At 46.7% G+C, this 72089-nt stretch overlaps 1 protein-coding gene across 10 annotated transcripts; it reads right to left on the bottom strand.

Moving 5' to 3' along the window:
- Positions 1-16688: 16688 nt before the first annotated feature.
- Positions 16689-71851, bottom strand: TLR5 (toll like receptor 5). 10 transcript variants are annotated; one of them, XR_010941466.1, is made up of 7 exons: positions 71266-71714; positions 67296-67565; positions 61764-61933; positions 23957-24034; positions 18143-18319; positions 17635-17857; positions 16689-16850 (listed from the first exon to the last, which is right to left on the bottom strand). XR_010941466.1 is itself a non-coding variant. In XM_067729670.1 (5 exons), exon 5 carries the CDS (start codon positions 50447-50449, stop codon positions 47873-47875), a length of 2577 nt encoding a protein of 858 aa, XP_067585771.1. In that variant the 5' UTR covers positions 50450-50453; positions 61764-61933; positions 67296-67565; positions 71266-71413; positions 71763-71851; the 3' UTR covers positions 47731-47872. The 10 variants fall into 10 exon arrangements, 7 of the variants coding, with proteins under 7 accessions (XP_067585771.1, XP_067585777.1, XP_067585772.1 ...); XR_010941465.1 differs by having other exon boundaries at positions 16689-17857; XR_010941467.1 differs by lacking the exon at positions 17635-17857.
- Between the last annotated feature and the right edge of the window lie 238 nt (positions 71852-72089).

The raw sequence follows: 72089 nt of genomic DNA, 5'->3' as shown, positions 1-72089 counted from the left end.
ATATATAACTGAATCACTTTGCTGTACAGCAAATATATATATAAATATATATATATATATAAAACTGAATCACTTTGCCTTACAGCAAAATTAACACAACATTGTAAATCAACTAAGCTTCAGTTAAAAATATTGATTAAAACAAAGACTGTAACAAGAGACAAAGAAGAACATTACATAATGATCAAGGGATCAATTCAAGAAGAAGATATAACAATTGTAAATATATATGCAGCCAACATAGGAGCACCTAAATACATAAAGCAAATGTTAACATACATAAAGGGAGAAATTGACAGTAACACAATAATAGTAGGGAACTTTAACATCCCACTTATATCAATGGACAGATCATCAAGATAGAAAACCAATAAGGAAACACTGGGCTTAACTGATACATTAGACAAAATGAATTTAATAAATATATATAGAACATTTCATCCAAAAGCTACAAAATACACATTGTTTTCAAGTGCACATGGAACATTCTGCAGGATAGACCACGTGCTAGGCCACAAAACAAGCCTCAGTAAATTTAAGAAAATTGAAATTATATCAAGCATCTTTTCTGACCATGACACTATGAGGCTAGAAATCAGCTACAAGAAAAAATTGCAAAAAACACAAACATGCAGAGGCTAAATAATATGCTACTAAACAACCAATGGGTCACTGAAGAAATAAAAAAATACGTGGAGATAAATGAAAATGAAAATGCAAAATCTATGGGACACAGCAAAAGCAGTTCTAAGAAGGAAATTTATAGCAAAGTTTAAGCCTACCTCAGGCTTAAACTAATAATAGAAAGATCAATGAAACTAAGAGTTGGTTCTTTGAAAAGGCAAACAGAACAAATAAACTTTTAGCCAGGCTCACTGAGAAAAAAAGAAAGAGGGCCCAAATCAATAAAATCAGAAATGAAAAAGGAGAACTTACAACTAACATCCCCAAAATACAAAAGGGTCATAAGAGATTACTATGAACAATGATACACCAATAAAATGGACAACCTGGAAGAAATGGACAAATTCCTAGAAATGTACAATCTTCCAAGACTGAACCAGGAAGAAATAGAAAATATGAACAGACCAATTACTAGTAATGAAATTGAATCAGTAATAAACTCTCAAAAAACAAAAGTCCAGGACCAGATGGCTTCACAGGTGAATTCTACCAAATATTTAGAGAAGAGTTAACACCTATTCTTTTCAAACTATTTTTTTAAAAATTACAGAAGAGGGAATGTTTCCAAACTCATTCTATGAGGCCAGAATCACCCTAATACCAAAACCAGACAAAGATATCACACACAAAAAGAAAATTACAGGCCAAAATCACTGAAGCAAAAATCCTCAACAAAATATTAGCAAACCAAATTCAACAATACATTAAAAGGGTCATACATCTTGATCAAGTGGGATTTATCCCAGGGATGCAAGGCTTGTTCAATATTTGCAAATCAATGTAATACACCACATTAACAAATTGAAGGAAAATATCATATGATCAACCCAATAGATGCAGAAAAAGCTTTTGACGTCCACTTCTGATAAAAACTCTCCACAAAATGGGTATAGAGGGAACATACCTCAACATTATAAAGGCCATATATGATAAGCCCACAGCTAACATCATACTCAACTATGAAAAGCTGAAAGTGTTTCCTCTAAGATCAGGAAGAAGACAAGGATGCCCACTCTCACCACTTTTATTCGGCATAGTGTTGGAAATTCTAGCCACAGCAATCAAACAAGAAAAAGAAATAAAAGGAATCTAAATTGGAAAGGAAGAAGTAAAACTGTTGCTATTTGCAGATGACATGATACTCTACATAGAAAATCCTAAAGACATGATCAAAAATCTACTAGAGCTCATCAATGTTTTTGGTAAAGCTGCAGGATATGAAATTAATATACAGAAATCTGTTGCATTTCTATACACTAACAATGAACTATCAGAAAGAAAAATTAAGGAAACAATCTCATTTACCATCACATCAAAAATAAGAAAATACCTAGGAATAAATCTAACTAAGGAGGTAAAAGACCTGTACTCAGAAAACTATAAGACACTGATGAAAGAAATTAAAGATGACACTAAAAAATGGAAAGATATACTGTGCTTATAGATTGGAAACAGTGGTATTTTTATTTTTATTTATTTATTTTTGTGGTACACGGGCCTCTCACTGTCACGGCCTCTCCTGTTGTGGAGCACAGGCTCTGGACGCGCAGGCTCAGTGGCCATGGCTCACGGGTCTAGCCACTCCACGACATGTGGAATCTTCCTGGACCGGGGCACGAACCCGTGTCCCCTGCATTGGCAGGCAGACTCTCAACCACTGTACCACCAGGGAAGCCCATGGAAACAGTAATATTTTTAAATGACCATACTACCTAAGGCAATTTACTGATTCAGTGCAATCCCTATCAAACTACCAATGGCATTTTTCACAGAAGTAGAACAAACAATTTTAAAATTTGCATGGAAACACAAAAGGTCCTGAAGAGCCAAAACAATTTTGAGAAAGAGCTGAAGGTATCACACTCCCTGACTTCAGACTATACTACAGAGCTACAGTAATCAAAGCAGTATGGCACTGGCACAAAAACAGACATATAGATAAATGAAATAGGAAATCCTGGAAATAAACCCATGCACTTATGGTCAAGTAATCTACAACAAAGGAGACAAAAATATACAGTGGGGAAAAGGCAGTCTTTTCAATAAGTATGCCAGGAAAACTGGACATATACATGTAAAAGAATGAAATTAGAACATTTTCTCACACCATATACAAAAGTAAACTCAAAATGGATTGAAGATCTAAATGTAAGACCAAAAACCATAAAACCCCTAGAAGAAAACATAGGTAGAACACTGACACAAATTGTACCAATGTTTTTTGGGGCCTGTCTCCTAAGGCAAAGGAAACAAACTCAAAAATAAGCAAATAGAACCTAATTAAACTGAAAAGCTTTGGCACAGCAATGGAAAACATTGACAAAATGGAGAGACAACCTACTGAATGGGAGAAAATCTTTGTAAATGATATGACTGATAAGGGGTTAATACCCAAAATATATAAACAGCTCATTCAACTCAGTATCAAAAAAACAAAAACAAAAACAAAAAAACAACCTGATTAAAAAATGGCAGAAGGCCTGAGTAGATATTTTTCCAAAGAAGACATGCAGATAGCCAACAGGCACATGAAAAGATGCTCCACATCACTAAATCTTCAGAGAAATGCCAATCAAAGCCACAATGAGATATCACCTCACACCTGTCAAAATGGCTATCATCAAAAAGGCCACAAGTAACAAATGTTGGTGAGGATGTGGAGAAAAGGGAACCCTCATACACTGTTGATGGGAATGGAAATTGGTACAGCCACTGTGAAAAACAGTATGGAGGTTCCTCAAAAAACTAAAAATAGCACTACCATATGATTTAGTAATTCCACTACTGGGTGTATACCCGAAGAAAACAAAAAGACTAATTTGAAAAGACACATGCTCCCCAATGTTCATAACAGCATTATTTACAATTGCTAAGATATGCAAGTAACCTAAGGGTCCATCAACAGATGAATGGATAAAGATGTGGTATATACATACAGTGGAATAGTACTTAGTCATAAAAGAAGAATGAAATCTTGCCACTTGCAGCAACATGGATGGACTTGGAGGGCATTATGCTAAGTGAAATAAGTCAGATAAAGAAAGACAAATACTGCATGATATCACTTATATGTGGACTCTAAAAAAAATAAGTGAATGAATATAACAAAACAGAAAAAGACTCACAGATATAGAGGAAAAACTAGTCGTTACCGGAGGGAAGAACAAGATAGGGATAAAGGATTAAAAGTTACAAACCCTTATGTATAAAATAAATAATCTACAAGGATGTATTGTACAACACAGGGAATATAGCCAATATTTTATAATAACTTTAAATGGAGTATGACCTATAAATTTTTGAATCAGTATTTTTGTACACCTGAAACTATATAATATTATAAATCAACTATACCTCCATAAAAATTTTCCTTTTCCAATTCTTTTTGCTAGTATATAGAAATACAATTAATTTTTTATATTGACCTTCTATCCAGTGACATTGTTAAATCCACTTATTAATTCTAATGGTTTGTGTATTGTTTTGGACTTTCAACATACACAATCACGTCATCTGTTAATAGAGATAGTTTTACTTCTTTTCAGAAAAACTGCTATATTTTTCTTTCTTTTGCCTTATGGTACAGTGTTAAATGGAAGTGGTGACATTGGGTATCCTTGTCTTTCTTTCCATAATAATGGTAGAAGGTGCTCTGATGACAAAAGCACTTCTCTGGTGCAAGGTAAAGTAATTGCATTTGACCCTACACAATCCTGCCTTTCCTGCACTGAGACAGCAATCCAATCAGCACTGTTAGTCTTGCCAAACACCGCATTAGTGTCTTGGATATAGCTAGGGCCTTCGTCTCCCAGCAAGGAAGGAAAAGGGAGATACTGTTACCACTGTATAAATGGAGAAACTGGGTCACTGCATTAAATCAAAGCAGAACTAGGACCAGAATCTATGCTGCCTACTGACCCGCTGCTCAGTCCCCTGGGCCAGACTGTCCAGAGACCATATATGGGTAGAACTGGGCTGGGCTGGTGCTTGATCTCAGGCCTAACCATTCAGTTTTGTGATCAGAAATTGTGAGTTGAAGTGGTTTTGTGTTCTGTGACAGTCACCATTCCAGAGACTCTCAAAACACAGCACTCTCTCCAGCGGCACTAGGAGGAATATAGACACGGCTCTACCCCTCTGACCCCATTTGTCAGATGGGCACACCAGTCCTTGTTCTAGGTCCTTCACAGTAATTTTGACTGTCAGATCCGGAAAAGGGTTGGTCGTTGGCTGAACTCAGAGTAAATTCACTTGCACTGTGATGGTGCCCGTACCTTTGTTTCTGTGTGATTTATTCATTTGCTTATGATATTTAATAAAAATCAGACATCGCATCATTGGTGTCTTTCTAAAGCATCACCATTGGCCCCATTCGTGATGCTGACTTTGGACTAGCAAGTTGAACGGAGAGAGACTGACCCTGTTTTTATGTCTTCTGTCCATTTCTAGACTAAATTGGGGGCAAGTCTGAATCATTTGTCCTATCTTTTGGCTCTACCTTTGATCTAATCACTTCTCACCACCTCCAGTGCTAGGACGCCATCTTCTCTCCCTGCATTCTTATAGAGCTGCCCAACATTTGCTGTCATTTCCCCTCCAAACAGCCAATGTGAGCAATCACACTCAAAATCCTGTGATGGGGACTTCCCTGGTGGCGCAGTGGTTAAGAATCCACCAGCCAATGCAGGAGACATGGGTTCGAGCCCTGGTCTGGGAAGATCCCACATGCCACGGAGCAACTAAGCCTGTGAGCCACAACTAGTGAGCCAGCACTCTAGAGGCCGTGAGCCACACCACAACTACTGAAGCCCACGTGCCTAGAGCACATGATCTGCAACAAGAGAAGCTACCGCAATGAGAAGCCCATGTGCAGCAACGAAGAGTAGCCCCCACTTGCCACAACTAGAGAAAGCCCGTGCACAGCAACAAAGACCCAACACAGCCAAAAATAAATTAATTAATTTTTAAAAATCCTGTGATGATCTCTCATCACCCACAGAGTCAGCAGAGCACAATTTCTGACCAGAGCCCACCAGGTCCTGCAGGAGAGTGCCTCCTCTGTACAGTGCCAGATCACATCTTCCCACACAGTGATAGCCAGGCTGGCCTCTTTGCTCTCCCCCAAATAGTCCATGCTCTCACCTTGAGCACTTGTTGTTGTTTTTGTTTGTTTGTTTGTTTGTTTGCAGTACACGGGCCTCTCACTGTTGTGGCTTCTCCCGTTGCGGAGCACAGGCTCCGGACGCGCAGGCTCAGCAGCCATGGCTCATGGGCCTAGCTGCTCCGCAGCATGTGGGATCTTCCCGGACCGGGGCACGAACCCGTGTCCCCTGCATCGGCAGGCGGACTCTCAACCACTGTGCTACCAGGGAAGCCCAGCACTTGCTGTTTTATCTGCCCAATTCGATGCTCTTTGAAGACACTCACCAGAAGGACTCACTCTCCCAGGTCCTCAGGTCTCTCTGCTCAAAATTCACCTCATCAGATTGGTGACCACTTCATTTAAAATAGCCCTTCTAATCGCTCTGTATCCCCTTGCCTGACTTTATTTTCAACACAGAGATTATACTTATTTGTTTTGTTGATCCCTGTATGTTGCCCCATTTTAGAATATAAACTCCTTGAGATCAGGGACATGTCTGCTTGTTTACAACTCTGAGCGTCCAGAACAGGGCTTATCATAAGTGCTTAATAGATGAGTCTTGAATGAATGGATGAGGAATCACGGATGATGATTTCTGGTCCTTGTTCAGGCAAGGAGTTTGCATTAGAGAGAGAGTTCAAGTGTCAGGTGTCCCAGCAGGGAAGCAGAGCTGGGCCTAGGAGGCTCCATGGTGGTTGGTGGTTTGGAAAAAAGGTCAGCAGACAGCTGGTGGCTGGGCTCAAGAAGGCAGATCTGTGTTTTATTGAGTTAGTTGTGCACTCGTCTCCTGATGACAAGTTTCTTGAGGTGCAAGTCTGTGTTTCATTCGTCTTTGTATCCTCAGTGCTAAATACAGTGCCTGCCACACAGATGAGGCTCCATAAATATTTCTCGAGTGAACAAATGATTGACTGAATGAGCAACTGGTGTTTCCCAGGCAATACCAGTTTTGTGGTCTGAGTTGTGTACACTTCCCCCAAGCTCACGGTTGAATTCCTAACCCCCAGTTCCTCAGAATGTGACTGTGTTTGGAGATAGGGCATTTAAAGAGATGATTAAATTAAAATGAGGCCATTAGGGTGGACCCTATTCCAATATGACTGGTGCCTTTATAAGAAAATGAGGTAAGCACACAGATATGTACAAAGGGAAGACCACGTGAAGACAGAGGAGAAGACAGCCATCTACAAGCCAAGGAGGTCTCAGAAGAAATCAACCCTGCTGACACCTTGATCTTGACTTCTGGCCTCTGGAACTGTGAGAAAATAAATTTCTATTGTTTAAGGCAGGGGTTCCCAACCCCCAGGCCATGGACCAGTACTGGTCCGTGGCTTTTTAGGAACTGGGCCAAACAGCAATGGTGAGTGGCAGGCAAGTGAGCCAAGCTTCATCTGTATTTACAGCCGCTCCCTATTGCTTGTGTTACCGCCTGAGCTCCGCCTCCTGTCAGATCAGTGGCGGCGTTAGATTCTCATAGGAGTGCGAACCCTACTGTGAACTGCATGCGCAAGGGATCCAGGTTGCGTGCTCCTTATGAGAATCTAATGCCCGATGATCCGAGGTGGAGCTGAGGCGGTGATGCCAGCGCTGGGGAGCGGCTGCAAATACAGATCATCATTAGCAGAGACGTTTGACTGCACAGAGACCATAATAAATCAGTTGCTTGCAGACTCATATCAGAACCCTATCAGTGAGTGGCAAGTGACGATTAAGCTGCATCTGGTGGCAGGCTTTATAGTGGAAAGTGAGTTGATGTACTTCAACTGTACAGCTGCATCTGGTGGCAGGCTTAAAGTCAGAATCTGACACTTATTTTAGTCCGTGCGTGGCCCGCCCATTATTTGATTCACCACTTCTGTCCGTGCCTCTTTCCTGCACTGCACACTTGTCTCAGTCATAGTTTTGGGAAGCCCACAAGCTAACCCTAGCCAAAATGAGTGAAAAACAAACGTCACGGGAGAGCTTCTTTGCAAAGGGGGAAAGACCCAATGATGAGACAGCAGAAGACTCTAAGACTGCCCACCAAAAGCAAGCTGTATTTAAAAGAAAATACCAAGAGTCCTACTTAAATTGCAGGTTCATTGCAACAGGTGATTCACATTCTCCAAGCCCGCTTTGTATAATATGTGGCGACTGGCTATCCAACGAAGCCATGAAAGCTTCAAAACTGCTTTGCCACATGGAGACCAATCACCCTGCATTAAAACACAAGCTTTTGGAGTTTTTCAAAAGAAAAAATCGTGAACACGAAGAACAGAAGCAATTACTGAAGGCCACCACTTCATCAAATATGTCTGCACTGAAAGCATCATTCTTAGTGGCTAACCGCATTGCTAAAGCTAAGAAGCCCTTTACTATGGGTGAAGAGTTGATCCTGCCTGCTGCTAGGGACTTCTGTTGTGAACTTTTAGGAGAGGCTGCAGTTCAAAAGGTGGCATGTGTTCCTCTTTTGGCTAGCACCATAACTAGACGACTTGATGAAATAACAAAGGATATTGAGGCACAATTGTTAAAGAGGATTAATGAGTCACCGTGGTACGCAATCCAGGTTGATGAGTCTACCGATGTTGACAAGTCAACAATGCTTGTTTTTATGCAATATATTTTTCAGGAGGATGTGCACGCGGATATGTTATGTGCACTTTTGTTGCCAACCAACACCACAGCTGCAGAACTGTTCAAGTCTTTGAATGATTACATATCAGGAAAACTGAATTGGTCATTTTGTGTCAGTATATGCACGGACTGAGCGGCTGCCATGACTGGACGGTTTTCTGGTTTCACTACTCGGGTCTAAGGGGTCGCTTCTGAATGTGAGTCGACACACTGGGTCATCCATAGAGAAATGCTGGCTAGCCGAAAAATGTCACGTGAACTTGACAACGTTTTGCAGGATGTGATTAAAATTATCATCCACGTTAAAGTATACCCCCTTAACTCACGTCTGTTCGTGCAGCTCTGTGAGGAGATGGACGCAGAGAACCCATGCCTTCTCTTATACACAGAAGTGAGATGGCTTCTAAAGGGAGATCACTGGCCAGAGTTTCTGAGTTACGAGAGCTGCGCTAGAGATTTCTTTTAGAAAAACAGTCACCACTGGCAGCACAATTCAGTGACACAATGGATCGCAAAACTTGCTTCCTTGTGCGAAATATTCAACCTGCTCAACGAACTCAATCTGTCACTTCAGGGGAGAACAACCGTGTTCAAGTCGGCAGGTAAAGTGACTGCATTCGAAGCCGAACTGGAATTATGGGGGCGATGAGTGAGCCCTGGGATTTCTGACATGTTTCAATCATTAGCAGAGATTTTGAAAGAGACTGAGCCAGGGCCTTCTTTCTCCCAGCTGGTGCATGGTCACCTATCTCAGCTTTCAGGAGAGTTTGAGCATTACTTCCCAACCACAAAAGACCCCCGAACTGGGAAGGAATGGATCCATGACCCATTTGTGAATAAGCCAGGTGAATCGACTTTGTCTGTGCTAGAAGAGGATCAACTGCTTGTGATCGCAAATGACGGTGGCCTTAAAAATTATGTTTGAGACAACTTCAAATCTCCATACATTCCGGATTAAAGTCAAGGTGGAATATCCTGAGATTGACACAAAGCACTGGAAAGCCTGCTTCCATTTCCAACATCCTATCTCTGTGAAGCAGGGTTTTTGTTTTGTTTTGTTTTGTTGTTTTTAACATCTTTATTGGAGTATAATTGCTTTACAATGGTGTGTTAGTTTCTGCTTTATAACAAAGTGAATCAGTTATACATATACATATGTTCCCATACCTCTTCCCTCTTGCGTCCCTCCCACCCTCCCTATCCCACCCCTCTAGGTGGTCACAAAGCACCGAGCTGATGTCCCTGTGCTATGCGGCTGTGAAGCAGGGTTTTCTGCATTGACAGCAACGAAAACGAGATTATGGAGTAGACTGGACCTAAGCCACACACTTTGGGTATCACTGTCTCCCATCACCCCCAGATGGGACCATCTAGTTGCAGGAAAACAAGCTCAGGGCTCCCACTGATTCTGCATTATGGTGAGTTGTATAATCATTTCGTTATATATTACAATGTAATAATAATAGAAATAAAGTGCACAATAAATGTAATGCACCTGAATCATCCCGAAACCATCCCTGCCCACCCACCTCCCCCCACACCCCGCCAGTCTGTGGAAACATTGTCTTTCACAAAACTGGTCCCTGGTGCCAAAACTTTTGGGGACTGCTGGCTTAAGGTACCCAGTCTGTTTTGTTTTCTTATGGCAGCCTGAGCAGACTGGTCCACCGGTCTAGGAATAAAACCGTTCACATTCGTGAAGCATAATTACTCCAAATCCATCCCCACCTCAAATTGTCCTCCAGTTCCCCAGAATCTCCTGGGAGTCTGAACAGATGTCTGCCCCTGCTCTTGAGCTGACGGCCATCTGCCGTCCTCCCTGTGGTGATGTTTAACATTGTGGCCAACCTTGAAGCCCCGTGGATTGGGGGGACTGGCCAGGGGGCTGCTGCCACCCCACTGCTCACCAGTTCTCACTGGGGGACACTGGTGCCAACGGGGAGGGCCCTGAGATCTCAGGACTGCTGGCCTTTGCTGCTGTCATGTTGGTGGTGGGCTGGTGACTGCCAAGGGCACTGGTGACAGCTCTGTGCACACCGGTGCTTTCACACTTAGATACCCAGTATTTAGGGGACCTGGCCTAGACCCCAGTGTGATTCAGTAGGGCCAAGACAGAGCCCAGTGAGTGTCAGATTCTGTGCTAATGACAGATCCATCCCTCTCCTCCAATCCTGGGTCATCGATATTCTTTATCAAACAACTTACAGAAATATGCAATTTTGTTTTACGAGTTTTTATACAAATGGGATAATACTGTTATTACTATTATTTTGTAATTGGCTTTTTGTTGCCTAACACTATATTTTTTTTTCTTTATTTTTCGTTTTTTTTTGGCCGCATCACACAGCATGTGGGATCTTAGTTCCCTGACCAAGGATTGAACCTGCACACCCTGCAGTGGAAGCGCAGAGTCTTAACCACTGGACCACCAGGGAATTCCCTGCCTAACACTGTATTTGAGAGATCTTTATTCTAGTAAAATGGAAAACTACTAAGGATAGTAGGAAGGGACCATGATTTAACCGTTCCCTTTTTAGTAGTCCTGGTTTCCAGTTTTTCTAGTTTCTCTTGTTGCAAACAATGTTTCAGGAAACACCCTTGTGCATGTGGGTTCATGTGTTATTATTTCTTAAAGATTTCACATCTTCAAGTGAAATTTCTGCATCTAAGGTAGTGCTGGCCAATAGAACTTTCTGCAATGATGAAACTGTTCTATTCCACACTATCCAAGATGGTAGATACTTGCCAACATCTAACTTTTGAGCACTTGACACGGAGCTACTGCAACTGAGGAAGTGACATTGTAATTGTGTTTAATTTTAATTAATTAACATTTAAACTTAAGCACGCGTAGCTGGTGACAATTATATATTGGGTAGTGCAGGTCTAAGCCAACACATATTTTAAATTTTAATAAATCCAGCTAAAATGTACTTCAAGAGGTCTGTATGAGCGTGCGTTCTCGCAGACAGTGCCCATTTTCCCACATCCTCGTCAACACATTGATTTTTGCCTCGTCAACACATTGATTTTTGCCTCGTCAACTCATCAACTGATGAGTAATAGCATCTAATTGTGAGATTTAATTTGTTTTGTGTTGTGCATATTTTTGCGTATTAATTAGCCATTTGTATTGCCTCTTCCGTGACTTGCCTATTCATATCCTTTGTTTTTATGCCGCTAGATTGGCTTTCTCTTGTTATTTCTTGGAGCGCTTCCTGTCTTCCGGGTATTCGTACAATCCTTTTATACATGCAGCAGATCTTTTCCATCTATAGTAGGAGCAGGCCTGCCCCTCACCGCCCACTGCCTCAAAGAGGCCGTGCAGTGGAGATTCTGGATTTGGAAGCAAATCAGCGAGGCTGCCCTCAGCGTGAGACTAGCGTGGGTGTCGATGTGGCCTAGTTGCCAGAATGCTGCATGGCCTGTCCTCTCGCTCTCCCAGAGCTTTGCAGTCCAGCCTGAACTCTGAGCGACTCAGTCAGCTGAGCCTCAAGTGGAGCCCTGCTCCAAACGAATAAATGAGGATGAACGTTGTGACATTGGGTACCATCCAAAATGGTGTGTGTTGTCCTGCCGGACGCTGACTCTACAGGCCTAGCGCCCTTGAGCAAGGGGAGCTGGGCGATGCCTCTTGGCCCAAAGCCCAGGAGACTCCTGCACGGGTGGGGGTGGATTAGACGGCCTCAGAGGACCTTTCTAATTCCAACACCGAGTCCCACCCTTCCTTGCTTTGTCCCAGCAGAGTGCTGGGGCAACTGGTGGACTTGGACTTGTGTCCAGATATCAGCTGTGTGACCTTGGGAGGGTCTTAGTCTGATTTCCCGCATCTGTAACATGAAGATACAATTCCATGCGTGATCTGAACTTGTAGGGCTGTTGTGCAGTGTGTGTGAAATACTGGAAAGGCAACCCTAGAGCCCTGTCACAAGCTGTAAGAGTGTCTATTCCTGGGCCTGGCCCACTCTGTGCCCAGAGTCTGGCTGGGTTTCCGTGTAGAATTAAAGCAAGCTGGAGGTTTACCTTGCACGTGAGCCATTCTCTTCTTATTTTCACAAGGGGTTCCCGAGGACTAAAGGGCCCCTCTTTCTGAGCTCCTCAGCTGCTCAGCAGAGATGGCTGACCCCCTTTCACAAGTCTGGGGCCGACTGCAGTGTGCGGCCTGGAGCATCTATACCCCTCCTGCTTCCCAGGTATGTAGGCTTCTTCTATGAAGCTAAAGGGCAATTTCCTGGCTTCCAAGAGGATCATGAGGGAGCCGCAGCAGGGAGTTCTGGCGGGGTCTACAGACAAGATGAGGCTTGTCGTCTTGCTGACAAATGCTGTATCTGGATATTTCTCAGAGCAGGGGAATATCTGTATTCTTACTTCCTCTGACTCTCCCCGAAACACTCATAGTCCTTTAACTTCCCGTCACACCTCCCCAGATAGTCTGGTTCTCATCCTTTTGCCCAGAGTCGGATGTAAGGTTCCTCTGTGGAGTCAGCCCTGCTTTCAGTGTGAAACGTATTTGGTTTGAAGCCAGGGTCTGCCACTTACCAGCTGGAGGAGTTGGTTACCTTGCTCAACCTCTTTGACCCTCAGTCTTCTCATCTCTGAAATGGACATGTTGATTCTTATGGCCCAAGATTGTTCTGAGAAGTCAATGCGAGCCTTACCATAAACACCTAGCCAAGTGCCTGGCACTCGGGGAGTTGTTCATCTTTTTCTTATTATTAATGTAATTATTAACGCACGACAAATGTTAATTTTAACATTGTTAACACGACAAATGTTAATATTGATATGGAGATGAATAAAACATGTTCTCTGCTGTTGAGAGGCTGAATCGTGTTGGAGAAGAAACACACGCATCTACAATTTGAATGTGAACAGGAGGGACATAGAGAATCATGTTGGCTTTCCAGAGAGCAGGGCAGCTGTGCACAAAGGTGCACATCTGGGCAGCTGTAGGTGTAGACTAAAGCTCTGGCTTATGTCCTACTAGGCCCAGGTTCAGGGCTACTTCCGACTTGGGTAATAAAACAGTAGGACGGAGCTGCATGCCCCATTCTGCTCCTCTCCCTGTGATGAACCCCAGAGCTCCTGGGGGTCCCCTGTTCCCGCTCGCTCTCCTGGCACTGCCTTCAGCTCATCTCCAGAGCTGCCTTATAGAATTTAGACTTTTACTCTGGATCTGTTTTCACCCCTGGGCTTGAACTCTTGAAACTGAAACTTGAACTGTAGCTGGTTCTCGAGCCCTTCACCCTTAGCTCCACGAGGCACCACTAAAGGTCAGCTCTGCCTCACGCGAACCTCAGTTCAGGCAGGAGCAGCAGACCCTGCTCATCTGGGATGGGAGTTCAAATAGGAACGGCCGCTCCTGGGACATGCCACTGTGCTCTTGGGGGGTGGGATGAATCTTCTGGGTTTCCTTGCTATCTCCTTGGAGGCCTATGAAATTGGGGACAGGGTGTGGATGGAAGAGTCCCTCAGCCTTGCCCTAGTCACACAAACATAGGTTGTTCAGTCCTGCTGCTATAAAACATATCATTAAGGAAATAAACAGTCAATGGACATTTAGGTTGTTTCCATGTGTTGGCTATCGTGACTAATGCTGCTGTGAACATAAGGGTGCATGTATCTTTTTGAATTATAGCTTTGTCTGGATATATGCCCAGGATGTCTGTCAACAGATGAATGGATAAAGAAGATATGGTACAGGTATACAATGGAGTACTACTCAGCCATAAAAAAGGAGGAAATAATGCCATTTGCAGCAACATGGCTGCAACTAGAGATTATGATACTAAGTGAAGTAAGTCAGAAAGAGAAAGACAAATACCATATGATATCACTTAGATGTGGAATCTAAAATATGACACAAATGAACCTATCTATGAAACAGAAACAGAATCACAGACATAGAAAGCAGACTTGTGGTTGCCAAGGGGGAGGGAGGGTAGGGGAGGGATGGACTGGGAGTTTGGGATTAGTAGATGCAAACTATTACTTACAGGATAGATAAACAACAAGGTCCTACTATATAGCACAGGGAACTATATTCAATATCCTGGGACAAACCATAATGGAAAAGAATATGAAAAAGAATGTATCTATGTGTATAACTGAGTCAATTTGCTGTATAGCCGAAATTAACACACAACATTGTAAATCAACTATACTTCAATTAAAAAATAAATTTAAAAAATAAGAGAAAAAGAGAAAGAAAATTAGCAGTGCCTACGAGTGGCCGAATGGCGCTAAGATCTAGCCCTGCCCCCTCTTCTGGCATCATCTGTTCAACACTTCGTACTGGAGGATAATCTGTGATGTAGACATGAGTCTGACCTGGACTAAGTGAGGGAGACGGAATTCCAAGGTGGTGGAGAAGGGGACAATACTCATTGTTAGAGGAAGCACTGAAGATTTTGTATAAAAAATAGAATTTCCATCAATGGTGATTTTTAAAAATCATTTACTCCTAGAGATTATGGCTAAGATCCAAGCATTGGCTAACATCAACATCAGTCAATTAATGAACAGACTTGCAGGAACACATAGAAAATTACGACACCGTTATCACCATATTAGCATCACCGACTTTTAGCACATTGAGTGGAGGGAACCAGCTTTAAGCTCGGCCAACACAGAGACTCTCTGGACATCCTCCCTCAGATTTAACTTGTTTCGGCTCAGGCTGTGGCTGAAATTTTATTTTTTAGAACAAGTTAATTATTGTAAAACTCTCCTTCTATTGAGTTAATAGACAGAGAATTAGAAGTAATTGAATTAAAAACACTTTTGAGCACAAAAACAGTGTGACTGATTAACTTAATTGCCTTGTACTTACAGTTTTCAAGTCATTGAAAGCACTCTCTCCTTTTAATTAACCTTCTGGGTTTTTTAAGCTCTAAATGAGGCATTTATCAGCTCTTTGCTCAGGAACAGACACCTATGGAGGCCCTGCAGGGCAGAAGCCAGACGATACCCAAGCAGGTCCAGTCCATCAGAGCGTGAATGCTCTGGGGTCTGTCTGTGCACATAAATGAGGAGGCCCCATGGTGATCTGTGTGTGCTCTGTATTTCCAAACAGTCATGAGATGACTGTGCTCCGTTTGTGGAGGTACAAAGTGACAAGACGGGATGAACTCAGGCAAGCCCACAGAGGCTTCCTCTTCATGAATTCGATAATCCCTCTGTCTGGCTCTCAGCCCCATATGTCCAGAAACTTTGCTGTCAGCACACCAAGAATGGCTCTGTCTCTTGAGTCAAACTAACCAAACTCACAGAGGCTGATCTATAGACCAGAATGATATCCTTAACCATTTAAGGGTTTGCTGAGTTCTCTCTCTATAGCTAGGCTGCCTGGAAAGCTAAGTGACCATTAGAAGATAGTCTTTCAGCTTGGCAGGTCCCCAAGAAGGTAGGGCCATTTGACTTATCCTTCATCTCTAGCACCTAGCACATAGTAGGTGCTCAATAAATGTTTGTTAAATCAATGAATAAGTCCCAAAAGGGTAATTCAGATTTGAACAGCTAAGAAGGGAAGGATCATGGTGGTCTGAGAGTGATTAGGAATGATTGTGTTGAGAAGGTGGGTGAAGGATGGGCAGAGGCTGGGTAGGAAAAGGGGAAGGGGGCATTCTTAGCATGGGAACCTGTAAGGTGACTGGTGGTGAGAGGTCTCAAGATGTCACAAAAAATCAGTCTGGACAGACTGGGACCAGATGTGTGCGTTGGCAAGTCTCTTAAGTGGTCCTACGTGCAGCCCCAAGAAAGACAGTAAAATTGTGAGGAGCTGGTGGTTAAGTTACAGAAGACTGGTTATCCCAGTCCTATTTATAACACCAGTGTCCTTGGTCTGAAATGAGGTGGTGTGGCTGAGGGGGGAGGGTGTCACTCAGTACCAAGTGACAAACACTGAACCAGCAGATACTCAGTGAGAGCCAGGCAGTGTGCAGGATACAGACAATTCATGAGTTACTGGTCTACCTGCACTAAGGGGTAATCTCCAAAAACCAAATTGTGTGGTGCCCAAAAGATCAGAAGCCGGGACTTCTTGGCTTGCCAACCGGGGCTACCCAGACTTCATTCGCCAGAAGTCAATTTTTCACAAGAGTTTGCGACTGGAGCTTCCTGTCTGGCAAATGACAATTTCAAGGATGATCTTTCCTGATCATTAACAGATTTTCTTTAGCAAGTAGCTGGGCGCTCTGAAACTGAGCCTCAATGCTTCTGGGCCCACGCAAGCAGAGGCAAAGAATTGTTCTAAAAGGAATCCAAATTGTCTTTATTTGGCTCTAAAAGGAGAAGCAGGCTGCACCTCTGCGCTGATTTGTCCCTCACTCTGGGAGGATGACTTCGGTGAGTCCTCTGGTCACACCAGTGTACGCTGGGCTCCTATTCATTGTTCTTGGGACCAACACTGGAGAAATGAACAAAGACAAGATGTGCAGACTGGGTTGTTATGTTTCCATTTAGGAACATAAAGGCTATACAGGAGAGTTTTTTTTTTTTTTTTTTTTTTAACTATGAAGCAACTGGCCAAGTGGCAAGCTTTTGGGGGTCTCTGGAATAGAGGAGGGAAAACTACAGAAGGGACTCTAAGCTGAGGATAAGGTTGTTAGGGTTGGGGTTATAATTCCCCAAAACAAGGGCATCCGCTAAGGGGCTCATTCATAAGCCTCCTTGCTCAGTATCAAAAGCTCAGAAACGGACGTGGTGCTCGCCTCTGGGCAATACAGTTTTGCTGCTGAAAATCACAACGTTTTAGACTTTCCCCGCATTGGGGGCCTTCTGCAAAGTTGAAGGCGGCCCAGGTCCTCCCCACCAGGCTTTGGCCCCTGCTTCTCCCAGCTAGCCCCCTCCACAACTGCAGGCCAGCGTGGGGAGCTGGCTCTCCCACATCTGCCTGGGACCGTACGGGATATCGGGCATCTGTCATCCTGAGGATACACAGGACAGGGCATTGTGGGGAGGGGAGGCAAGGACAAAGGAAAGTACCAAGGTCCCGCCAATTCCTCCTAGGCTTGTAAAATTCCAGGGCCAAGTCCAAGCTCCCAAAATAGAAGCCGACGGACAGCAAACTTCCTGGCTTCAGAGGGTCCCTGGTGTGTGGAAAGAAGCTGTCGGTCTGCAGGGTCTGGGAGGGTATGTGGGTGGAGGCAGGTGGAGAGGAGCCTGAGTGACCAGGGGTGGCCACGACCCACCTGGAGCGGTGATCTCAGTCACAGGAGCGGCGGGCTCTATGCACCCCATCTTGGTGGTCACTTCTTTCTTTAGAAAGACATAGTTTGCTTTTCGTAGTCTTGGGAAGACAGCAGATGACAAAGCGGTCATAGGCTGTGCATGGCCCGGGTGACACGTCTTTGGCTCGGGGGCAGCGTATCTGGGGACACGGGCGGGGTGCGGTTGCTTCGTGTCCACTGGCAGCTGGCAAATGAGAAGCGTGTGCCTTGGTTACTGCCTCTGTTCTAAAGGCCACGGCTTATTTATTCAACTGTCGTTAAGAGGTTCTGAGTTTATCAGCAGTGTGTTGAAAATTTATAGCTCAACAATTAGCCTTTCATGCATACTTTTTTGCTCACAATCTTTTAGGTTTAGGGAACACTATTTTTGATGTCTTTGTGGTCTCTCACGAAGACCTCAGACACAGTTAATTAAAAACAAGCATCAGATTAAAAAATCCAGACAGCCCTGCAGAACCAACTTGCTTACTGTGATCAGACGGGAGACGACGTTAACTTGAATCAATGGGGCATCACCCAGCTCTCCAGATGTGCTCTTGGATTTGGCAAATCGCTTGTGGGAGCGGGGGGCACACGCTTCTTCCTAAGGTGCCTCGGTTTCCTTCTTTGTTAGTTCTTCCCCTAAACATGGCTGGAGCTAAACATGCTAAAATAAACAAAGCAACGAAAGAAACAAAATCTCCACGCGCAATCCTCACGCTCAGGAAGTGTCTTCAGGTATTTAATCAGAATTCCCTCTAGGACTCCATTCATTTAAATGCTATTGAAAAGTCCACTCTCAGTAGCTAAGGAATAGCCAAGCGATGGTTCTCCCAGGTGGTGCTGGATTCCAAGGAACCATTGCCACTTTTTTCCTGGTTCCCTTTCTGTGTACAGACACGTGGGGTCAGCTGTCAACAAATGCGTCTGGGGTTGAATTGTATTGAGCACACATGGTGGGACTGCGTGTGGACAGTCACTGCACCGGGCAGAGCCTAGCTTATCAGCACCCACGAAGGGGATGAGGGTTTCACTGGGTGAAGCCAATCAGCTCCCAAGGAGAGCTGGACCAGGCCTACGACATATGGCTCCATGGGAGATGGCTTCTCCCACTGGAAACCAAGTCCCTTTGCCCCTTTTTGATCCAACCATTCTCCTCTCAAGATTAAATAAAGCTTGCACCGTTGGCCCATGCATTTCTTCCAGTTGGCTCAAGGCCATTCAAGGGTATGGGCAATACGGGCCATGCACGCAGAGAAACTGGGTATTTTCTCCAGTTCAGAGTCCAGAGAAGCTGAGCAACCAGACATGTTCACCAGCTGGCACGGTCTGGGCTGGGATTTGAACCTGGGCTGAGAGGAAGCCCACACCCCTTCACTACCCCTCCTCGGTCCTGAAGGGTCCCTCGGGCATCCAGGGGTGTCCCTAAGGGATCCCCTTCCTGGTCAAGTCTTCCAAACACCACAGCTCACAGCTCTGACCACAGCAGCCCACGGCAGAGCTGTGCCCCACAGGGCTTGGCCGGTCCTACCCAAACAGAGCCATTTTCATCCACGAGTGATGTTAACGTATCGGGGGTTTATGTAATTATTATTGTTACTTGGGTCTTGACTTCCTCTTGCCAGACATGATGTCTAAACAGGAAAGACCAGCCTTCCTGTTTGGAGATCAGTGACTTCCAGAAGCAGTTGGCCTGCAGAGCTCCTCTCGTCCCTCCTCCTCTTCATGTGGCTTCCAAAGATTCCTTTTAGGTCTTGCAGATGAGTGGGAAGTGCCAATAATAGCCGCAGTGAAAGGAGGGGAAGCCACAGTAGGCCAAGTGAGTGGACACCATTGCGGCCCAAGAGATGGGCTCTGTTCCAGAAATCTCTCCCTTCCATTCTGCATCCACAGGGAGCAGTGGTGGGCAGCCTGACCCCGGGCATACGGCACAACCAGAGGGTGGGTGGGGACAAGTGTCCTGGCACCCCTGTGACCTTCCATGGGCACCTGTGCCTCATGCAGTGTCTGCTGGTCATAGTCATGGACAGTGGGGCTGGATGTGGATGAGACATCTGGCCTGAAGTCCATCTTCTGGGTTCCAGGGAAGGTCAAGGTCCTTCCCCATTATCTCCACTCCACAAAACTCTAAGTTATTTCATTTCATTTAACTTCTCACTTACTGAGCAACTATTATATGAAAGACATCGCCTGCAGAAGGGTCTCTGAGAGACCGAAATGGATATAGGAGCCCTTGTCCTGAGAAGGCCATAGACTCAGTGTGGAGAGGACCACGCAGACACACAGCTAAGCTGGACACAAAGGCCAGGGTGCAGGGACAAAGAGAAGTGGGGCCACCAAATCTTGGGGCCCGAGGTGATGCCGGGCAGCCAGCCCAGCCCAGAGGGTCACCTCACATCCCCAAGGGGCAGGGTCTAGCTCTGGCTCATGGGGACCCTTTCTCTGGGGCTGAGGGGAAGGGGTCCGGGCAGATTCTTCTCTTTCCCAGGAGCACCCTCGGGCCACCCACTCTGCCCTTCCAGGCCTTCCCAGCCTCCCTGGGTCCGCATGGGGGTAGGTGCTGTGAGAAGGGCAGGGAGGGAGGAAGGGAGTCACTTTCCCCTCGAATCCTGGAGATCCGGAGACCGGTCTCGGAGAGATGAGGTAATGTCTGTAACTGCTCCGCGGAGGAGATGGAATGTGCAGAGCCACGCACCCTTCAGACTCTCCCTCCCACCCTCCCATGCTCGTTTCTCCCTCTGGCAGCCCCCCAAATGCTGATCCTGCAGTGAAGCTGGGAGGGACAGAGAGGGAACAGTATCGATATTTAGGAGGCCTTCAGGAAACCTGGGCCTCCATCCATCAAATCCATCACCTTGTCTGGACATCTCCCTGCCCTGGCTGCCAGCACTGTCTCTCCGTCAGGGCCTGGGCCATGTGAAGCCAGGGAGGGGGGCCCCAGGAGGGAAGGAGGGACGCCTCCGACGGGCACGGGCCCAGCATGCTGCAGGCAGAAGGGTTACAGAGCTGCCACAGAGGAGGGCAGAGGCCTGAGCAGAGGACAAGGGCTACAGGGCTGGGCTGAACTAGTACGTGGACATGACTGCAGGTGTGCCAGAGACAGGAGCGGAAGCTTCTGCCCCACGGGGGCCTCATCACTGAGTAGACGCGTCAGAGGTGCTTTACTGCAGGGTGGTTGGGGTTCCCCAGAGAGACAGTGGAAACCGGCAGGCCTTCTAAAGGTTGGGCCTAGAACTAGCGTGGTCACTTCTGCTGCCTTCTATTGGTCAAGGCAAGCTACAGAACCAGCCCAGGGGCAGGGGGCAGGGAGCAAACCTCCACCTCTTGACAGTGGACAGCATGTGTAGACGGGTAGGGAGGCGGCTGCCAGAAGCCCTCTTTGGAGACTGTCTACACATGGCACGAGGGTCACCAGGTCTCAGAAACGTCAATGCCTCTGCCCTTCCACATGGGAGGGTTCAGCCCCGAGAGCCATGAACCTCTCCTCTGAGGCTGCCAGCTCTGAAATCCTTTCAACCCCCAGAATCTGAGATCCGTAAAGGTCTACCCTCCACCCCAGCCGCTGGCCCTGGGTGATTCCCAGGAAGGAGTGTGGCCAGTGGCCTTGGTCCGGCAGCCGTGGCCCCTCTCGCTCCTTCACACAGCCCCTCCGCCCCCGCCCCCCTTGCAGACAGTGATCAGTGACCAAGTTCCGGGTCACCCTGCCTCGTGGGAAGAGAAGACCCTTCTGTGGAGCTTCAGAGGTGGAATTTGGACCAGTGGGTCAAACTTCTGGAAAGGGGGAGCCTCCTGTTCCTAGAAGTATTCAAGCAGAAGCTGGATCACCCCTGCCGGAAGGACTAGAACAAATCCGTAAAGGGGGCTCAGTCTCGAGATTCCTCACACCTTTAATCACCCTTCATGCGAACTGTCTGGAACCTACTGGGCGACGGTTGTCACCTTGCAAGTCCTGGCAATTCTCCTTTTGGGGGACAACACCCTGTCACTGTTGAGAAACAGGGGCTGGCAGGTTGAACCCTACCTTCCCAGGCATCAAGTTAATGACCAACTTGTTAGGTGGGTCTAAGTGGCTTTGAGTGTTTCTACTTCAAGATGCCTGGATGGAACTTGGGCTTCAAGGAACGAGTTTGTGCAGAGCCTTGGTCCCTCTCTCTGCTTGGTCTTTGGGCTGAGATGGAGCTGGAGGGGACTCGTAGCTGCGTTCCCTACGAGGTGCCCGGCGCCTTTTGCTTCTCACGTCTGTATTGACCACTGTCCTGGCCCTGAGCACTGTCCTTAGGCCTCCAAGATCCGTAGGGAGGCCAGTCCTGGGGGATGAGGGCCTCTGCAGGTGCGTTTCCTCTCTGGCTCACACACCACCTTGACTGTTGTGAGCAGCGGATGGGCCTGGACGGAAGGTGGCCTGACCCTGACCCTCACACAGCGCTGGCCTGGCCGACCCTCTGAGGTCTCTGGCCTTAGGGGTTCCAATGGTCTCACTGGCCCTTGCTCTTGGCTTAATGCCAAGCAGTGACCTGCCCTTGAGCTCTGGGAGGAAAGGAACACTGTTCCTGGGTCACACAGGCCCTTCTTCTGCAAGAAAAGGGAAGAAAATTCTCCCTCATTAGTAGCCAAGGCTTAGGGCCGAAGAGGTTACCTAAAATGTAAAAGATGTGATTTGGGGTCTATCAGCTTTAATCCCCTCCTTTGCATTACCTCATTGATCTTTCCTTTCAATAGCCTAGAACTCTTGACAAAAATAGCAAAGGTCCGAGGAAACGTGTATGGATCAGACTTTCTAGAATATTCCCAGGTCCTTCTCTGCCTGCACTTGTGCCGCCCACTGCAAGTTCTGCAGGTGAATGCAACAGGGGGTTGGCCAGCTCTTCTCATGAGCTGGCATTTCACGTGGAAGGATGGTCACTCAGTTGTTTCGAAATCAGCGTGAATGTCACACAGGGGCCAATTCTGGGATCACCCTTCGAAGCTGCTGTGTGTGGTGTATGTGGTGAGTGTGTGCATGTGTGTGTGGGGTGTGTGTGGGGTGTGTGTTCTGTGTGTGGTATGTGGTGTGTGTATCGTGTGTACTTGGTGTATGGCATGTGTGTGCATAGTGTGTACATGTGGGGTATGTGTTTACACGGTATGTGTATGTGTTTATGTGGTGTGTGTGTGCGGTGTAGTGTGGGTCCCCCCTTGAGTGTGGAGGAATTCCAGGAGGAATGGAGGTGGAGGAGGTGAGCTGATTTCCCAGGCAGAAGGCTCCCTCTGTGAAGACTGTTGTTTGGTTTTTTTCTGTTTTTGTTGTTTGTTGTGACCTTGAGACTCACAGAGGTTTTCCTCCCTGAAGCGAGTGTCTGTGGATGTCGCGTGGGTCTGGTTTCTGGAGGAGGACAGATGGCAGGACGGTGGGCTCAGACCCTTGGGTGGTGCTGGCCTGTGTGGATTCCAGCAGCCGGGCTCTCAGCACTTTGCCCCTTCTGACGTCAGGTGGCAGGGACAGGCTAGATGCCTTTGGCTCAACTGCTTGAAAGGCTCTAGAAGGCATTGGAGCGTTAGAAGAAGGCCAGGCCTCGAGTTTAAGCTTTAGCCTCTTGGCTTCTTCTCTCCAAGGAAGGGCTTGGGGGAACCTTGGGCTGAGGATGGCTCAGGGCTATGGTCCTGCAGCGCCACCTGGGGGCTATGAGGAGAATGGCCACCGGAGGATGAGCCAGAGGGACGCTCCGCGGTGGGTGGCCAGGGGCTCCTCTCTGGCACTGACCCCAGAGGAGACTCCCCAGTCTCTTGGGAGACCCTGGGCATTTGCTTCCTGCTTCCATCAGTAGACAGAAAAAAACTTTCCCTGAAAGCCCTGGTTTCTGTGGGATTGCCTTGCTGGGGAATCCCAGAGCGACCAGATGACCCCATTCCCCACCCTTCCTGCCCCACTTTTTGTCAGAATACCTGTTCTATTAAGAGGTAACAATTACTTAAAGACCCTTAGGAGATTCAAACTGGGGAGACAGTGGAGTCCGCCAGGCCATTTTATAGATGAGGAAACTGAAGTTCAGAAAGGCTGTCTCCTGACTCCCAGCCCCGAGCCCCTCCCGTTCCCCGTCCTGCAGCGTATGGTCCACCCGCCGTGCGGAGCGGGCCGTCGGACCCCAGCAGAGGGGCTCAGGGGACACACGGAACAGAACAGAGAGGACCTATGACAATCTGAAGGGAGGGAGGCTGACCAGAGAATAAGGCCAAGGAGCACGGAGCTGAATGTCTCAGAACAGGAGCTGCGGGCACGAGGTGGACAGAGTGACCCTGGGGGGCGGCACAGAGGCAGCACACTTACGGTGAAGATATCCAGAGTGAACCCTGGGTTCTACAGAGCTGCGGCTCTGGAGAACCTGGACGCAGCTGCATGCAACCTCTGTGGAACAAAGAAGGAATGAATATTGCAATAAATTTCACATCTGAGTTCCACAGCCCAGCCCCCTTCTCCTTTGGCCTGGCCTGGCCGCCTTGTTCTCTGATGCTCGTCATCACCAACCCTCCCCCAGAGCCAGGCCACTGGCCTCCCTGCATGCTCTGTCCCCAGGCATTGGCTTTGGCTGGGTCTCCTTGCTGGGATGCCTGCTTTACTCCTCTCCTCTGCAGCAGGATGAGCTGAAGCCCCACTCAGCCAGGGGCTCCTGGAGAGGTGGATTAATTCGCCAGGGTTGCCGTAACAAAGTATGGCAGGCGGCGTGGGTGGGGAGGGGCTTAAACAACAGGAATGTATCATCTCAGGGTTCTGGAGGCTGGAAGGCCAGGATTGAGGTGTCAGCAGGGTTGGTTCCTTCTGAGGGCTGGGAGGGAGCATCTGTTGCAGGCCTCTCTCCTTGGCTTGCAGATGCCGTATTCTCCCTGTGTCTCTCCACATGGCATTCTTCCCATATTCCTGCCTGTCTCCAAATTTCCCCTTTTTATAAGGACACCAGTCATATCGGATTAGGACCCACCCTAATGACCTTGTTTTAATCTGATTGCCTTTCTAAAGACCCTCTCTCCAAATAAGGTCACATTCTGAGGAATTGGGCTTGAGGACCTCAACATATGAATTTTGCAGGGGATACAGTTCAGCCCGTAACAGTATGTAGTTCTGGTCAGACAGTCACTGGGCTCTTCCTCGTGCTAAAGCATCTGAAAGCTGAAGGGAATGGATTTCTGAATGGAAATTCTGAGCTGGAAGATGGCTTGGAAGCTCGGAGAGCAGGGAGGAGGAGATTTGGGAGGATGTAAAGGATGAGTAAGGCAGCTCCAGTAGCAACAGAAACCCTGACAAAGATCAGAGCCCTGTGGAAAGAAACAGTTTGCGGGAAGGTTTTGCTCTTTGAGTGTGAGATAAACTTCTCTTCCATCTCCTTTGGAAAACTTTAGCAAGTGTTACCTTATTTATCCCTAGATTGGAGTTCCATTTGCGTTGGGGATGCAGTGTGAGGACACCCAGATTGGCTCAAGGGCAAGGGCAAGCACCTCTGAGCAGCCCATGGAGAGCCCCAATAAATCTAGATCCTGCTCATTCTCAGACCAGTTCACGGCCCTCTGCCCTGCACAGCTGAGCTGCCTTTGTTGCAGCCAAAACACCCACGTTACAGTAAACGGATCATCCACACCATTCCCACCACGACCAGCCCACTAGCTGTTAGCCTTACTTCCTGGCTGGTTCTTGTGCACACGTCCAGATGCAAACACGAGTCAGTTCTGTTCCTCCCTCACCCCACCCCAGGGTGCTTAATATATGCCCTGCACACAGCAGGTGCTCAAAGCATGCTTCTATAAACTGTAGACCTCTGGAAGGCCGACCCACCTCATGCTCCTTTATACCAGCATTAATGCAGCGCCAGGTGCATGCACACCCCCGGCTCCCCAGATGCAGGCCCAGTACCTAGAATGTTGGTGGGAAGAGTGACCCTCACAGCTTGGGAGCGGCTCCTCCCAAGGTCTTCTTCAGATTTCTCCCTTCTCACCAATGTTGGCAGGGTTTGGAAGTTACTAGAAGAGCCCTGTGTTTACGAGGGTCTGTGGCTGCCGTTCCCTTTGATCTCAGGCCCGCCCTCAGGCAAAGGAGCCAGAGAAGCGTTTGGCACCCCAGGCAGATCTAAACCAGGCTCGGAGGGGCTGTTTGCTTCAGGCGCCAAAGCGATGGAATTTGCCTGATAGTCTCCCAGAATCCCTTCCCACTTAATAAATTCTGTTTGAAAGGAATGATAATGGTTTCAGGGACAACGTGTTCGAGATGGATTGGAACAGTCAGGAGAACAACGGGTTCAAGGCCGCCAGACCCGCTGACACAGGCTTTGCTTCGGGCCGCGTGGGAGGACATATGGGCTGTCTAGATTCTCCGCGGGTACAAATCTGGAGCTGGAGCAGGGCCGCGTTGTGAGCGGAGGGGTGTGCAAGGACAGCTGGAGCCAGAGGCTAGCACGAGGTTAGGAAGGGTGGTGGGGGAAGGGTGGGGGCAGGGTGGGGGGCCCTCTTTGATGCTGTCCCAGCAAATCAAGTCTTTTTTTTATTTTTTTGAAGATGTTGGGGTAGGAATTTATTAATTAATTAATTTATTTTTGCTGTGTTGCGTCTTCGTTTCTGTGCGAGGGCTTTCTCTAGTTGTGGCAAGCGGGGGCCACTCTTCATCGCGGTGCGCGGGCCTCTCACTATCGCAGCCTCTGTTGTTGCGGAGCACAGGCTCCAGACGCGCAGGCTCAGTAGTTGTGGCTCACGGGCCTAGTTGCTCTGCGGCATGTGGGATCCTCCCAGACCAGGTCTCGAACCCGTGTTCCCTGCATTAGCAGGCAGAGTCTCAACCACTGCGCCTCCAGGGAAGCCCCCAAGTCTTTTTTTTTTTTTTTTTTTTGCGGTACGCGGGCCTCTCACTGTTGTGTCCTCTCCCGTTGCCGAGCACAGGCTCTGGACGTGCAGGCTCAGCGGCCATGGCTCACGGGCCCAGCCACTCCGCGGCATGTGGGATCTTCCCGGACCGGGGCACGAACCCGTGTCCCCTGCATCGGCAGGCGGACTCTCAACCACTGCGCCACCAGGGAAGCCCAGTCTTTTTTTTTTTTAAATATATTTTATTTTTTTATCTGGCCTCGCTGGGTCTTAGTTGTGGCATGTGGGATCTTTAGTTGCGGGGTGCTGGATATTTAGTTGTGGCGTGCGGGATATTTAGTTGTGGCATGCGAACTCTTAGTTGCGGCATGAGGGATCTAGTTTCCTGACCAGTGATCGAACCCTGACCCCCTGCATGGGGAGTGCAGAGTCATAGCCACTGGACCACCAGGGAAGTCCCTGCAAATCAGGGACTTGAGAGCCCCTGGTTGCCGGTCAGCGGTGCTGCCAGTAGGCCAATCACGGGCCAGTGACAGTGATTGCCACCTCTGCTGCTTGGAAGACTCGGCACTGCTGAGGGCTCTGGGCTGCCCCTATTCAAACCAGGAGGCAGAGAGCCCTGCTATGGGCTTGCTGGGAGAGGGAGACTGCTCTCAGCACATTCCCATCATTGGGAATGTATGAATACCCATGCAGTGTGTTTTACACATTGTTTTCATGTACCGTGGAGCGATAATAAAAATAAACTAACATTTTGATAGTACTTTTCTGCTTACAAATTCTTTTGTGTACGTATTCGTTGATCTCTAACTCTGGGAGAGGGAGCTGCCCCAGGGACCATCTGGAAACATATGGGAGCCAAGGAGTATATTTTAGAGAAAGCAAACATCATCATCATCATTGTCATTTCCATTTCACAGATGAGAACACTGAGTCTCAAAGAACCTGGGGCTCCCTGAAGAGCAAGAAGTAAATAGCAGAGGCAGAACGTGTAGCTCTGGGGCTTCTGCTCCTGTTACTCCTACATTCAGCTGTTTATTGAACACGTACTATGTACCAGGCTTCACAACAGCCCTGCAAAAAAAACCCTGAGTCTTGGAGAATCCAAGTCATTATTAGAGCTGGGCTTTGAACCTCGGTCCTCTGATCCCAAACCCCACGTTCCATGTGCTTCCTGGCCTTTCCTTTCCTCGGGGCGTAGCTCATTCCAACCCTACACATAAGGGGAGAGGGGAAGCTCCTCCAGCCCCAGGTTGGGTAGGACTAGGACATCCCTTACAGACTGACCCGGTGAAGTCTGCCTTTTCCCTGTTAGTGTGCTGTCCTCACAGTTTGTCCTTGGATGTAGCCGAGCCATTTTTTAATAGGAGATCCACTGTGTTTGAATTTTTAGGCACACTTCGGGGGAATCAAATCTACTGGCCTCCTTACTCTTTTCATGAGCTCACTCGTCAGCCTCCCAGTGCCTGGGGTTTACTGTTTGTGCCTTCAAACGCAGGTTTCAAATATCCACATCGGTCCAGAAAAACTCTTGCCATTGTCTCCAGAGTCAGCTAAGGTGTGTGCCGGAGCTTAGGTCTTTGAAGACAGGCTTCGGAGTTTGTCACTTTCCCGTGGTGCTGGGTGAAAAATGTTGCTTTGCTTTTTTCTCTTTCATCTTTTTTTCAGGCTTGTTCTTAATGAAAAGAAATGGCAGTTGGCAACGTCCCTGAAGCCTTTTAGTGGGGCTCCCGTAATGAGGTTTGCTGAAATTCTGGGTAGGAAATGTTTCCTCTGTAGGCTCAGATGCAGGATTTAAAATTTTGTGATGTCTGTGGCCTTTTTCCTTTGAGCCAGCTGGGTTTGCCTCTTCAAAGATGTCATCCCCAGCCTTGCCAAGCTTGGAGTTTACTAATGTCCCACTGTTAGTGAGGTACCTGAGGGTAAAAATAGGTCAGTGCTTTTTCTTCCCTCTATTTTAAAGAAGAATGTGTGTGTATGTGTGTGTGTGTGTGTGTGTGTGCGTGCGTGTGTATTTTCCAACACCCCATCTGTCAAAAACAGTTGAAGAAATTTTAGCTCACTTTCTCCCCCAAAAGCTTCACTCCAGGACTGAATCAGATTGTGGAACACTTCAAGGAAAAACGTTTCCATGAAAGTTAGCTGCAATTAACGAAGAGGGAGCTGCGGAGGGGGCGTAAAAGAATTCCTCAGTGTTGGCTGTAATGTCAATTTTGCTGCTGTCTGACAAACACATATAAAACACATAACAGATCCATGGCCTGTTCCCCTCCACATCCAGATTATTATGAGAAGTGAACACTTCTTTCCATTACGAATTTGCATGGCTTCATTTTCTCAGCTGAAACTTTCAACAAGATGAAATTATACACACAGGCGCACATGATAGTCTTTGAAAATACTGATGAAGAACGTTTCTTAAAAATACATAAATCAAGGAGTCAGTTCAGCCATGAATAAATTTGCTGTGTGCTAAAAGGGACGGGTTAGAAGCCTAAATGCAAAACGGCTTAAATGCTTTTTACTGACACAGGGAAGGAGTCAGCTCTGTGAAGACTGTGAGTTTTATCCTATTTGTATCTGATTTCTGTTTCTTCCAAGTTCAAAAGTATCCTTATGGCCTTATCTGTAAGTACAGCCATGGACATTTGCATAGAGGTTTATTAGTTTGCCTGGTCCTTCCCCTCTCCCCAATTTACTCCCCCCCAGGCCCCCCCTCCCTCTCCCTCCCCTCCGCCTACCTCCCCCCTGCCCATTTTCTTCCCCACCTCCAACCACGGGCCTCCTATTTCTCCTGGGTCCTCAGCGCTCCCTCCCCTACTGGGTCTTCTTTCCATGAGCATGTCAACACGCTCAAGGCTCTTCCATCTTAAAACTGAACAAAAACCTTCTCTTTGCCACATCTCCCTCCAAAACACCCTACATATTTTCTGCCCTTCACAGCCAAGTTGCTTGCTAGAGTGATCTACACTCTCTCACCCGCTAGTCATTCCCCAAACAACTGCTGTGTGGTTTCCTGACACTGCTCTGAGTTCATCAGTGACATCTACATAGCCAGGCCTCCTCTTACGGGATTTTTAAAAAATTGAAGTATAGTTGATTTACAGTCTTTTAGGTGTACAGCAAAGTGATTCTCATATATATATATATATATATATATATATATATATATATATATATGAACTTTTTATATATTCTTTTTCAGCTTGTTTCCATTATAAGTTATTATAAGATATTGACTATAGTTCCCTGTGCTATACAGTGGTCCTTGTTGTTTGTTTATTTTATTATGGGATTTTCATGTAGCATTTGACAATGACCATCCAACCATCCATCTGCCCATCCACTCATCCATCTGTCCATCCACCCACCTACCTACACATCCACTGAACTACCTAGCCAGCCAGCCAGTCACCCAATCACCTATTCATCCATCCATCCACCCACTTACACATCCATTCATCTATCCATTCATCCTTTCATCCATCTACCCACCTACCTACACATCCACTCATCCATGCATCCATTCATCCTTCCATCCACCTACCTACACATCCATGTATCCACCACACAGTTGCCTGATGTGTCTCCACTTTTAGAACCAGCCCCCTGGCTTCCATGCTACTGCTCTTCCCTGGTCTACTCCCACCTACTCCTTAGTCCTCTCTCCCAGCATCTCTTCTACTTGCCCCTTAAATATCAGTGTTATCCACGGCCCTGTCCTTGACCCTGGGGTCGCTCACTGTCCACACTCTTCCACTCTTTGCTTCAACTTCTCCTTTGGTACTGATGATGCCCAAAATTGTATCTGCACCTTAGGTCTCTTCCTTAAGCTCCAGAACCCCCCTGGATCCCTCCAGTATCAGGTCCTCTGATTCTAAGTTATCTTATCCACAGCCCACTCTTCACTCTGTGATCAGAGAATGGCTCCAGAATCCTGGGGGTCATCTTGACTCCTCTTCTGCTTTGGTCAAGTTCAAATCCCTCCCATCAGGGCAAATCCCATCTGCTTAATGGCTCCTTTGTGCCTTCAGAGAAGGGGGCCCAGCACTAACCAAGAGAGCCTCAGCTCAGCCTCCAATCCACGAGCCTCAACCTGCCTGCTTCTCACTGACCCCAGCGGTAGCCCCTTGGTGTTGAAATAATAACAGTGAACATGTAATGAGTGCCTACTGTGTACCAGGTGCTCACAGTACACTTGTGCTGTGTACAAGTGTACTGTGAGCTCAGAACTAGAATTATCCCAATTTTACAGATGGGAAAACTGAGGCCCAAAGTGGTTTTTGTTGGGCCCTTCACGTGGACGGTCTCTTAGACAACCCAGCCTGTGTGGCTGTCCCTCTTGCTTCACTCCACAATCCCAGAGCAGCCACCGACCTCCAGCTCAGGTCAAAGTTCTGGGGTCCCACTTGCTGGGACCTCATTTCCTCTGCCCTCATTCCTGAGTTCCTACAAATATTTTTTTAATTTAAATTTTTTAAAAGTCTATGAACTAAAATCCTATGTCCTCAGGTTGTATCCTTCCACCCCTTTTCCTTACTGCAGCAGGACTATTTCTTCAAAATACTAGTCTAGTCACATCCCTTCTTGTTTAAAACCCTTCAGTGACACGACTTGGTTCTCAAGACAAAGTCTGAACTCTGGGCTGGGAGTGGGTCATGGAAGTTTCTTTTTATATATATATATAAAACTGAATCACTTTGCTGTACACCTGAAACTAACACAACACTGTAAATCAACTATATTTCAATGAAAGTTAAAGAAATAAAAAATAATAATTTTTTAAAAGACCTCTGTCACCACGGGTGGTGCTGAATGGGAGGATGTGTGCGGGCTCATCCACAAGGGAATACTTTGTACTGCTGCATCTCATCAATTCCAAAACACATTCTTTTCATACTTAACACTGAGCAATCAGGATGCATAATACACTCAATGGCCATTATTTAAATGGAAGTTTTAAAAATTGTATTAGTGACACATCAAATAAAGGAGTATCTTATAATCAGTGACATCTTAGATATGATGCATTATTTCACTTTTGTTTTTATAACCAACTTGGAAATCCATTGAACAAGATGTCTGTTGGCCAAATACATTGTCATCTGCTTCACGGAAATAATGATAAATCGGCCAAAGAAGCAAGTCCTTTGTCAGCTGAGGTTGTGACGCATGTATTGTTGACGCCCCGAAACTTTGGGTCTGTTCTGACCCTTGGGAGGAGCCTAAGAGCTTCTTGTGTAGACGGTGACCCTGGTGATGGCAATCCTATCCCTAGGGGTCTGGGGAAGCTTAGATTCTATTGCTGCTTTTTCTATTACTGTGTTTTCCTGAGAGCTCAGGATTTGGGCAATAGTTTTTAGCTTTACTGGGCAGCCACTAGGGCTCGTCCACATTAAATGTCATGGTGGTAGAGACTATGAAACAACTTAAGGAGGCCAGGCAAATAGGTCTTGCGTTCCGTCTACTATTTTCTTTAGGGGTATGTTGTATAAATGAGTTAAAGAGTGGCCCTTGTGTATTGGCTCCTATGTTGTTGATTTCTTCATGCCTACCTGCACTAAGGTCAATTTTTTACACATCAAATGGCTTTTTAAAAAACTTATTTTATTCAAGTATAGTTGATTTACAATGTTCTGTACAGTAAAGGGATTCATATATATATATATATATATATATATATATATATATATGCATTCTGCAGTGGGTTTAGATATAGCCCAAATAAGTACGTTTTTTACCCATTTAGGGCCTACCTGCTTTGCATAACCCATAAGTCATGAAATAGCACCCAGCATCTGCTGTCCATAGATAAAGACAAACCCCAGGTCTATAAAAGAACATGACTTCTCTAAACCGTGACTGCCCTTTGGAGCTCTGACCTAGAGACTCCACACTACGCTGCTGAGTGACCTCATGTAGACATGTGATCCCCTCTTGATCCCCCTCTCTCCTGGGAGTGCCCTTGACCTCCCACCTTCTGGGTGGTGGCCCTGAGCCTCTGTCCCTGGAAGCTCTCCTGCTCTGAGGGACTCTCCCTTCCAGGTAACCTGTCCAAGTACCATCCAAATAAAGCTCGTTGTGTGTCACTGCCACCTCGTGGTCATGCCTTTTTCCTTCATCAGACCTGAAATCCTAGAATTCACACAAGGGGTAACTGTGTAAAGAGGCAGATACGTACATTCTAATTGTAAACATTGACCTGCCACGAGGCTTCCCTGGAGTCGGAGAGCAGGGCTGATAACACCATTGAAAGGGCATTGTTTTTACCTAAAGACACAATATATGCAGGGGTGAATCATTACATACGCAGAAAATTTCAAGATTAAAAAAATGGCATCAACTCCCTTAATGCAAAGATAAACACATTTAAGGGCTTCCCTGGTGGCGCAGTGGTTGAGAGTCCGCCTGCCGATGCAGGGGACGCAGGTTTGTGCCCTGGTCCGGGAAGATCCCACATGCCGCGGAGCGGCTGGGCCCGTGAGCCATGGCTGCTGAGCCTGTGCGTCCGGACCCTGTGCTCCACAACGGGAGAGGCCACAACAGTGAGAGGCCCGCATACAACAAAAAATAAAAAATAAATATAAATAAACACATTTAAAAATTACAGAGCAGGGCTTCTCTGGTGGTGCAGTGGTTAGGAGTCCACATGGGTTCTATCCCTGGTCCAGGAAGATCCCACATGCCGCAGAGCAACTAAGCCCGTGCGCCACAACTACTGAGCCTGCACTCTACAGTCCGCAAGCCGCAACTACTGAGCCCGCGTGCTGCAACTACTGAAGCCCATGCGCCTAGAGCCTGTGCTCTGCAACGAGAAGCCACCGCAACAAGAAGCCACCGCAATGAGAAGCCTGTGCACTGCAACGAAGAGTAGCCCCTGCTCGCTGCAACTAGAGAAAGCCCGCATGCAGCAATGAAGACCCAATGTGGCCAAAAATATATAAATTAAATAAATTAATTAAAAAATATATATTACAGAGCAGATGAGTGAGCACACTTGGCTCATTGGTTTGTTGCTGTCCTCTGTGGGCCTAAGGGCTGCCCCCTGGACCATCCCAAGGGAGCCAACTCAGCTCCATTCCCAGGAAGAGGGCACAGCTCTTCCCAGTAGCAGACACCACCGACGGGTGAATGTCAATAGGCATCTCAGATGGGGATGAAGCTAGAGACCTAGTGATCATCGCTAGAGATTGTTGCACTTGTAGTAGATGCCAAGTACTTGGATTATTGCAAGTAAGACTGATGAAACTCTGTTATTAGCCTTATAATACAAATGAGGGAACCTCAACTCAGAAGAGTTCATTGACTCGCCCAAAATCACAAATCTAATTGGTGAGACAATTGGGATTCAAAACCAGGTCAATCTGAGTCCACGAGTGAGAGGTTTGACCACCTCTCTCTGTTGCAGAAACTCAACCAGCCCAAGCACTTTGCAACAGTTCTGACAAAGGGCTGGATGAAGGATGGCAGTGATGGAGACAGGAATTGTGTCTTCTCCTTCTGTCTCCCCCAAAGTTATGGGCAGAGGAAGGTGGGGGAGGACTCAGGGGATGGGCAGACCCTGCAGACACCCTACATCCTGGAGTCAGACTTGGGTCCTGACCTACTACAGGGCGAGTGTGGTACAACAGGGCTCTGTCCGCCTGAAGCCCAGTTCCACAGGCCCAAGAACCCTATCAGCCTTCCAGACCTCCTCGCTGGTCACCTACAGCACCTGGGCCAAGGGCTTCCCTATTCAAGCGAGAGTGATGCTCCAGTGACAGGGGATGGAATGGGATGCTGAGACATCAAGGGAGCAAAAGATTGACTACCGATTTCCTTTACCTGAAGTTCAGGAACAGGTGAAATTAACCTGTGTTGATGGGAATCATGACTGGTTATCTAAGTTGGGGCAGGAATGGGTACTGGCCAAAAAAAAAAGTAATCAGGCACTTCCCAGAGTGATGTAAATACTCCACATCTTGACTGAGGTAGTAATGACATGGGTATAGACAATTATTAAAATGTATTGAATAAACCACAGGGACCTACTGTATAGCACAGGGGACTATACCTGATATCTTGTAATAACCTATGATGGAAAAGAATCTGAAAAAGAATATATATATATGTATATATATGTATAACTGAATCACTTTGCTGTACACCTGAAACTAACATGACATTGTAAATCAACTGTACTCCAATAAAAAAAATAACTGAGTGGATAACCAAATATTATTAAAAATTAAAAAATACATTGAAGTATACACTTACGATTTGTCCATTTTATTGTATGTTAAAAAAAAAAAAAAACAGCCCAGTGAATTTCCTTCTCAGATTTCCAGAGCCATTGCCTAGACCTCCAAAGAGGTCAATTTCACTCCAAGGACAAGCAATGGAGCTTCCAGACTAGAGGAGTGGAAGGCAGATCCAAGGAACGAAGGACACCCGGATGGTCAGCTTACACAATGCAGCCTGGTCTCTGTCACCCACAGAGTGTTAACGTGCATTTATTTTGTGCTAGAACTGTGCTACTTGTTTCTATGTACCGTTGAATCCTGGGGAAAAAAACACAACAACAAACCAAACCCTGAAGCTCCAAGCAGTGAAAGGACGCACAGCTCGGACTGTAACTCAGTCTTCGGATGCCAAGCTGAGGGCTTCCTGTGGTTGTCTCTGCGTGGGGAGTGGGACGACCGTAGGTGGGAACTCCTGCCCCAAGCTCATCTGAGGGCTGCAGGCTGAGGAAGCCTAGAGGCGGCGTCTTCTCCAGCCAGGGACGCCCACACCAGCTTTCCCTCCTTTGTTGGACACTAACCCTGAAAGTCTACCCTAGAAGAAGCAGTGGTGAGTCCTGGCCCCCTCTCCAAAAAAGGCTCTCTTGTTTTCACGTGGACCAGCGCGCAGAAACACTGCAAATCCTGCCAGGCTCCTGCAGGCCTGGAAGACGCTGGCTCCACAACAGAGCTGCAGCTGGGGAAAGAGCCGGGAGCCCATAAATGGCCAAGGTCATTGGAAAAACCATGAAAGCGGCCTCAAGTGTTAGGCCCGGAGGGCTGCTTGAGCGGAAAACCCAGGTCGACGCAGCAGAAAACTGCCCGTTTCCAGTCCACCAAAGCACCTGCTTCCTGAAGGGGCTGGGTCCCCGAAGAGACACGATGTCATTGATTTTTATCACGTCTGAGTGAGGTGACCTTCCTGGGGAGGAGACCGGAAAACATGGGCCCGCAGAAGTGCAGGGTCTGTGCTGGGAAAAGAAACATAATTTGCGGCCTGTTGGAGCAGGTCCCCAAGTTTCAGGAATAAAGCCGCCTTGTCATACTTGCCTAGACCCATGGGGCCCGAGAGGGCCACAGAGCCTTAGCGAGTTCCTTCTGTGGAATTTTCTGGAAAATACAAATGTTTAATTTCTTAACAGGCCTGTCTAAATGGAAGTTATTGTGGCCATGGAGAAATAAAATATATGAATGCTAAGCAAAATAGATGGAAAGTTTCTTTAATCTTAAGAAAAATAAAATTGAACAAGACCTTATATATATTGTGATGTGTATGTAATGTACATATGATATATATTCACCTGTACTTGTGAATATCATGTATATTCACCTGTTGAAAGAATGTTGTTTTTCTTTGATGGTGCTTTAATTTTTAAATTCTGGCTAATTCTATTTTCTCTGTTTTCTGCCAAAAGCAGAAGTTATCATCTCCATTTTATACACGTATAAGTTGACTGTGTATTCTGTATACATCAAAGTATTATTAATGAAATGTCTGCACAGAGTTGAACATGAAATAATACCAAAGACTCATAATGAGAGGTTTGCAGCCCCCTGTCTCACCCCAACCCCCTTTGATCTCCCTAAGCTCCGCCCCCACCCCCCACCCCAGCACAACCACCTGTGTTTTTCCTTTGGTTGAGGCTGAACAAGGAAACACACTTAGACCAGAGGCCAGCTATAATGAAGATAAGGTGTTTAGCGTTTTGTTTTGTTTTTTTTAATTGAAGAATAATACCATACAGAAAAGTGAACAAATTCATTGCTACAGATAAAATGTATTGTCACAAAGTGGACACACCCATATCATCACCCAAGTCAAGAAACGGAACATAACCAGCTTTGGGGACACCCTCCCCCCAACACTCCCCTCCCTTCTCCCCAAAGGTAACCATCACCCTCCCTATCATCATTCATGAGCTTCGCCTCCTTGAAATTTCTAAAAAATGGAACCACTCAGTATCTGACATAGTTACGTCTCACTTCTTTGACTTAACCTTTTGTGAGATTCACTCATGTTGCTGCATGTAGCTTTAATTGGTTAATTACCATTTCTGTGGAGTTTTCAGTGACCACAATTTACTTATGCCTTTTATGGCTGATGGATATGTGGGTTGTTTCCACTGTTGGCTACTGCACAGAATGCTGCCATAACATTTTTGTCTTCTGTTGCATATGTGCATGGATTTCTATCTATGAGTAGAATTGCTGCGTCATAGGACACGTGTGCACCCAACTTTGGTAGATATCAATGGACTGTTTTTTAAAGTACACCAATTTACATTCTCACCAATAATATATAAGAGTTTCAAGCGCTCCACATCCTTGCCAGTACTTGATACTGTCAGTCATCTTGACTTTAGCCATTCTGGGGTGTGGTATGGCAGTGTGGTTTTCATTTGCACTTCCCTGATGACTAAAGGAGATTGAATATCTTTTCATCTGCTTTTGGACATTGGATATACTTCTGTGAAATTCTTAAGTCTCTTGTTCACTTTTCTTTTGTGTTATCTTTTTCTTACTGATCTGTAGGAGGGTTTTCACATCTTGGCTATGAGAATCCTTTTCAGATACATGTATCCTTCCATACTCTCATTTGCCTATTTGCTCATTGATGGTCCTTTTTGGTGAATAGGGTCTTAATCACATTAATTAATTAATTAGTCTCTTGATTTCAATCGATCCACATCTTTCTCCTGTATCTTCACTCTGTTTACTGCCTTATAGTTCTCCAATGCCTTTAAGTAGATTTAAAACACAGTTTCTCCAGATTTTCTAGATGTCCCCTACAGAAGAATTGGGCAAAACTCCCTCAGGCAATCACCATGAATTTGTCTAGTTCTTTCCTCTGACATTTTCATATTTCCACATTCACACTCTGAGTGCAATTTCTTGATTTAACATTCTAGACACTTTATATTGATTTTATATTGTGGGAGGTGAGCATTTATCTATCCTACACTTGTACTCCACATCCTTCTATCCTCGCAATATAGTTATTTCATAATTTCAAGCTCTCAGCCACATTTACTTTACATTATATTAAGCTATCTAAATGGTATTCACCGCAGATTCATGGGGCCCACAAGAAAGTTTCAGAGTGAGTTATATTTGAGATGATGAGTGAGAATCTCTTTGAAGTCTTCCGCAAAATGGACAGGATAGTCTCAATTCCAAAGACAGCAAGCTCTCACCATTCTTACACCTAATACTTCCTTCTATTTAGGAGTGACCCCCGAAGGACAATGCTGTACGGAATTGATCAATTTACTGAGGCCTGACTCTGAATTGCTGGGACCCCCCCCCCCAGTACCCACATCTCAAGGAGGCACTGCTAGTCTTTTCTGTTGCCATACATGCCAACAGTGAGACCTGGCAAAATAGCCTCAAAAAGAATTCCAACTGCTGAGCCTGGTGATGGAAGAGAAGATGAATGAAAAGAACCTAAGGAAGTTTTGGGTCTTTGCCAGAAAAGAGGCGTTTTAGAATAAATTAGAGTGGCGTGTTGAATTCTCTGGTGGCTGGGATGTATTATGGGAACAGGTCCTGCATCAGCTCTGTATGGAAATTCCAAAGGTGCTTTTCCAATGTGTTTCATTTGTGTTTAAGTAAGAGGATTAGAAAAGGCTGTGGGATAGACTCCTTTCAGAAGTCAAGAGTTACCTATGTTGCAACTTACTGTTCCTATAAATACACGTGCACATGTCATTTCACACGTCCTAGGTTTGGTTTGGAGAAAAGAGTCCAAGTGAAGGTCACCCAAAGCAAGGGTGATGCTGGATGTAGAGCTACCTGCCTCCGAGCCCCCCAGCTCCTTCCTCCGGGGTCCTGTCCTTACAGGAGGTTCTGATGGGGAGATTTCATCAGTGTCTGCACTGCCCATGCTCCTGCAGCTTGGGGAGAACCATGGCTTTTGAGCAGGTCGGGCAGGAAAGATCACACTGAGACAAAGTGGCCTTGCTGCCCTCTTCTGAGTTTGTGACTGTAACTGTTACTGGCAGCAATACTTTGCTGTTGGTTTTTGTTTTACTGAATTTCTTAGTATGAGGTTCCTGAGGAACTTCTTCACTCTGTTTTCCTTTCCTATCCCTCCATCTCTCCATCCCTCCATCCTACCCAACTCCTGGCTGCCAGTCGAGGAGCTCTACCCATGCCCCATCATTTGAAACAAAGGTCAGTAGGTTTCTTAGAGTCTGTGATCTCCCACCCCTTCAGCACCCATGTGGATGTCCAGCTCTCCTGGCCCCTGCCCTGCATGTCCCAGGAGCATCTAATAGTAGCAGCTTTGACACCAGGGAGACTTTGCAATGTGCTTCATCCATTCACCAGGCATTTATTAAGCATATGCTATTGCCCAGGCAGCATACTGGGCTCAGGATACAAAGGTGACGAGACGAGGTCCCTGCCATCAGGGGTCACAGTCTAGGTAGACTCTGCATACCCATACACACTTGGTACAACACAACGTTATATATCAGTGACAGAAATCTGTGAGGTCACAAGGAATGAGCAGTGGTGCTAGGAAATTCACCAGGCAGACATGGGGTGGGGGGTGGGTATGGAAAAAAGAATCCCAGGGGGAGGAAGCAGCATGGACAAGTGTAGATGGGAAAGTCTCACGTGGTCTGGAAACCATATGTGATCTGTTATGGCCAGTGAGGGTGGGACACGGAAGAAAGGACCTTTTCTCACGGAGCTTATAGTCCAGAGGGGTGGGTGGCCAGACAGGCTCACAACTCTCAGAGGAAGCAGGAAGTAGTAAGAGCTTGTTTTAAAAGAATGGATACAGCGCCAAAAGTTTGCACAAAACGGAGACAGGATTTGGGTTGGAGGCATCCAAGGAGGCGTGGCGGGCTGCATTTTGAAGAGCATGTAGCATGGACTGCAGTGATGGGAGAACATTCCAGAAGGAAAGGGCAGAGTGTGTGTGTGTGTGTGCATAAGAACAAGGCTAATGGGTGCAAGCATTGTTCAAAGAATAAAGAACAATGGCCGCAGGACAGGCTCAGTCTTATGGATCAGAGGGGCCCCAAGAAGTTGGGATGACAACAGGTAGTGTGTGTGTGTGTGTGTGTGTGTGTGTGTGTGTGTGTGTGTGTGTATGTGTGCTGGAGTTAGGATGGGGGGCGGGCACAGCGAGGGAAGTGAGTGTCATGTGAAATACTGAGTCCCAAGCTGGACTGGATTTGGAGGAAGCTGTTTGGGAAGCCGGGGGTAACTTTGGCGCACCTTCCTCGGTTTAAATTTTCTTAATTCTTTTACAGAAATACATTTCTATATTAAAATAAACATGAAAAAATACAAAATATATATAGTTTTCTTTTAAGATAAAAAAAATACAACTTCTAAGAAATCACGACTGCCTCCAGAAGCCCGCTGGGTGTGGGTTCCCTCTCATGGCCATTAGGGTGACTAAGGAAAAGATCGGAAAGGTACAGGGAGCGGAGTCAAGATGGCGGACTAGGAGGACGTGGAATTCACGTCTCCGCACAACTAGGGCACCTATCAGGCACCGGTGAGGGACCACGGACACCTAAGGGGACGGGAGGAACCCCCAGTGACCAGGTAGGATGTGGGGTGTGGGGGGAGTGAAGGGAGAGAGAAGTAGTGGAGGCCAGACAGGACAGGTGACCCTGAGGGGCGGCTGGGGGAGGGGAAGGGATTCCACACCCGAAGGGGGAAATTGGGGGACCATTGGGAGGGCAGAGGAGCAAAAGGGAGGTTTCCCCTGACCACTTGGACCTCCAGGAACCTGCTGAGATTCTGGGCCTATCCTCTGCCCACCGAGGCCCCCTCCAGCCATGCGGGTCCTGAGGGAGTGGGAGGCAGGGAAGGGGGAGCAAAAGTAAAGGCCGGACCTCCAGAACCAGAATGGCTGGGGGAGGGAAGACGTCCCTACACCCAGAGGACTCACCCACGGTTAGGGGTCCAGTGGTGATGGGGGAGACCCATGGGGAGACCGTGTGGGAGGCATACAGGAACGGAAGGGAAAGTGGCAGTGCTGTCCACTTGGACACCGGGGAGCCTGTTGGGTTCCGGGGCCAATCCTCTGCTCTCGGAGCCTCCCTCCTCCTGTGCAGGGCCCAAGCCCCACCCTTACACTCCAACCCAGGGCCCCACCTCTACATTTGGAGACCCCCTCTGAGACCCCCTCCAACGCGCTGGGCCTAAACCCCACCCACACACCCTCACCCAGGGCCCTACATCCAAACTCTGAAACTCCACACTCCAGAGGCCCTCCTTTCCACACATTGCCTCTCCCGTCCCGGGCAGGTCCTAAGCAGAGGCCCTGCCCCATGCTTGAAGGTTGCCCCACCTAGGTCCCACCCCCAAGGCCTTTTCTGGCTGTATAGGTCTTGAGCCTAGACCCCACCCCACACTCAAGCATCATGCCCCCCCACCTGCCTAGGTCTTGCCCCACTCTAAACCCTGCCCCTGCCTAAGTTCCACCCTGCCTAAGCTCTGCCCCCATAGCCAAGGCTTTTTTTTGTTTATGTTTTTTCCTCTTTTAGATTGGGGTTCTGTTTTAGCTTGTTGATTCATTGCTGTTGATTCTTTTATATTTTTCCCAATAAATCTTTTATTTTTCCATTTTATTTTATTCTTTTTACTTTGTTATTGTTCTCTCCTTTTGGCGTGTTCCCCCACCACCCCTCCTCCTTTATTTTTTCCTTTTTCTGTTGTGGTTTTATTTTACCTTGTTTCAATTATAGTTTTATTTTTCCTAATATATTTTTTGTCTTTCTAATTTTATTTTGTTTTTTATTCTTTGATATTGTACTGCTTCTACCTTTCTTTCTTTCTTTTTTTTTTTAACTGTGCCATGAAGCTTGCAGGATCTTGGATCCCAGGTCAGAAGTCAGGCGCCAGCTCCTGTGGTGGGAGCTCCAAGTCCAAACTGCTGGACTAACAGAGAACCTCAGACCCTAAGGAATATCAATTGGAGTGAGGCTGCCCAGAGGTCCTCATCTCAGCACCAAGACCCAGCTCTATCCAACTGCCTGCAAACTCCAGTGCTGGACATCTCAGGTCAAACAACCAGTAAGACAGGAATATAGCACCACCCATAAAAACAAACAAACAACTAAGTAAATAAAATGAAACAACAAAAAAATATGTTATAGATGAAGGAGCAAGGTAAAAACCTACAAGACCAAATAAATGAAGAAAATAGGCAACCTACCTGAAAAATAATTCAGAGTAATGATAGTAAAGATGATCCAAAATCTCGGAAACAGAAAGGAGAAAATACAAGAAACATTTAACAAGGATCTAGAAAAACTAGGGAGCAAGCAAACAGTGATGAACAACACAATTATTGAAATTAAAAATACTCTAGAAGGAGTCAATAGCAGAATAACTGAAGCAGAAGAATGGATAAGTGAGCTGGAAGATAGAATGGTGGAAATAACTGCCAGGGAGCAGATAAAAGAAAGAAGAATGAAAAGAATTGAGGACAGTCTCAAAGACCTCTGGGACAATGTTAAATGCACCAACATTCAAATTATAGGGGTCCCAGAAGAAGAGAAAGAGAAAGGGTCTGAGAAAATATTTGAAGAGATTATAGTTGAAAACTTCCCTAACATGGGAAAAGAAATAGTCAATCAAGTCCAGGAAGCACAGAGAGTACCATATAGGATAAACCCAAAGAGAGACATGTCAGACACATGTTAATCAAACTATCAAAAATTAAACACAGAGAAAAAATATTAAAAGCAGCAAGGGAAAAATAACAAATAACATACAAGGGAATCCCCATAAGGTTAACAGATGATCTTTCAGCAAAAACTCTGCAAGACAGAAGGGAGTGGCAGGATATATTTAAAGTGGTGAAAAGGAAAAACCTACAACCAAGATTACGCTACCCAGCAAGGATCTCATTCAGATTCGATAGAAAAATTAAAACTTTTACAGACAAGCAAAAGCTAAGAGAATTCAGCACCACCAAACCAGCTTTATAACAAATGCTAAAGGAACTTCTCTCAGCAGGAAACACAAGAGAAGGAAAAGATCTACAATAACAAACCCAAAGCAATTAAGAAAATGGTAATAGGAATATACATATTGATAATTACCTTAAATGTAAGTGGATTAAATGCTCCAACCAAAAGACATAGGCTGGCTGAATGAATATAAAAACAAGACCCGTATATATGCTGTCTACAAGAGACCCACTTCAGACCTAGGGACACATACAGACTGAAAGAGAGGGGATGGAAAAAGATATTCCATGCAAATGGAAATCAAAAGAAAGCTGGAGTAACAATTCTCATCCCAGGCAAAATAGACATTAAAATAAAGACTAGTACAAGAGACAAAGAAGCACACTACATAATGATCAAGGGATCAATCCAAGAAGATGATATAACATTTGTAAACATTTATGCACCCAACATAGGAGTACCTCAGTACATAAGGCAAATGCTAACAGCCATAAAAGCGGAAATCAAAGTAACACAATCATAGTAGGGGACTTTAACACTCCACTTTCACCAATGGACAGATCATCCAAAATGAAAATAAATAAGGAAACATAACCTTTAAATGATACATTAAACAAGATGGACTTAATTGATATTTATACGACATTCCATCCAAAATCAACATAATACAATTTCTTCTCAAGTGCTCATGGAACATTCTCCAGGATAGATCATATCTTGGGTCACAAATCAAGCCTCAGTAAATTTAAGAAAATTGAAATCACATCAAGTATCTTTCCTGACCACAACGCTATGAGACTAGATATCAATTACAGGGAAAAATCTGTAAAAAATACAAACACATGGAGGCTAAACAATACACTACTTAATAACCAAGAGATCACCGAAGAAATCAAAGAGGAAATCAAAAAATACCTAGAGACAAATGACAACGAAAACATGATGATCCAAAACCTATGGGATGCAGCAAAAGCCATTCTAAGAGGGAAGTTTATAGCAATCCAAGCCTACCTTAAGAAACAAGAAACATCTCAAATAAACAACCTAACCTTACACCTAAAGCAATTAGAGAAAGAAGAACAAAAAATACCCAAAGTTAGCACAAGGAAAGAAATCATAAAGATCAAATCAGAAATAAATGAAAAAGAAATGAAGGAAACAATAGCAAAGACCAATAAAACTAAAAGCTGGTTCTTTGAGAAGATAAACAAAATTGATAAACCATTAGCCAGACTCATCACGCAAAAAAGGGAGAAGACTCAAATCAATAGAATTAGAAATGAAAAAGGAGAAGTAACAATTGACACTGCAGAAATACAAAGGATCATGAGAGATTACTACAAGTAAATATATGCCAATAAAATGGATAACCTGGAAGAATTGGACAAATTCTTAGAAAAGTACAACCTTCCGAGATTGAACCAGGAAGAAATAGAAAATATAAACAGACCAAACACAAGCACTGAAATTGAAACTGTGATTAAAAACCTTCTAACAAACAAAAGACCAGGACCGGATGGCTTCACAGGAGAATTCTATCAAATATTTAGAGAAGATCTAACACCTATCCTTCTCAAACTCTTCCAAAACATAACAGAGGGAGGAACACTCCTAAACTCATTCTACGAGGCCACCATCACCCTGATACCAAAACCAGACAAAGATGTCACAAAGAAAGAAAACTACAGGCCAATATCACTGGTGAACATAGATGCAAAAATCCTCAACAAAATACTAGCAAACAGAATCCAACAGCACATTAAAAGGATCATACACCATGATCAAGTGGGGTTTATGCCAGGAATGCAAGGATTCTTCAATATACGCAAATCAATCAATGTGATAAACCATATTAACAAACTGAAGATAAAAACCATATGATCATCTCAATAGATGCAGAAAAAGCTTTCGACAAAATTCAACACCCATTTATGATAAAACCCTTCAGAAAGTAGGCATAGAGGGAACTTACCTGAACATAATAAAGGCCATATATGACAAACCCACAGCCAACGTCGTCCTCAATGGTGAAAAACTGAAACCATTTCCACTAAGATCAGGAACAAGACAAGGTTGCTCACACTCACCACTATTATTCAACATTGTTCTGGAAGTTTTAGCCACAGCAATCAGAGAAGAAAAAGAAATAAAAGGAATCCAAATTGGAAAAGAAGCTGTCACTGTTTGCAGATGACATGATACTATACAGAGAATCCTAAAAATGCCACCAGAAAACTACTAGAGCTAATCAATGAATTTAGTAAAGTAGCAGGATACAAAATTAATGCACAGAAATCTCTTGCATTCCTATACACTAATGATGAAAATTCTGAAAGTGAAATTAAGGAAACACTCCCATTTACCATTGCAACAAAAAGAATAAAATACCTAGAAATATACCTACCTAAGGAGACAAAAGACCTGTATGTAGAAAACTATAAGACACTGATGAAACAAATTAAAGATGCTACAAACAGATGGAGAGATATACCATGTTCTTGGATTGGAAGAATCAACATTGTGAAAATGACTATACTACCCAAAGCAATCTACAGATTCAATGCAATCCCTATCAAACTACCACTGGCATTTTTCACAGAACTAGAACAAAAAAGGTCACAATTTGTATGGAAACACAAAAGACCCCAAATAGCCAAAGCAATCTTGAGAAAGAAAAACAGAGCTGGAGGAATCAGGCCCCCTGACTTCAGACTATACTACAAAGCTATAGTAATCAAGACATTGTGGTACTGGCAGAAAAACAGAAATATAGATCAATGCAACAGGATAGAAAGCCCAGAGATAAACCCACACACATATGGTCAACTTATTTTTGATAAAGAGGGAAGAATATACAATGGAGAAAAGACAGCCTCTTCAATAAGTAGTGCTGGGAAAACTGGACAGCTCCATGTAAAAGAATGAAATTAGAACATTCCCTAACACCATAAACAAAAATAAACTCAAAATGGATTAAAGACCTAACCATAAGGCCAGACACTATAAAACTCTTAGAGGAAAACATAGGCAGAACACTCTATGACATAAATCACAGCAAGATCCTTTTTGACCCACCCCCTAGAGAAATGGAAATAAGAACAAAAATAAACAAGTGGGACCTAATGAAACTTCAAAGCTTTTGCACAGCAAAGGAAACCATAAACAAGATGAAAAGACAACACTCAGAATGGGAGAAAATATTTGCAAATGAAGCAACTGACAAAGGATTAATCTCCAAAATATACAAGCAGCTCATACAGTTCAATATCAAAAAAACAAACAACCCAATCCAAAAATGGGCAGAAGACCTAAATAGACATTTCTCCAAAGAAGATATACGGATTGCCAAGAAACACATTAAAGGATGCTCAACGTCACTAATCATTAGAGAAATGCAAATTAAAACTACAATGAAGTATCACCTCACACCAGTCAGAATGGCCTCATCAAAAAATCTACAAACAATAAATGCTAGAGAGAGTGTGGAGAAAAGGGAACCCTCTTGCACTGTTGGTGGGAATGTAAATTGATACAGCCACTATGGAGAACAGTATGGAGGTTCCGTAAAAAAACTAAAAATAGAACTACCATATGACCCAGCAATGCCACTACTGGGCATACAACCTGAGAAAACCATAATTCAAAAAGAGTCATGTACCACAATGTTCATTGCAGCTCTATTTACAATAGCCAGGACATGGAAGCAACCTAAGTGTCCATCAGCAGATGAATGGATAAAGAAGATGTGGCACATATATACAATGGAATATTACTCAGCCATAAAAAGAAAGGAAACTGAGTTATTTGTAGTGAGGTGGATGGACCTAGAGTCTGTCATACAGAGTGAAGTAAGTGAGAAAGAGAAAAACAAACACTGTATGTTAACACATCTATATGGAATCTAAGGGAAAAAATGGTTCTGATGAGCCTAGGGGCAGGACAGAAATAAAGACACAGACGTAGAGAATCGACTTGAGATCCTGGGAAGGGGAAGGGGAAGCTGGGACAAAGTGAGAGAGTAACATGGGCATATATACACTACCAAATGTAAAATAGATAGCTAGTGGGAAGCAGCTGCATAGCACAGGGATATCAGCTCGGTGCTTTGCGACCACGTAGAGAGGTGGGATACAGAGGGTGGGAGGGAGGCGCAAGAGGGAGGGGATTTGGGGATATACGTATGCATATAGCTGATTCACTTTGTTATACAGTAGAAACTAACACAACGTTGTAAAGCAATTATACTCCAATAAAGATGTGAAAAAAAAAGAAAAAGAAGGGATAAGATCGGAGATGCCCTGACATCCCTGGTCGATTTAACTTTCATGGCATCTTCTGTGAGGTAGAGGCAATCACGCCTACAGATAAGAAAACAGGCCCAGCGAGGGTGTGTAACGTGCTCGAGGTCACACAGCTCATGAGCAGCAGAATCTGAACTCAAACCAGGTTCTTGGTCCAAGTACAAGTTCTTTCTGCAACAGACTGAGTGGTTGATAAATGAGATATAGGGGGAAATAAAGCTGAAATAGGTTGTTGCTAAGTCACGGAGGTTCTTGAAAGCCAGCCCAAAAGAAAGGTTGCAAGCCAAAAAGAATATTCACGGCCCACTAGGGTTAGACCCAAAAGGTGAGAAGAAGAGGAGCAATATGGCCCTAAGAGATCTAGTTATTCTCAACCCAGCTTCTTTGGAGCCACCTTTTATCCTTGAGACTGAGAGTGACCTACACTGAGCAGTGGCATTGTTCCCATGGATATAGTAGGAAGCACACCTCTTTCTCTCTGTTTTCTACTTAATGTTGTTCTGCCATGTACAGAGCCCTCAGAATCACCGAGCAGCCCCTTCTGGAACTGAACACTGGAGAAAGGGTGTCGGCCATCTGTAACTTCTCCCAAGGTGCCCTTTCCACGACTAGGATATATCCCGTAGTCGATGCAAAAGGAGAGAACAGTGTTACCGGGTCTGAAAGGAAATCGATGGAGAGTGGGAACCGTTGCGGGCAGTCGCAATTTTCTAGATCTATTACTTTGCATTTAGAGATCAGTGAAACAACGTCGTGTTGCTATGAAAATCAAGAGATTTATGTGGTTCTCATCGTAGGAAAACAACAACTTCATAAAGGACCCCAAATGGTAACTTAGTGGAAATAAAAAGGGAAGAGTTGCTTGTGGCTTGAGATAAGTGGAAAAGTGCTCCTTTGACTAAGAAATGGTGGTTACACTTTGCAACTGAATGTCATTGTCTTTCTTCCTTTTCTTTTCTTTATTTAGAATGAGCTGAGAGAGTTTGTTGAGAAACCAGCCAACATCCTGGAGATCCTCAGGCCACCTCAAGTACTGCTGTTTCTGGACGAATCCTCGGATGGAGGGATGTTTCATCAGCTGGTACTGGGACAGGGGCCCCACCACCACCATGATGAGGATGCCACTGAGGTCAGCTAAGCACCTGCTCTGGGCGTAACTGAAGGCTTCAAGGCACCACCCGTCTCTAAGGAAGTGTCTGCTCACGAGACAGACAACCTTTCTGCTGCTCCACAGGGCATCCTGGATGTTGGCGATATGGTTTTCCCCGGGCAAAAAATCTCTCTCTTCAAAGCACAGGTTAAATCTGTTTCGGTCGCTGTACTGGGCATCCAGGTGTTTGAGCAAAGCATTCTGCACCCATTCAAAGTCTTTACTACTGAAGCACAAATAGGCATCGTATTTGTACGTCTCTGATTCTCTTCCCTTGATGGGGTCCTTGAACACCAGTCTCTGGATTTTCTTATAACAGATGAAACAATACCCCCGAAACTTCGTAACGATGAGGATGGCCACGAGGAACAGAGTCAAAGTGACAGTGAAGAAGGTGAAAAGGGAAAACTTTAGGGACTCTAAAACTTCCTCTTCATCACAATCTTCCGTGGAAAGAGAGTAGAGGGAAGTCCCAGCCACGGAGCTCGGGTACATGCAGTATATGTCTGCCGGAGAGCCAAATATTGTGACGTTGGTTTGATTGAGCCAATTGATAAAAGTGCTAAGTTCACACTCACAGATGAACTTGTTATGACTTATGTCCACGGCACTCAGCGATGCAAATAAATCAGGATCAGGAGAGAGGAGCTGGTTTCTGGATATATCCAGGACCTCTAAATTAGCAGGTAAGTCGCCAGGAAAAAGAACGGTCAGCCTGTTGTCCTTGAGGATGAGTCCCCTCAGTGCAGTCAGATGACGAAATACTCCTGGTGGAAGGAAATTCAGGTAGTTTTTATTCAAATATAGGACTCGGAGATGGGAAAGCCCTTTAAAAACATCCCAGCAGAACCCGGCTTCCCAGGCGAGCTGCAACATATTTTCTGCAAGGAAAAGCTTTTCTAAGCTGAGGTTCTCTGAAGGGGCATGGTCTTGGTTACAAAAGGAAAAGCGATTTTGATTTAAAATGAGAATCTGGAGATGAGGTACCTGGAGAAGGAAGTAGAGATTATCCAGATTTTCCAGCCTATTCTCTGATAAGGTGATGAAGTTAGCTGTAAGTGCGATGTTTGGCAAAGTAGCCAGTTTATTGCCACTCAAGAAGATATTAGGTATGCTTGGAAGAAAAGAAATAGTTTTAAGAGCATTATCCCGGAGATCCAAGGTGTTTAATTTTTCCAGGAATCTGAATGTTTTGTCCTGAATGATCCCGATGTGATTCTTTTGCAGATCAATATAGGCTACCTTAGGTAGTCCATAGAAATTAGAATTATACAATTCCCCCAGAAGGTTATGTGATATATTGAGAACTTGGAGGTTGTCGAGTCCATAAAATGCTTTGTCTGCAATATTGTTTATCTTGTTGTAGGCGAGATTCAGAACCTTCAACTCCTTGAGCGTCTCAAAGAGTTGGAAGTTCAGGGAGAAGATAAACCCATGTGAAAGGTCCAGCCGTATCACTGAGCTTCCGGCCAGGCCGACAAAGGTGTGCTGGTCAGGGTCTTTGATGTTATTGAAGCCAAACCCAGAACCCATCACGTGATAGGTAAGAACCAAAGAGAAAATCTGGCTTCCATTGATGGCATTGCTGAAGTTTCTCGTGATGTCCACTGCCCAGCCATTGCCAGAAACATCTAGGGTTCCCAGGACCATGTTTCTGAATGGGTTCAGACACTTCCCCCAGTCCATTGAGACCCTGCTGTACAGGGTGTTATCAGCAAGGCTTAAAAAGGAGAGTGTTTTTCCTTGGAGGGGTTTGAGGTCGTGCTCACAAACAGTGGTTATTTGGTTGAGGGAAAGATCGATGGACTTCAAGGAATTCAATTCCCGGAATGAACGATGAAGGTAAAGACTCTGAATCTGATTTTTGGATAGGTCCAAGCGAGTCAAAGACCCCAAATTTCTGAAATAACCATCTTTTAATACAGCACTGGAGAGACCACAGTAAAACAGTCGAAGTTCGAAGAGATGGGGCAGTTTCTGAAAAGCATCTGGGTGCAAGAAGTCTATCTGACTTTTGCCCAGGTCCAAGATTCTGAGATTGGGCAGATTTTGGAAGGCTTCTTTGTCAATGGTCAAGGGGGTAAACTGAGTCCCGAGCTCCAGCAGCTGCAGCTGCTCCAGGAAGGGGAAGGATGCGGTTGTGACTGTCCTGATGTAGTTGAAGCTGAGCAGGAGACTCTTGGTGGTGTTGGGGACCTGGGGGACTTGGGTGAGGTTGCAGAAACGATATACGGCTCTCCAACCATCGAAGAAGCAGGAAGAAATTCCAAGCGCGGGACTGGCCATGAGCACCATTCTTAAGAGAAGGTCAAGGAGGTTTCCCATGATCCTATGGAGAAGAAGGGAGAGTGAAAACACAGGAATCTAAGCTCAAGGCATTGCGCACGGGTGCTTAGGGCTTGGGGGATTCCTCTGTGATGTGGCTGTTTCTTAGACCCTTTGTTTCTCTGGATCCAAGGCTGTAGCTGTTGGCAGATGCTGTCTGGTGTAGACAGAGCTTTTCTCACTCTCTATCATTTATGTTGCATTTTTCTACATAGCAAGCACAGTTCTAAGTACTTTCGAAATATTTCATTTAACCTTTATGATAACTCTGCATTCATTCCTAAGTCTGTGCCTTCATTCATTCAAGATTTGCCGATGGAAGTTGGAGAAAACAGCAGGAGGAGATACATTTTAACTTCACCTCAGCCAGGGACCCCATTCCTAGCCCAAGGCAGGCTCAGCTGAAGATTGGAAAATAAATCCACTGATTTTCTTCCCCTTCTAACCTGTCAAGGATACTAGGTCATCTTCATTCATCCATCCTTACTCCCTACACAGTGCATCTCATAATATAAAAACTGGGTACGTCGTTTTCCACAAAGAGTCAGATTTCAACAGTTGAAGAAAAATGTATTAAGCACCTCCTGCACGCCTGGCACCTGCGTGACCCCATGAGTGTACAACTGAACAAAAAACAGTCCCCTTGCCTAAGCCCAATAGGTGAATTCACTGTCTGAGTTGAGCATTTGCTTCACACACACAGCAGCAAACGGCACTGAATGAGTGTATCTGGTTATGTTCCCAGTGCTGTGCTGGGAGCTGTGAAGGGTACAGAGAAAGTGCACGAGGGCCCACCCCTCAGAGAGCTTCGCCTCTACCCATCTGCACAGCACCTCCACCTCGGTGCCTGCGAAGTATTCAACTTGCTCTATGTGTAATATCTGAAGGCCTCTGTTGCCGGGTAAGGAAAGACCTACATGGCTCAGAGGGCAGGAGAATGAGGGGGAAAGAAAAGACAGAAATAGGAAGAGGGCCCTGGTTTATAAAACCATCACTGGCACAGTTTCAATATCAGGGTAGACAGCGTGAAGCAGTCATGGTGCTAGAGAGGGCACCAGCCCTGGACCACTTGCCGGCTCTGAAGACGTTTCGCTGTGTTGGGGTAATTTGTGGTGGGGTTTCCATAGCACCTTTGAGGCTGCGACACACAATTTACAGCAAATCAGAAGTAGACATTGACTTCTGAGTTGACCCAAAATATCAAAAGCAGGCATTTACACATTAAGAGTAGGGCAGGGCAGTATACTGATGTATACTGTCAGGTGGGGTACGACTATTGCCATTTCATATTTGAAATTAAACAATTTCCTGTTGGTAGTAATTAAATATAACCTACTATTAAAAACAACGAGGCATTTAATAATCATTAGAAAAAACTCGCTGAGAATGTTTATCACGGCTCTTAATTTCTCCACCATTTCCACCCAGAGGCTCAGGGTAACAACAGCAGGGTCACCTCTGTTCTCTGAAACGTCACCCACACTTCAGCAAGTCCTGTCAGTTTCACCTTCCAAGTCTACTCGGTTCAAGCCGCCATCTCTTGATGGGGCTAGACTTGAGACTTCTCACTGGTCTCTCTTATATCTGGGCTGACTCTCCATTTTCCAAACAGCAGCCAGGGTGTTCTTTTAGAAACATAACCCAGGTGATACCACGCCTCTCTGCACAGAACCCTCCCTTCTCCCCCCACTGCTCTGGGAATAAAACCCTGCAAAGTCTTCCTTCATCCAGCTCTTGCCTGTCTCTTCAGCATCCCCCTCCTCAATAACTTATTCCATTGATATCTGCTGAGCATCTATGTATCTGGCACTGTTTTAGGAAGAGGAGATACAGTGGTAAACACAATAGACCAAGCCTGCCCTTTTGCTCTCCAAAACTGCACATTTGCATCATAAACCAAAACTTGCACCCAATTTCAGAGGGTTTACTGACCTCCTGAAAGCTACCCCTTTCAACCTCATGATGAGAACCCTTAGTCTACCTATAACAACCACCACGTTTTATGTTCTAGAACGGGGCTTGGAAAACTTTTTCTGTAAAGGGCCAGATGGTAAATATTTTAGGCTTCGCCGTCCAAATACTGTAGTTTGCCAACCTCTGTTCTAGAAGAAGAGAGACTAGAGACTCTGATTTCACAAATGAGGATTTTAAGTGACTGCAAGATAAATGTGTTCTGATATTGAACTCATATTGTCAGGAAAGAACTAGCTTGGCCCCCAAGCTGCTGACAGTTTTGCAGCTGTTGTTTTATCCAAACATCAGAATGAATTCTCATCTTATGTAATCTGACGGGAAAATCCCTGCAGAGACATGGAAGTGAGAACACCAGCTCAGAATAACAGAGTTAAGATGTCTAGTTTCAATTCTGTCTTTTTACAGACCACTCAGGGCTGGCCTCCAAATGCCTACACTGTACTGGGTGGCTTGACTTGAATTTGTAGTAATATCAGGTGAAAGAAAGCCCCAAACAATACATATTCAAGATACTGAATTTTCAAGTCCATAATAGGGAAGCTAAAATTAGGGCTTCCCTGGTGGCGCAGTGGTTGAGAGTCTGCCTGCCGATGCAGGGGACACGGGTTCGTGCCCCGGTCCAGGAAGATCCCACATGCCGCGGAGCGGCTGGGCCCATGAGCCATGGCCACTGAGCCTGCGCGTCCGCAACGGGAGAGGCCACAGCAGTGAGAGGCCCGTGTACCGCAAAAAAAATAAATAAAATAATGAATAAATAAAATTAAACCGTAAGGTAGATAAGGCCAGCTGAACAAACAGATTTTAAAGAAAATTATTTGGGCTTATGTCATATTACAAAGATATCGTGCAGACCTATTTTCTTATGAAATACAGCAAGGTGTGAAACAGCTACATCTTCATCTCTGAAGCAGACTTCTTTGGGTCAGGTGCCAGGACAGGTGAGCAGAGGGGCCAGGTGAGCTGAGCTGACAGGAGTCTGGAGGGGTTATTCATGAAGACAGAAGCTGGGAGGAGGGACCACCCACGCAGGGGTGTCCTGGAATGAGAGCCAGGAGCTAAAACGCGTTGAAATAAATATGAATGAACACTGATACAGGGCAAATCTAATTCAAAGATAAGAACCAGGCAATGAAGTTGTTTCAGACCCGACCAGACCTCAGAAAGATGAGTGAGCCAGAGTGAAGTGTAGGCAGTGAGACAGACCAGGTGGGCAGCAGCTATGGACTTTGGGAACCCAAGAGAGATCAAATGACCTAAAACCCCAAACCCCTGAATGCAGGTCGCTGACCGCAGCTTCTGACCCTGCGGAGGAGGGCACTGGTGGCTGGAGTGAGTTCTCTGAGGCAGCAGGTAGAGGAACCCGACAGCGCGCTCCTAAACCATTATTGAAAAGATGGTGAGTAGCGACAGGTACTTACACTGTTAGTTCTGCCATCAGGCGACATAGGCATTCCTTCCTAAAAATCACTCAGCTACTTAGAATCACACAATAAAACCACAGGGCTTCTGGGAAAAAAGAAGACGGCGTATAGCACTCAAAACCTTCATCAGCGGCACCAGAAAACCTCATAAAAATGGTAGCACCATCTTATACGTGTTAGGTGGTTAAGAAATACATACACACTACAATAAATATTCCTTTACCTTGTAAAAGACCTGAGGGTTGCTGACTCGGGAGCTACTGTGAGGTGCTGGATGGAGGGGGTTATTTGGTGTCAGGGGAAGTTGTACACCAGTTGGGGATGGGTGTTGGCTCAAATCACAGGTGGAGCAAGGAGGTCACTGGCAGATTTTTGAGGTCTTTTCCTTCCTCATAGGTAGCTCTGTTCAGCTGGGTACAGTTTTCTTCATTTAAACTTAAGATATGGCATAGAAGCATATGCAAATTTCATGTTCACTAATATGTTAATGTTGTTCCTTAATATATCAATATTGTTCCTTAATATGTCAATCGTGTTGGAACAGATTCATTATTTCAGAACAAGCATTATAGCAGAACTGACTGAACTCTCATTCAAGGCTAACAGTTCCAATTAAGAGTAGAAAAAAAGGAGGTTCTATATATGAGTCTACCCTCTGTGCCTGTGTGATAGAGTTTGGAGAACCCATGGGACTGGCTTGGGAATCATCTCTGGGGACCATTGCGGACTCAGGTCCCAAAGGGCTCAGAGACTTGAGTGGTCAGTGTCACCTCCAGCAGCTTCAGCTGGTTCCTGTTTCAACAAGAGACTGAACGAGAGGAGGAAGTTCTCAATCCTGGCGACACATTAACCACTGGGGAGCCTCGAGCCCGCTGAAGCCCAGGCTTCCAATAGACCAGTTAAATGAGACTCCTAGGGGTGGGCCTCAGGGCTCTGTACTCTTAACAAGTATGCAAATTTTGTACACACCCACATTTTAGAATCACTGGTATAAACCAATGGTTCTCTAACTTGGCCATACATTGGAATCACTGGGGGACTTTAAAAACAATCCAGGTACCTGGGTCCCATCTGAGAGGTGAGGTTGTTCTGGGGTCTGAGGCCGCAGCAGTGAGAGGCCCACGTATTGCAAAATAAATTTGAAAAACTGCTGACTCCACAAATCAGACATAGAACTACCACAGGACCCTGCAATTCCACTTCTGGGCATATATATACCCCAAAGAATTGAAAGCAGGAACTCAAACAGATATTTGCACACCACGTTCATAGCGGCATTATTCACAATAGCCAACAGGTAAAAACGATCCCAATGCCCACTGACAGATGACGAATGAGATAAAATGTGGTACACATACGATGGAATACTATAAAGTCTTAAAAAGGAAGGAAATCCTGGCACATGCTTCATCATACGTGAACCTTAAAGACGTTATGCTAAGTGAAATAAGTCAGTCACAAAAGCACATATACTGTGTGATTCCAGAGATGAGGTCCTTAGAGTAGCCACATTCAGAGAGACAGAAAGTGGAACAGAGGTTGCCACGGGCTGGAGGAGGGAGGAGGGAGAGCTACGGTCCTGTAGGTTCAGAATTTCTATTTGGGATGATGAGAACTTTCTGGAGATGGCTGATCGTGAGGGTAACACAGCAATGTGAATGTCCTTAATGCTCACTAAACTGGACACTTAAAATGGTTAAAATGGTGAATTTTATGCCTGTATATTTTACCACAATCAGAAAATAAAATTAAAGAGAAAAAACCAACACTGCTGCTACCTGAGCCTAACTCCCGGAAATTCAGTTCGGTAGGTCAGGTGGAGCTGGGGAAGTGCATTTTATGGCCCAGGTACTTTTTTTTTGGCGGTACGCGGGCCTTTCACTGCTGTGGCCTCTCCTGCTGCGGAGCACAGGTTCCGGACGCGCAGGCTCAGCGGCCATGGCTCACGGGCCCAGCCGCTCCGCGGCATGTGGGATCTTCCCGGACCGGGACACGAACCCGTGTCCCCTGCATCGGCAGGCGGACTCTCAACCACTGCGCCACCAGGGAAGCCCTAGCCCAGGTACTTTGAAGCAAGTGGTCCTCAGGCCATGCTTTGAGAGACGCCGGTCTAAAGGATTCCCTCCAACCCAGAAGCCCCGTGATTCTCTTAGAGGAAGAGGGCTGGTAGGAAATTCAGAGGGCTGTGGAGAACTGGGTTTTGATTATTGAGGTTAACTTGTGTCGAGGGCTCTGAGGGGTAACAGGAAGAGCACAGTCAATGCGGGCCTCAATACTCCTGCCAAGCGCTGTTAATTAAGATAATGAGACCAGAGGGAGAAGGGTCGGCAGCCTCTCCTTTGAGTGGAATTCATTTAGCTTTAATCCCAGCCGTCAGCAGAGTGGGTTCCCTTTCTTGACTTAGTTGCCTGCTCAGCAGAGCCGCGGACCTCACGTTGGGTGAGTTACGGGCCGTGGTGTCTCCATGGGCAATGGGGAAGCCTGCACGCAGGGGCACCTCTGCTCCCTGGGCAACACAGTTAGCCTGCAAATCCCGCTGGCTGGGGCTAGAGCTTCTCCTGGGCTAAGTTAAATGCTTGATCCTTAACAAATAATACTCATAATGGGCTCTTTGACAGGATCCGGGATTCTGAGCTTGGCCGCAAGGCTGGAGAGAGAATGTTTCTCCTGGCAGGTGGTGGCTCACATCTGGCAGGCGGTCGGAGTGCTGGGCATGGAGGACCACTGTCTGAGCAAAACAGTTCATTCATTTCCAAATGGAAAGGGTTTCTCCAAGGTTCACATAGCAATAAAAATCCTGGAGTGACACCTTATTTTTGATAAAGGAGGCAAGAATACACAATGGAGAAAAGACAGCCTCTTCAATAAGTGGTGCTGGGAAAACTGGACAGCTCCATGTAAAAGAATGAAATTAGAACATTCCCTAACACCATACACAAAAATAAACTCAAAAGGGATGAAAGACCTAACCGTAAGGCCAGACACTATCAAACTCTTAGAGGAAAACATAGGCAGATACATCGCGGCAAGATCCTTTTTGACCCACCTCCTAGAGAAATGGAAATAAAAACAAAACTAAATAAATGGGACCTAATCAAACTTAAAAGCTTTTGCACAGCAAAGGAAACCATAAACAAGACTAAAAGATAACCCTCAGAATGGGAGAAAATATTTGCAAACAAAGCAACTGACAAAAGATTAATCTCCAAAATTTACAAGCAGCTCATGCAGCTCAATATCAAAAAACTATCAACCCAATCCAAAAATGGGCAGAAGACCTAAATAGACATTTCTCTAAAGAAGATATACCGATTGCCAACAAACACATGAAAGAATGCTCAACGTCATTAATCATTAGAGAAATGCAAATCAAAACTACAATGAGGTATCACCTCACTCCAGTCAGAATGGCCATCACCAAAGAATCTACAAACAATAAATGCTGGAGAAAAGAGAACCCTCTTGCAACCCTCTGTTGGTGGGAATGTAAATTGATACAACCACTATGGAGAACAGTATGGAGGTTCCTTAAAATCTAAAAATAGAACTACCGTATGACCCAGCAATCCCACTACTGGGCATACACCCTGAGAAAACCATAATTCAAAAAGAGTCATGTACCACAGTGTTCAATGCAGCTCTATTTACAATAGCCACGACATGGAAGCAACCTAAGCGTCCATTGACAGAGAATGGATAAAGAAGATGTGGCACATATATACAATGGAATATTACTCAATCATAAAAAGAAATGAAATTGAGTTATTTGTAGTGAGGTGGGTGGACCTAGAGACTGTCATACAAAGGGAAGTAAGTCAAAAAGAGAAAAATAAATACTGTATGCTAACACATATATATATGGAATCTAAAAAAAGAAAAGTGGTTCTGATGAACCTAGGGGCAGGACAGGAATAAAGATGCAGACATAGAGAATGGACTTGAGGACAAGGGGAGGGGAAGGGTAAGCTGGGATGAAGTGAGAGAGTGGCATGCACATACATACACTACCAAACGTAAAATAGATAGCTAGTGGGAAGCAGCCGCATAGCACAGGGAGATCAGCTCTGTGCTTTGTGACCACCTAGAGGGGTGGGTTAGGGAGGTGGGAGGGAGACGCAGAGGGAGGAGATATGGGGATATATGTATATGTATAGCTGATTCACTTTGTTATAAAGCAGAAACTAACACACCATTGTAAAGCAATTATACTCCAATAAAGGTGGTAAAAAAAAAAAAATCCTGGACTGAGTCCACATGTGAATACGTTCAAGGTCAGCCTCGGATAAAGGCTCAAGGCCAGTGGACACAGTGACCCTCCCAGGGCAAACGTGTTCTCCAGGTGCAGAACAAAGCCTCCCATAGGGACAAGCCAGCCAACGAGCACTCTTGAAGGCTGCAATGTCACCGGGGCCACGGTCCTTCCAGCCCAGCGTTCCGCCTCTGACAACAGTTCCAATAAAACCCATGGGTGACTGCACTGCCTTGAACCTCAGAGTTTGCTCCCCAGATACAAGTCCAGCTTCCTCCCCAAACCACCATGACTTTGAGGCTCTTCTGGGTGTCCTCTTTTTCATTCAACACCACCTCTTTTCGTGGTGACCAGCTGCTGTACTGAGAATTTGTGCTTGTCCTAGAGTAACTCTTCCCAGGCTGAGCCTCCCACTCTGTGCTGGTCACTGCTGGATGCTGGGGAGTCCCTGCCTGCAAGGGTCTCAAGGTTTCTGGAAAGACTCTAGAGCAGGGATGTCCCAAGTGATGTCCCCAGACGAGCAGGATCGGCACCACTTGGGGCCCCACCCCAGTCCTCCTGAAAGAGAAGCTCTGGGGCTGGGGCCTGGCAGGCTGTTTCCTCAAGCGCTCTGGGTGATTCTGATGCGCACTCGCATCTGAGAACCACTGGGTTCAATTCTGGAGGGAGGAAAGAAATATATCCTGATAACTACAGTACCGCAGAGTGGGCATCTTCGCCTACATGCTCGTCCCCACAGAGCTCTGAGCTTCCTCCCTTCTCTCATCCTCCCAGTCTTTGGGAGGTATCATTGTTTCCCCATTTATACACAGGAGAAAACTAAGGCCCAGAGCAGTTAAGTAACTTACTTAAGACCACACAGCTCTGTCCACTCTCTAAGCCTAGTGTCTCTGGTGTGGCTGCACAAGTGGGTCAGTCCAGGGGTACTGCTGTAGCCCAACTCTTGGTCATCATCTGCTGATCTTGTGGTCACTTCCCCTGGGTCACAAAGGGTATGAGCCCTGGCTCCCAGGGGAAGGTGAGCCTCTCAGCCCCTCGCCACTTTCAGCTCCGCGTGAAGGCCCACCCTACCCCTGAGATGGTCCCTTTGAAATGCTGAGTTCTCTCCCACTCTCGCAGCATGACCTTCCTCCTTCCGGGTCTCTTGGGCCCTTCCTTCCACTACACTGACTCTCTGACGGCCTCGAAACTCCCCTTGAACCTTCCGTGACCCTTAAATGCATCCTTCTCTTTACACCTCCCCACGGTTCTAGACTCCACAGACCTTCTCTTCAAACCCTCTTTCAAAACCTCCAGCTCGGACGCCTCCTTGCTCTGCTATCCCATCTGTCTACACCAGCCACCTGCCCTCTGCCTGCCTACACCTGGTGGCTTTAGCTCTGTCAGGAAAAACCACCTTGGTGCCCACACTAATGTGCAGAATCCAGTCGTGCTGTCACCCTCTCTCCTACCCCTAAGGAGTGATTCCAAACCTTCACCGGCTTTCCCTCACTCATCCCGCCTGGTCTTGGCCCTCTCAGATGTTGACCTTGCTTCCTACTTCTAGGAGAGAAGGAAGGTCTGGCTCTTTACGCGGCACATGCCGCAGCCATCCAGTGACCCTCTGTGTCTGCCAGCAAAGCCCACAGGAGGGCTTATGGCCCGTCCTGGGGGCAGTGCCCTGCGGAGCCACTGAGGTGAGGTGAGCTCCGGGGTCAAGAGTGTGTGGTGGGACTGAGGCAGCTCAGGCTGGTCCGGCCAGAGAGGGCGGCTTCTTCGTGCACATCTGGGCGCAAAAGGCGCTCCACGGCCAGACGTGGCAGTCCGTTCATGCCAAAAAAAAAAAAAAGCGTGCTCCCCACCCACCCTTCTCCTCAGACCCATCACACGCCCGAGGGGAGACAGTCATCAGCAGCTTCCATGAGCATCGCAGATTCACACAGCAGGGAAAAGCCTGACCTGACGACGGTTCTCCAAAGAGGAAGCAGACAATTAGCGCACTGGGTCTCTGTGCACCGGTGCGACCTCAGGAGAACGGTTTACTGATTTGCTGGTGCCCGGGGGTCTCGTTAGGGTTTGTTTGCATCTCTCCGTGTGCATGACGCTTCGATACAAAGCTTGTCTAGTAAGTCTAGCCCAGCGAGAAACTTCCCTTTTCACGTGTCGGGGTGGAAGGGGATATAACAAGAAACTCAGTCAAATGCCTTGCTGAGTTCCCAGGGCTGCTGGAAGCTGGTAGCCCTGTCAGGATGGAAATGAGCTGAGTCTGATACGACTTACTGTTCCAGAACCTATGCTGACCTGCCGGGGTTCCCGCCACCTTTCCTCAGAGCTGCAGACCCTGGGCCAGATCTCTTCTAGGAATGGGTCCACAGCTGCCGTCAAGCTCCCTGGTTTGTAGTTATTTTGTAAATACCTGTTGAATGAATGAAATTGCCACATCCTGCCTCTGGGTCCTCCTCCCTCTTCACGGCCCGCAGGGCCAGCTGCCAGGGTGCTGAGGGCGCATCTGCGCTCTGTATCCCTCGGATGCTCTTGAGCCGGGGGGCGGGGAAAGCCTGGAGCTCTTCAGAGCAGCCGTAGCTCACCCGCTCTCTCCCCTCCTACCTGGGGGTGGTTATCTGTACTTATGATCCCATCAGCTTCTGAGAGGGAGCTTGTCCCTTCTTTCTTCTTCCTCACCTGGACATACCTTGAAATATCCTCTTGGGCATCTGTAGCATTTCCTCCAAATTCAGAGCATATGGGGCTATAGCCTTTCTGATCAAACACTGCACCATATTCATCTTTGGTTGTGGATCCTTATTTCCATCTTCGGTACATATGAAACTCTAGCAAGGTGGGTGAAGTCAGACCAGCTTCCTTAATCCCCCACAGGAAGAAGCCTCAGGTACATCAGTGCAGATGGTGGCTAATTCTGTGAAGCTCATCTCAGGACACCACCACCAGCATTGATTCCCCTCACTTCCAATTGTTTGTGCCGTTCGGCCCCACAGCCCCTGCCTCCTGTCTGGGCTGCTGCAGTGCCCACACCTCCAGCTGACCGCCCACAGCCAGCCTGACTCCGCCACCTGCATCTCTCGCTCAGCTAAATGAGGGGGTTGTAGAGCGTGGCTCTGACCAGGAACCTTCACTAGCTCCCCCTGCCCGCAATGGCCCAACTCTTCAGGGCATAAAACTCCACTGTGGACTCTAATCTATTCTGGAATGGCTGATTAGAGAGGTCCCTTAGTGCCTGAACCCTCCCATTGGACAGAGGGGAAACTCCATCCAATCTACCTTCTGGCTTATTTAGTCTTGCCTGGGCTCCAGGGATAACTCACCTTCTCCCAGAGTGAAACTGGATCCCAAGTTCTCTGCTTATGCTGATCCTGGGCTTGGAATGCTTGTTCCCATCTCGTCTGCTTACCCAACTCCAATTCATCCCTCACAGGCTACCCCAGAAGCCAACTGTTTCGTGAAACGGTTCTCATATTCCTACAGGCACTTTATCTCCCTCCCTTGTTCTGTGGACATTTTCACGGTGGCATTTTCATCACATCTTGTCTCCTCCAGATCGTCCATCTCCTGAGGGCAAGGACCCAGTTTTGCTCATGCGGTACCCCTGAGGCACACAGCACAACTGAAGTGCCCGGTGATATGTTCCCCATTAACATTTTGAAGGAGAGCGATTTTCATCAGGAGCACTTACCTCCAGTCCTAACAGAAGGGGCTTCTTGTATGTTATTATCCTAGAGGCACGGGGTCCCTGATTGTTGAAAGGCTTCAGTTTCTGAGACAGTGGGGACCTCCTCGCAGCGATGATGGGAGGATGGTCGTCAATGTTCTTCTGGTGAATTGAGAGAAAGGGCTTTTGTTTTCCTAAGGGAGAACAGGAAAGCTAATTAGGAGGGAGAAACAGAAAATATTACATAGATGTTTTTCTATGCCACACAGTGATGTTCTCTGTAGGGGTATTTAAAACTTTAGGTGTGTCTCTGACTAAGTGGAATTTTAATTGAAAAAGATCAAGAGCCTTTTGTAAATCGAGGCATATGGAACATCAGAGCTGAAGAGACCTGGAGAAATCTCACGCCCAGCCTCTGGGCCAATTAGTCACGGGGGGCTTTCTTCCTTGTCCCTCCAGGGAGCGAACTCCATAATCCACTCCATCTTTATCGTCACAGTGGTGGTGAGGAAGCACCTCCCTTGGAACCAGACGTCCCTTTCATGACATTTCTGTGGTCATTTAGTTACTGGGGACCCACACACAGGATGCAGACCATCCACTGTCTTCTCCACAAGGAGCAGAGAGCTTGTGGGTTGCTAGGGAAAAAGCTAGGTTTGCCATCAGAGTTTGACATTTCTAAGCAGTATGATTAAGTAAACTGTGGTTGAGCTAGGAGACACTGGATAATTATTGGGTCTCAGATTCAGGATGAGATGAGCCCTGAAAGTTAAGAATGACATATAGTGGGGGCTTCCCTGGTGGCGCAGTGGTTGAGAGTCCGCCTGCTGATGCGGGGGACGCGGGTTCGTGCCCAGGTCCGGGAAGATCCCACATGCCGCGGAGCGGCTGGGCCCGTGAGCTGCGGCCGTTGAGCCTGTGCGTCCGGAGCCTGCGCTCCGCGACGGGAGAGGCCACAACAGTGAGAGGCCCGAGTACCGCAAAAAAAAAAAAAAAAGAATGACATATAGTGCTTTTCACCATTTTATTGAACTGTGGCTCAGAGGGTATGTGCCTGTCACATATCCATCACGTTGTGGAGCTAGGATTTGAATCCAGCCGTGAACTTAGTTTTCATTTTGATCTTCAAAAGAAAAAAAATCAAAATTGTGGACACTGCAGAATAGATACAGAGCCTCCAAGGATGATTTGCATATGACTCACCCGGAGATCTTGCTGAAATGCAGATTCTGATTCAGCGGGTCTGGGGAAAGACCAGAGATTCTGCATTTCTAACAAGCCTCCGGGTAATACTGATGCTGCTGGCTCGGTGATCATGATTTGTGAGGTAGGGACTTAAGAGAGCTGTTATGGGCCTCACTGCTCACTACTCAGGTTGCCTCATCTCCCAGGAATAAAGTAGGACCAGGATGTTGCATGATCACTTTTGAGAAGGGGGGCCATACATTCTCCCCCAATTCTTCTTAGTCCTGAAGACTGAAGCATTGGATGGTGCTCGAGGAGGGTTATTTGAGGCTTTTGAGGCAGGGGAGCTGGGCAGGTCACATCGTTTTACTTGGAGCTAAGGAAAAAGAGAGGCTTGGGTACCACTTCTCAGGCTCCAGGACAGGCGCCTCTCCTGGAGACCAGCAGGGGGCGCACAAAGGGCGAAGACCAAGGCAAGAGCCCTCCGAGGGCCTCCGGAAAGTCTGGGCTGAGGGGTGTGGAAGCCACCGGGGGCTCTGGACTGAGCCCCGCTGAGAAGTTCCTATTGCTTGCTTACGTTTAGAGAGCACGCAAGTGCTCCTGGCAGGCTGGCACAGGGAGAGGAGATCACGACTGAATTTCAAAACAGGACTGTGATGTCTTTTCTTCCTTGGCATGCACCTTAGAAGGAATTACCCATCCCCTCCCCCAACCCCTTTGAGGCTCTGAATCTGTTGGGCAGTGTACACAATTTTGATTTTTAGGAAAGGTCAAAATGACAACTAAGTTTGTAGCTGGATTCAAATCCTAGCCCCACAATTTAATAGATGTGTGACCTTGAGGAAGTGCTTAACCTCTCTGAGCGCCAGCTTAATCACCTATACGATCGCAACAATAATAGTTTCTACTTCCCTGGGGAAGCATCCACAGAGGCTTTTGAGGACCCTCCAGTTTCCGAATGAAGAGCCCAGTTATTGATGTGTAATCCTCTAATATTTCTTGCTTGCTTAAGTAGACAGACATCATTTATCCAACTGCACCTCACCAGAAATGTATTCCTTTTGGAAACCACTGAAGGAGAACAGTGAGAGAAGGAAACGGAATGATTTCTCAGTATGCCGGGGAGATTTGGTGTTTCTTTTTTCTGCACTCATGGGAAATTATGTAAAAGTTTCCCCTATTGTCTTCAATATCTTCAGGTGGCAGTCCCCGCAAACCAAAACAAAAACAGCACTGTCAAACAGAGGCGTGACAGTCTGAAGAAAGGATGTTGAAAACCCAAATGGTTCAGGTACAAAAATGGCTTCTCTTCTGTCTGCTCATTACAAACTCTTTAGCACACAGTTTTAAAGCATGTGATTGAAAGAAATAATTCCATCCGAGCGGTTATTAAAAACTAACAACTAGCGTGACGCATCTAAAAATCCTTGGGAAAAGATAGCTCACCAAGGAACTGAACATCTCCGTCTTCTGCTTCAGGCAGCACCAATATCCTCAATTAGAAAATTAACATCTGTGACTCCGACAGCCCCCCCGAATGCAACTCAGCTAAACCCCGCGTGTTCAGGGGTAAAGTAAATTGCCTGGAAAGATGGGCAGCTGCGAGGTCAGGAGCCCGAGCAGACGGAGAGCTGGGAAGTCTGATATTGCATCCCCTGAAAGTAATGACACAAAACAATCCGCTAAGAGCGGCAAAAATCATTTGGATTGTGATGTAAATTGGAAGCAGCTGGGGGGAGGCATGGGCAAGAGAAACCTTATCAAACTATGATCCGTTAGACACGGAAAATGGAAATGTGAAGAGAGATTTGAGAACTGTCCTGGGAGGGATCTGCAGTCTGTGCTGGGTTAACAAGAGCATCAAGAGAAACCTCCCAACTGAGCTTAAGGTAGATAGCTAGTGGGAAGCAGCCGCATGGCACAGGGACATCAGCTCGGTGCTTTATGACCGCCTGGAGGGGTGGGATAGGGAGGGTGGGAGGGAGGAAGACGCAAGAGGGAAGAGATATGGGAACATATGTATATATATAACTGATTCACTTGTTATAAAGCAGAAACTAACACACCATTGTAAAGCAACTATACCCCAATAAAGATGTTACAAAAAAAAAAAGAGAAACCTCCCTAGGCTGGTAAAATGCAGTCCGCTCGCTCTTCGGCAGAGGGGGACCCCCCCGGTGAGAGGTGAGGGAAGGGAGAGGGAGGGAGCAAGGCCAGGAGGAGGGGGTCCTGCATCTCCAGGCCTGCCCGGTGCAGAGGAGGAAAGATGATTTCACTGGCAGTGCCCCAGGGACCGTAAGCAGGGCAGACAGGGCTGGGAAACACGCCCCTGCTGGAAACACACATTCCTGCTACATGCCCGGCGTCCAGGGCCCCCAGGGACATGTGTGGAATGTGGAATTTGCCCTGGGCAGGCTGCCCGGGGTGGCTGTGCGCCATTCTGAATGGGGGAGGGGTCAGCAAGAAACTTGGTTCCTTGGCGCTGTGGGTGGTCCCTTCCAAGATGCATGAGATACAGCAAAAGCTCTGGGCTGGGAGAGGGGAAACCTGGGTTCTAGCCCTCCTTCGGCCATCACCTGGGCATCCTTGACAAGTTTAACTTCCCTTGTCCTGTTTCTGTACGTGTATGATGGCAGGTTTGAACTGGAAGCATTTTCACAGCCTATAAACCCTAAAGTTATCTAATGAGACTTGCTGAGTATCGTGACAGCAATCACAGACCAGGACACAATCACGACCCGCCCCCCACTTTCATCAGATTTGCAAATCTGTTATAGATATTCTTGAAAATATCTATGGAAAATAACAGTATTGATGTACCAATAAAATGGATAAATATAGTGGATCCACATATATCCTAGCCTCGAATAGCAACTTTTTCCCGCCTAGGAATTTACTCTCAGAGGGAACTGCTTCTTTGGCTAGATAATCTTTTGAGAGTAGAAAACTTTTCCCCCTCTTTGTATTTCCACCTTCCGCTGCCCACCTCCACCCTCTAGAAGTCTCCTGAAGTCTCCCCAGGCCAGGTATGTAACAGGACTGATTCCAGTTTGCAGGCTTTCGTTTCCCAAACAGGGACTTATGTCCAGGACACAGAGGCTCTCCCAGGAGGTCGTGAGAGGAGTGAAGTTGGTGGGGCAAAACAGTGAGGTTTGGAAGAAACAGGAAAGGAAGAGAGGTCTGGGGGTCCCAGGAGGACAGGACTTTGGCAAGTCCCCAGAGTTTGGCCGTGTGGTATAGAAGCAGCAGAGACTGCCAGGGAGGCAGGGTCAGGAGCGTGCTCAGTGGTAACCTGAGTGGACCAGACTGGTGCGGGGTCACCCTCAGCCCTGCCCTGAGGTCTCGGCACTGCCTAAGATCCAGAAACTATGACACTGCCCTGGGGTAGTTTCTATTCTTGCCAGCCTGGTGAGACAAAGGGTGCAAATGGATATTAAGTTGATCTCTAGAAAATAAAAGGAGAGGCAGTATTTCTTACACACCTCAGCGTCTTATTGATTCATACTTGCAATCCTTTTGTGTGTTGAGAAAGAAAGTAAAGTTAGCCTTGGGGCTTTCTAGAACCAGTTAAGTCTCGGACTGTGATGAGGCAGAACCTCAGAACACAGAAACTCAGGGCTGAAAGTGGTTTTCAATCTTGCCTTCATTAGGGCCAAGTTCAAATACTGGCTCAGTTGTCCTGTCTACAAAATGGAGTGGTTATGAGGATTAAATGAGATGATACAGGTAGCTCGTATTTCTGGGTCCCTTGCAGTGTCTTGCACGTGGTAGATTATTTGTTGACTATTAAATTATTTATTGACTAGTAAATCATTTATTTTTTTGGTTTTGTTTTTGTTTTTTTGCAGTACGCGGGCCTCTTCACTGTTGTGGCCTCTCCCGTGGTGGAGCACGGGCTCCGGACGCACAGGCTCAGCGGCCATGGCTCACGGGCCCACCCGCTCCACGTCATGTGGGATCCTCCCGGACCGGGGCACAAACCCGTGTCCCCTGCATCGGCAGGTGGACTCTCAACCACTGTGCCACCAGGGAAGCCCATAAATCATTTACTGATTATTAAAACTAGTCTAACCTACAATGAATAGACAGATAGATAGATAGATTAGGAACTGGTTTGGTGACCTTGGATAAGTCATGCTGTCAGCAGCGCAAGGACTAAGAATCCTGCAGTAGTGTTGGGGCCATAAACATTCATCTAGAGCAAAGCGTGAGCTGCTCATCTTGAATTAGTATGGTGGTTTAAGCACATGGACCCGGAAGCCAGACACATCCAGTTGCAACCCTGGCTCTCCATTCACTGCTGTGTCATTGGGTGCGCTCCCTGGGCCTCATTTTTGTCATTGGAAAAATGAGAATAATAACAACACGCACCTCACAGGGACTCAGAACAGTGTCTGGCTCAGCGTAAATGCTGTTTTTGCGTTTGCTGTTATTGCTGGTGTCATGCGTTTGTGCACAGTCAAGGAGAAAACACCCGGCCCCCACCGTTATGAAGCAAAGTCATGTTTGGGGCACTTGAGACGAGTTTACCGCATGCCAGGGAGGTGAGAACCAGCTGTTTCCAGGTTGCAATATCCTCTTGTTGGGTTCCGCAATACCATGACTTTGGAGATTACCCCAAATGAGAGTTCTCTGGGACAACTGTGGGGAAGGGAGGGAAGGTTCAACGAAATACAATCAATGTGAAGAGGGGAATTTATCCATTTTCCTTACCATAAATGGGCTCCTTCCCTCCTGCATTCAACTGTGGTTGTATCTCTTACAAAACAAACAAAACTATCTTCTCTTGCCATGACTACTCCTCCTGCCCTGCTGAGAGAAAATCTATCCTTTTGTGGTCAAATTCCTCAGACGTGAGGTCTGAAGACTCCACCCAATGATCCTACTACCCAATAACCTAGCCTCTTCTGACCCCATGAGACCTGGCTTTCTTGTGCGAGCACCCCTCTCAAAGTTGGCCTCCTCATCTATTCTTGCCTGAATCTCTCTGTTCTTCTTTTTGGCACACACAGCTTTGGCCACCCATCTCTTCTTGAACTATCTCCTCCCTTGGCTTCCTTGATTTTCTTCTCTCTTTCTGTCATTCTCTTTTCCACTAGTTCCTCTCTCCCACACCCTGCCCCTAGAATGTAGGTTTTCCCCTAGACCTTGTTCTCAACTTAGCTTCTTCTGGCAGTGATCACATTTGCTTTCACATGCTGGGCAATCCCCACTACACTCCCACCATCTCCCCCTAACCCTGACCTGAACTGTATTCAAAGTGCTGATTAAAGGACATCCCCACTTGGGTGTCCTGCAATAACTTCAGATGCAATAATGCCCCAAAGTGACTTAACAATATTTTGGTCTTTGAAAATCCTCCAGAAAACAGAAATATTTTGCACGGCGCTCAGAAGGATGTAAATGGACCTCTCCCTGGGCTAGGGACCCAACTCTCGTGTGAATCAATTTCCCCCTGCCTCACAGGTTATGAGCCAACCTTCTCCTTTACTCTATATTACTCATTACCAAATCTTACTTGTTTTCCTTTCAGATGATCCTAGTGTTATCTTTTCTTTTACATTTTCATCACCCAGGTTCAGACTTCCATCCAATGTACGTTTATTGGGCACTCTCTCCCAGGAAGGCTGTAAGCTGATAGGGCTGCATCAAGGATAAACCCAGTCCCAGAGATCAGGGCGCTAATAGTCAGGACTGGGGCGGGGTGGGGTGCAGCCACAAGAGGGAGTGACGCTGTGAGAGGGTGTGCTGGCAGGATAGCGGGGCACAAAGGAGGACGTGCAAACCCAGCCTGAGGGACCTCTACTCCCAGGGGATATAGACACTGATCACTGAGTCCTGTGCATGGGGAAGCGTAAGCTTGGGACAGCAGTGGGCGTTCCCGGCAGAGGCTGTCAAACAACACCGTCAAGGGAGAGGGGGAGCCCAGGCATGGGAGTCCGCTGTGGGTTCAAGGTGGGAGCTGGCGGGAGGTGAGGCTGGAGAAGATACCCTGGGGCTGGATCAAGAAGGACCTCGAAGTCTGTTCTGAGGCCCCTGCTAAGTGCTTTGAGTACTGCCACCACATTAAACGTGAATTCCTCCACCAAACTTACCCAATCTTTAAATTCCCAATAATAGTGCTTAACCCACAAGTAGGTGAGGTGCTTCACAGTGCCCAATCTGGCTGAATTTCAATCAAGAATCATTTACCAAATGCTGCCTGCTATGTGCCAGACACCAACGCTGGCTCAGAGGACCGCAAGATGAGTGAGACACAGCCCCGCCTCTGTAGGTGGGGCAAAGACCCCTCAACCCAACTGGGCAGCACAGGGTGCATGCGCTTCAGGAGAGGTGCAGGCAAGGAGCAGCGGAGGGCAAAGGAGGAATGCCCCCAACTCTGCCTGAAGGCTGGGGGAGGGGCCAGCCACGGAAGTCTTCCTTGGAGAAGGTGCTATTTGAGGTGCTTTCTAAAAAACAGAGGATTCCCGGGACTTCCCTTGTGGCCCAGTGGTTAAGACTCCGCGCTTCTAATGCAGAGGACACGGGTTTGATCCCTGGTCGGGGAGCTAAGATCCCACATGCCACATGGCCAAAAACCCCCCAAAAAACAAGAACAAAAAAAAAACAAACTCAGAGGATTCCCCAACAGAGAGAATTCTGGGCACAGGAGAGCAAGTGTAGGGAGAGAGAGGCATGCAGAAGAGGCCTAGTCAGAGCGCCATGGGCAGTCACTGTGGTATCATGGGCCAGGGGTGGACTGACAGTGGCAGGAGGCGGGGCTGGGAAGGAAGGCAGGGAATTTGGACTGCATGGGGGAGGGGCAGCGAGCGCCTTTGCTTCGTCTGAGCCTCATATTATCCTTGGGCTTTCTGCCCTCTGCCTTGCCTGGTGCCTGACTGTTGTTTCTATAACAAATGCAGCTGAAGACCAAGTAGCTCCCGAAGCCCTCGCTGCCTTTTCCAGCCCACATGGGCTGTCTCCTTTGAACCAGCAGAAGACGCCACCTAATTTCACTTACTTGCTCTCTAATTGTTACGCAGGTGCGGGTTTTCTCTCCTCCCCTGAACCTGGAAGCTTCTGAAGGGCAGGAACAATGCCTCAAACCTGAGTTGGTCCCATAAAGCCGTGCACACTGTGGGTCGTGGCCCCCAAATGGGGGAGGGTGCTGCAAAACCAGTGCTGGGAGTTCCTGAAGCGTGAGACCTGACTGAAGATTTGAATCTGCTTTCTGCATTCTTCTCCACGAAACAAAAAGGGAAGCAAACACATGTGGATTCGGGAACTGTACATTCCAGTGTTTTCTTGCCCTCCGAGTCTATGAGCACGAATAGACAACAGGCCTATTTTGGTTTCAACACTCAGCAACGCCAAACTTCCGGATACAGAGAAATCAACAAAGGAGGCTCTGGGACACAACTTCCTCAGAAGTCTTGCCTCCCCAGAAAGAGATCCAAAAAGCTGGCAGGGATGGCTCCACATTCAGACAACAGAATCTAAAGGCTTCTTGCTCTGCTCAGAGCTATAATACCCAAGGGGATGATCCTGAGATGTCGTTTAGGATGGAAGTACCGGTCGGGTCGATATGCATGGTGTGGGCATAGGGATTGTCAAAATATGCTGGGCAGTTAGCTTTGGCCTGGGCCCCTCCTCTGGGAACCCCCTGGAATGTCTCCACCATCCAGCAACTCAGAGCCCCACCGACCTTCTCCCAGGGCCCTGTCCCAGGGTTCCCTTTCAGACTGGCTGTGCCCGGCACAACGGGAAGTTGCCGGCCACTGTCTTCTGTCCACAAGAACAAGGGTGAAGTGAGTCAGGGGGTCCAGGAGATTTGGACAGATTTGTCAATGCTCAGCCTGGCTGAGTAAATGCAGGGAAAAGTGATCGAACAACAGACGTTTGGCAGAGGCCTGGCTGCTGTCCAGGGCAGCTCTCCAGCATCAGTGTGTAATCTCGATCGCCCTCTTCCAGGCACCCAGCGAGAGGACACATCCCAGATGCACCTGACAGCCAAACAGGGCATGGTATTGACTGGGTCACTGCTCCACAAGAGTGCCTATCTGAAGGACACTGGGGTTAGTTGCTTGTTTGTGGGTCCCGGTGCTGGATAGGTGTTCCAAACACTAAGTGACTACATAGCTAACCCACTGCAAGGGAAAGCCTCTGCCACCAATTCCCACCCAACGCGGCCTCAGCAGACTTCCTGGGATAGCACCCCTCACCCCCAAGACAATCAACCAACCCCCTTCCTTACCCCTTAAAAAATGTCGTTCCAACTGTGGTTTTCCAGGAGCATTGCCACTATGCTCTTATTTTCATAGGCAGATTTTTTGTTTTAAACATAAAAGTCAACAATATTTACCTTGGAGTCTCTACCTGGTGTTATGAGGGCGGAGAGACGGAGGTTCAAGGCCTTTTGTTGAGCGGCTCAGTAACTGTCTGGGATTTCCATGGCTCTGCTGAGGGTGGCTGTCTCCCTTTTCCAGGGAAGATAGTGAAGCCACCTGCCCCTTCCCAGGGTGGAAACGAAAGTGAAGATGAGAAAGTCTGATAGCGCTGTTCCACGGTGGAGATGCAAGTCATTTATTCACAGCCAAGGTTTCCCGAGCCCCGCCGGCAAGGTATCTACGTGCTCCCCCTCTGCGCCCGCCCCCCGGGGCCCCGAGGAGCGAAGAGCGCGGTCCTAGGAATGGGTCCAGGGAATGGGCGCTCGGGGCGCCGGAGGAGAGCTGGAAACAGCCCAGGACTCCCCTGGAGTGGAACAGGCGCCCGATGGCTACCAGTGGCCCGGTCCCCGCCCCCCCTGGGGACTCCGGGTCCCCGCCCCGCCCCTCCACTCCTGCGCGGCAGGGCGCTCACCTCCGGGGAAGTCTCCCGGCGCCGCGCGCCACGTCCAGTTCCTCCCAGTCGCAGAAGCGGCGCCCCAGGCAGGCCTCCAGAAGACGCCGCCGGCCCCGCCCCTGGACAGGCCCCGCCCCGCAGGCCAGGTAACCTCTGCGTTCTCTCTGGCAAGTGGACCTCCTACTCCAGCCCTGAGGCTCCTCGGATGCACCCCGGAGACCCTGCGGCTGCGGGGACCGTCGCAAGTGTCCGTTTGACGAGGAATAACATAAGGGACCCATGGATTTGGGAGTCGAGAGGGAGGGACGCGGGTGCTGGGTGCGTGGGGCGCCCTGGATCCCAGGG

This window comes from Pseudorca crassidens, chromosome 2, assembly GCF_039906515.1.
Source record: "Pseudorca crassidens isolate mPseCra1 chromosome 2, mPseCra1.hap1, whole genome shotgun sequence".
In the NCBI taxonomy this organism is placed as follows: domain Eukaryota; kingdom Metazoa; phylum Chordata; class Mammalia; order Artiodactyla; family Delphinidae; genus Pseudorca; species Pseudorca crassidens.
This window is presented reverse-complemented; position numbering and strand designations above follow the sequence as displayed.

What these genes read in the sequence shown, in the direction of transcription:
- TLR5 (XM_067729670.1), bottom strand. Translation starts at nt 50,449, where the DNA reads ATGGGAAACCTCCTTGACCTTCTCTTAAGAATGGTGCTCATGGCCAGT.